Source organism: Haliotis cracherodii, unplaced genomic scaffold (assembly GCF_022045235.1).
Source record: "Haliotis cracherodii isolate W230 unplaced genomic scaffold, xgHalCrac1.p SCAF_14, whole genome shotgun sequence".
Classification (NCBI taxonomy): domain Eukaryota; kingdom Metazoa; phylum Mollusca; class Gastropoda; order Lepetellida; family Haliotidae; genus Haliotis; species Haliotis cracherodii.
The window spans coordinates 24,039,087-24,111,175 of record NW_027266269.1 but is presented as its reverse complement, the minus strand read 5'-3'; the positions used below and the strand labels follow the sequence as shown (position 1 = coordinate 24,111,175).

Here is a 72,089-nt window from a genome sequence, read left to right as displayed (position 1 = left end):
TAGACTCTTTGATATTGAAGTCAGTGTTTTAGCATACATTTGGAAAAGAAAGAGAGTGCGCGAATATCCTCCCTACGACCCATCACAGTGAACAAACCCAAGGATTCTAACTGTCGACACGATCCGCGTCTTGACTGGCAACCTGCAGCAATCTATGAATTTATCTCACCTTTCCATGATCAGCCCATTGTAACTTCTGAAATCCCTCCCCTCGCGATTTACAGTTTCGGACATTCTGACGTCCCGTACTTGATGTAAACGTATTACGACGCGCTGTTAAAGTCATCGACTGTCTTAGGTAGTTCTTAACAGTCAATTTGAACATACATACGCTCATGTCAGCTCTCCTTTGAAGAACTGTTTGAATCGACTAGCTCTTGTATGTCTGTCAGTGTTAACATGAAGTTCCACGTGCTAAATCCAATTGTGTATACATCCTTCGAGGTAGAAAAGAGTGATGAAACAATGTCTACCCGAGCTCCGGTATATAATGATATCCGATGTTGGTAGAGTCGTGAATATGCTCTCTCCTAGCTCTGGTGTATAATGGTTTTCGCTGTCTAGAGTGTTATGAATTTACATATATCTCCCCCAACTCCGGTATATAATGGTATACGATGTCTGTAGTGTCATTTAGTTACATATATCACCCCTAGCTCTGGTGTATAATGGTATACGCTGTCCGTAGTATCATGTATTTACATTTATCTCCCCCAGCTCCGGTATATAATAGTATACGCTGACTGTAGTGTCATGAATATACATTTATCTCCTCCAGCTCCGGTGTATAATGGTATACGCTGACAGTAGTGTCATGAATATACATTTATCTCCCCCAGTTCCGGCGTATAATGGTATACGCTGTCTAGAGTGTCATGAATATACGTTTATCTCCCCCAGCTCCGGAGTATAATGGTATACGCTGTCTGTAGTGTCATGAATATACGTTTATCTCCCCCAGCTCCGGTGTATAATGGTATACGCTGTCTAGAGTGCCATGAAGTGGCCAAGCCCTCGGACTGCACCATGTGGGTTTCGTGTGGAGAGGAGGAAGTATGTTTATTAAAAATACATATCACTAAAATATGAATAAAGTGCCATGTAACTCCTGTCTGGAGCGTCATTACGGGTTAAAGGCAGTGTGTACCTGTATTCCACCTGTGGTCTATCTGTGTCCTACCTGTGGTCGGCATGCATTTTACCTGTAATCTTACTGTGTTCAAGCGGTGATTTGTTATCTACCTGTTTTCTACATGTACGCTACATTCCGTTTACCTGTATATGCCACCTGTTTTCAAACTCTGATGTTCCTGTGATCGACCTGCGATCACCTGTTATCTGTCTTTGGTCTAACTGTGGTCTAACCGCAACATGCATACATGTGTCTTACTTGTATTCAGCTTGCTTGTACGATATCGATAATTTGCATGTATCCTACTTTTGTTCTACCTGTGGACTGCATGTTGTGCACCTGTGGTCTACCTGTGATTTGCCGTGTTCCACATGTCATCGACCTGTTATCTATGTGTTTTCTACTAGTTGTCGTCGTTTGGTCTGTTTGTGTTCTAATCACGTCCTACCTATGATCTACCTATGTTCTATTCTACCTGTGGTATATTTATTTCATACCTCCATTCTAAATATGTTCTAACTGTCTTGTACTTGTGTCCTACTTGTGTTCTGTACGTGTTCTATGTGTGATGTACCTTGTTCTACTTGTGTTCTTTACATGTTCTGTGTGTGCCACCTGTGTTCTATACGTACTCTACTTGTGTTCTGTACGTGTTCTGTGTGTGCTACCTGTGTTCTATATGTACTCTACTTGTGTTCTGTACGTGTTCTGTGTGTGCCACTTGTGTTCTATATGTACTCTACTTGTGTTCTTTACATGTTCTGTGTGTGCCACCTGTGTTCTATATGTACTCTACTTGTGTTCTCTACATGTTCTGTGTGTGCCACCTGTGTTCTATACGTACTCTACTTGTGTTCTGTACGTGTTCTGTGTGTGCTACCTGTGTTCTATATGTACTCTACTTGTGTTCTGTACGTGTTCTGTGTGTGCTACCTGTATTCTATACGTACTCTACTTGTGTTCTTTACATGTTCTGTGTGTGCCACCTGTGTTCTATACGTACTCTACTTGTGTTCTTTACGTGTTCTGTGTGTGCTACCTGTGTTCTATATGTACTCTACTTGTGTTCTTTACGTGTTCTGTGTGTGCTACCTGTGTTCTATATGTACTCTACTTGTGTTCTGTACGTGTTCTGTGTGTGCTACCTGTATTCTATACGTACTCTACTTGTGTTCTGTACGTGTTCTGTGTGTGCCACCTGTGTTCTATATGTACTCTACTTGTGTTCATCACGTGTTCTGTGTGTGCCACCTGTGTTCTATATGTACTCTACTTGTGTTCTTTACGTGTTCTGTGGGTGCCACCTGTGTTCTATATGTACTCTACTTGTGTTCTGTACGTGTTCTGTGTGTGCTACCTGTATTCTATACGTACTCTACTTGTGTTCTTTACATGTTCTGTGTGTGCCACCTGTGTTCTACATGTACTCTACTTGTGTTCTTCACGTGTTCTGTGTGTGCTACCTGTGTTCTATATGTACTCTACTTGTGTTCTTTACATGTTCTGTGTGTGCCACTTGTGTTCTATATGTACTCTACTTGTGTTCTTTACATGTTCTGTGTGTGCCACCTGTGTTCTACATGTACTCTACTTGTGTTCTTCACGTGTTCTGTGTGTGCTACCTGTGTACTACATGTACTCTACTTGTGTTCTTTACATGTTCTGTGTGTGCCACCTGTGTTCTACATGTACTCTACTTGTGTTCTTCACGTGTTCTGTGTGTGCTACCTGTGTTCTATATGTACTCTACTTGTGTTCTTTACATGTTCTGTGTGTGCCACCTGTGTTCTACATGTACTCTACTTGTGTTCTTCACGTGTTCTGTGTGTGCTACCTGTGTTCTATATGTACTCTACTTGTGTTCTGTACGTGTTCTGTGTGTGCCACTTGTGTTCTACATGTACTCTACTTGTGTTCTTCACGTGTTCTGTGTGTGCCACCTGTGTTCTACATGTACTCTACTTGTGTTCTTTACATGTTCTGTGTGTGCCACCTGTGTTCTATATGTACTCTACTTGTGTTCTTTACATGTTCTGTGTGTGCCACCTGTGTTCTACATGTACTCTACTTGTGTTCTTCACGTGTTCTGTGTGTGCCACCTGTGTTCTATGCGTACTCTACTTGTGTTCTTCACGTGTTCTGTGTGTGCTACCTGTGTTCTATATGTACTCTACTTGTGTTCTTTACGTGTTCTGTGTGTGCCACCTGTGTTCTATATGTACTCTACTTGTGTTCTTTACGTGTTCTGTGGGTGCCACCTGTGTTCTATATGTACTCTACTTGTGTTCTGTACGTGTTCTGTGTGTGCCACCTGTGTTCTATATGTACTCTACTTGTGTTCTTCACGTGTTCTGTGTGTGCCACCTGTGTTCTATATGTACTCTACTTGTGTTCTCTACGTGTTCCACGCGTGATTTACCTTGTTCTACTTGTGTTCTTTACGTGTTCTGTGTGTGCTACCTGTGTTCTATGCGTACTCTACTTGTGTTCTTTACATGTTCTGTGTGTGCTACCTGTATTCTATACGTACTCTACTTGTGTTCTTTACGTGTTCTGTGTGTGCCACCTGTGTTCTATATGTACTCTACTTGTGTTCTTTACATGTTCTGTGTGTGCCACCTGTGTTTTACATGAACTCTACTTGTGTTCTTTACATGTTCTGTGTGTGCTACCTGTGTTCTACATGAACTCTACTTGTGTTCTTTACGTGTTCTGTGTGTGCCACCTGTGTTCTACATGAACTCTACTTGTGTTCTTTACATGTTCTGTGTGTGCTACCTGTGTTCTATATGTACTCTACTTGTGTTCTTTACATGTTCTGTGTGTGCTACCTGTGTTCTATATGTACTCTACTTGTGTTCTTTACATGTTCTGTGTGTGCTACCTGTATTCTATACGTACTCTACTTGTGTTCTGTACGTGTTCTGTGTGTGCTACCTGTGTTCTATACGTACTCTACTTGTGTTCTGTACGTGTTCTGTGTGTGCTACCTGTGTTCTACATGAACTCTACTTGTGTTCTGTACGTGTTCTGTGTGTGCCACCTGTGTTCTACATGAACTCTACTTGTGTTCTTTACATGTTCTGTGTGTGCCACCTGTGTTCTACATGAACTCTACTTGTGTTCTTTACATGTTCTGTGTGTGCTACCTGTGTTCTACATGAACTCTACTTGTGTTCTTTACGTGTTCTGTGTGTGCCACCTGTGTTCTACATGAACTCTACTTGTGTTCTTTACATGTTCTGTGTGTGCCACCTGTGTTCTACATGAACTCTACTTGTGTTCTTTACATGTTCTGTGTGTGCCACCTGTGTTCTACATGAACTCTACTTGTGTTCTTTACATGTTCTGTGTGTGCTACCTGTGTTCTATATGTACTCTACTTGTGTTCTTTACATGTTCTGTGTGTGCCACCTGTGTTCTACATGTACTCTACTTGTGTTCTTCACGTGTTCTGTGTGTGCTACCTGTGTTCTACATGTACTCTACTTGTGTTCTTTACATGTTCTGTGTGTGCTACCTGTGTTCTACATGTACTCTACTTGTGTTCTTTACGTGTTCTGTGTGTGCCACCTGTGTTCTATATGTACTCTACTTGTGTTCTTTACGTGTTCTGTGTGTGCCACCTGTGTTCTATACGTACTCTACTTGTGTTCTTTACATGTTCTGTGTGTGCTACCTGTGTTCTACATGAACTCTACTTGTGTTCTTTACATGTTCTGTGTGTGCTACCTGTGTTCTACATGAACTCTACTTGTGTTCTTTACATGTTCTGTGTGTGCTACCTGTGTTCTATATGTACTCTACTTGTGTTCTTTACATGTTCTGTGTGTGCTACCTGTGTTCTATATGTACTCTACTTGTGTTCTTTACATGTTCTGTGTGTGCTACCTGTATTCTATACGTACTCTACTTGTGTTCTTTACGTGTTCTGTGTGTGCCACCTGTGTTCTACATGAACTCTACTTGTGTTCTTTACATGTTCTGTGTGTGCTACCTGTATTCTATACGTACTCTACTTGTGTTCTTTACATGTTCTGTGTGTGCCACCTGTGTTCTACATGAACTCTACTTGTGTTCTTTACATGTTCTGTGTGTGCTACCTGTGTTCTATATGTACTCTACTTGTGTTCTTTACGTGTTCTGTGTGTGCCACCTGTGTTCTACATGAACTCTACTTGTGTTCTTTACATGTTCTGTGTGTGCTACCTGTATTCTATACGTACTCTACTTGTGTTCTTTACATGTTCTGTTTGTGCCACCTGTGTTCTACATGAACTCTACTTGTGTTCTTTACATGTTCTGTGTGTGCTACCTGTATTCTACATGTACTCTACTTGTGTTCTTTACGTGTTCTGTGTGTGCTACCTGTGTTCTACATGAACTCTACTTGTGTTCTTTACATGTTCTGTGTGTGCTACCTGTGTTCTATATGTACTCTACTTGTGTTCTTTACGTGTTCTGTGTGTGCTACCTGTGTTCTATATGTACTCTACTTGTGTTCTTTACATGTTCTGTGTGTGCTACCTGTATTCTATACGTACTCTACTTGTGTTCTTTACGTGTTCTGTGTGTGCCACCTGTGTTCTACATGAACTCTACTTGTGTTCTTTACATGTTCTGTGTGTGCTACCTGTATTCTATACGTACTCTACTTGTGTTCTTTACATGTTCTGTGTGTGCCACCTGTGTTCTACATGAACTCTACTTGTGTTCTTTACATGTTCTGTGTGTGCTACCTGTGTTCTATATGTACTCTACTTGTGTTCTTTACATGTTCTGTGTGTTCTACCTGTGTTCTATATGTACTCTACTTGTGTTCTTTACATGTTCTGTGTGTGCTACCTGTATTCTATACGTACTCTACTTGTGTTCTTCACGTGTTCTGTGTGTGCTACCTGTGTTCTATATGTACTCTACTTGTGTTCTGTACGTGTTCTGTGTGTGCCACCTGTGTACTACATGTACTCTACTTGTGTTCTTTACGTGTTCTGTGTGTGCTACCTGTGTTCTATACGTACTCTACTTGTGTTCTTTACGTGTTCTGTGTGTGCTACCTGTGTTCTATACGTACTCTACTTGTGTTCTTTACGTGTTCTGTGTGTGCTACCTGTGTACTACATGTACTCTACTTGTGTTCTTTACATGTTCTGTGTGTGCCACCTGTGTTCTATACGTACTCTACTTGTGTTCTTTACGTGTTCTGTGTGTGCTACCTGTGTTCTATATGTACTCTACTTGTGTTCTTTACGTGTTCTGTGTGTGCTACCTGTGTTCTATACGTACTCTACTTGTGTTCTGTACGTGTTCTGTGTGTGCCACCTGTGTTGTACATGAACTCTACTTGTGTTCTTTACATGTTCTGTGTGTGCCACCTGTGTTCTATATGTACTCTACTTGTGTTCTTTACATGTTCTGTGTGTGCTACCTGTGTTCTATATGTACTCTACTTGTGTCCTGTACGTGTTCTGTGTGTGCTACCTGTGTTCTATATGTACTCTACTTGTGTTCTTTACATGTTCTGTGTGTGCCACCTGTGTTCTATACGTACTCTACTTGTGTTCTTTACGTGTTCTGTGTGTGCTACCTGTGTTCTATATGTACTCTACTTGTGTTCTTTACATGTTCTGTGTGTGCCACCTGTGTTCTATACGTACTCTACTTGTGTTCTTTACGTGTTCCACGCGTGATTTACCTTGTTCTACTTGTGTTCTTTACGTGTTCTGTGTGTGCTACCTGTGTTCTATATGTACTCTACTTGTGTTCTGTACGTGTTCTGTGTGTGCTACCTGTGTTCTATATGTACTCTACTTGTGTTCTTCACGTGTTCTGTGTGTGCTACCTGTGTTCTATATGTACTCTAGTTGTGTTCTTTACGTGCTCTACCTGCTTTCTGTCTCTTTTTCAGGAATGCTATACCAGGGCGTACTACAACAGAAACATGATTCGAGGCTACCACATGGGCTGTGAGCTCAAGTCTGTAAGTGTCACAACTCACTGTATTAGATCTATCACATGGGCTGTGAGCTCAAGTCTGTAAGTGTCACAACTCACTTTATTAGATCTATCACATGGGCTGTGAGCTCAAGTCTGTAAGTGTCACAACTCACTGTATCAGACCTACCACATGGGCTGTGAGCTCAAGTCTGTAAGTGTCACAACTCACTGCAGCAGATCTATTACATGGGCTGTGAACTTGTGTCTGTAAGTGTCACAACTCAGTCTGTCAGAACTTTCACATGGGCTGTGAGCTCCAATGCTGTTCTTGCATCAACATCTCTTTCAAGTTAAATGGTCGTCATATAACGGTTGTTATGTCTGGGATATTTCCCAGATTCAGATATAAGCCATGTTTCCGATTTCGCCCCCAGAGATGTGACATATACCGGCGCATGTCCGTCCTTTTAGGGAAGAGGGAAACGCCCACCTGCTTCGAGTGTTGCGACAGTGACGACTGCAACAGTGCCCTCTGCGGTGTTGGGACAGGGCAGTCGCCGACACAGAACAAAAGTAAGTAGACACCATAAAACCAACGATATAGATCAAACGTAAGTAGACACGATAGCACCACCCACACAAAACAACAGTAAGTAGACACGACAGCGTCACCCACACAGAACAACAGTAAGTAGACACGATAGCACCACCCACACAGAACAACAGTAAGTAGACACGATAGCACCACCCACACAGAACAGCAGTAAGTAGAGACCATAGCGCCACCAACACAGAACAACAGTAAGTAGACACGATAGCGCCACCAACACAGAACAACAGTAAGTAGACACGATAGCGCCACCCATACAGAACAACAGTAAGTAGACACGATAGCACCACTAACACAGAACAACAGTAAGTAGACATGATAGCGCCCTAACACAGAACAACAGTAGGTAGACACAATAGCGCCACCCACACAAAACAACAGTAAGTAGACACGACAGCGTCACCCACACAGAACAACAGTAAGTAGACACGATAGCACCACCAACACAGAACAACAGTAAGTAGACATGATAGCGCCCTAACACAGAACAACAGTAGGTAGACACGATAGCGCCACCTACACAGAACAAAGTAAGTAGACATGATAGCACCACCAACACAGAACAACAGTAAGTAGACATGATAGCGCCCTAACACAGAACAACAGTAAGTAGACACGATAGCGCCACCCACACAGAACAACAGTAAGTAGACACGATAGCGCCACCTACACAGAACAACAGTAAGTAGACACAATAGCGCCCTAACACAGAACAACAGTAGGTAGACACGATAGCGCCACCTACACAAAACAACAGTAAGTAGACATGATAGCACCACCCACACAGAACAACAGTAAGTAGACACGATTACACCACCCACACAGAACAGCAGTAAGTAGACACGATAGCACCACCCACACAGAACAACAGTAAGTAGACACGATAGCACCACCCACACAGAACAGCAGTAAGTAGACACGATAGCACCACCCAAACAGAACAACAGTAAGTAGACACGATAGCACCACCAACAAAGAACAACAGTAAGTAGACACGATAGCGTCACCCACACAGAACAACAGGAAATAGACACGATAGCACCACCTACACAGAACAACAGTAAGTAGACACGATAGCACCACCCACACAGAACAACAGTAAGTAGACACGATAGCACCACCAACAAAGAACAACAGTAAGTAGACACGATAGCACCACCCACACAGAACAGCAGTAAGTAGACACGATAGCGCCACCCACACAGAACAACAGTAAGTAGACATGATAGCGCCACCTACACAGAACAGCAGTAAGTAGACACGATAGCACCACCTACACAGAACAGCAGTAAGTAGACACGATAGCGCCACCAACACAGAACAACAGTAAGTAGACACGATAGCACCACCTACACAGAACAGCAGTAAGTAGACATGATAGCACCACCCACACAGAACAACAGTAAGTAGACATGATAGCACCACCAACAAAGAACAACAGTAAGTAGACACGATAGCACCACCCACACAGAACAGCAGTAAGTAGACACGATAGCGCCACCCACACAGAACAGCAGTAAGTAGACATGATAGCGCCACCTACACAGAACAGCAGTAAGTAGACACGATAGCACCACCTACACAGAACAGCAGTAAGTAGACACGATAGCGCCACCCACACAGAACAACAGTAAGTAGACACGATAGCACCACCTACACAGAACAGCGGTAAGTAGACACGATAGCACCACCCACACAGAACAACAGTAAGTAGACATTATAGCGCCACCCACACAGAACAACAGTAAGTAGACACGATAGCACCACCCACACAGAACAGCAGTAAGTAGACACGATAGCGCCACCCACACAGAACAACAGTAAGTAGACACAATAGCACCACCAACACAGAACAACAGTAAGTAGACACGATAGCGCCACCTACACAGAACAACAGTAAGTAGACACGATAGCGCAACCTACACAGAACAACAGTAAGTAGACACGATAGCGCAACCTACACAGAACAACAGTAAGTAGACACGATAGCACCACCAACACAGAACAACAGTAAGTAGACACGATAGCACCACCCACACAGAACAGCAGTAAGTAGACATGATAGCACCACCCACACAGAACAACAGTAAGTAGACATGATAGCGCCACCTACACAGAACAGTAAGTAGACACGATAGCACCACACACACAGAACAACAGTAAGTAGACACGATAGCACCACCTACACAGAACAACAGTAAGTAGACATGATAGCACCACCTACACAGAACAGTAAGTAGACACGATAGCACCACCCACACAGAACAACAGTAAGTAGACATGATAGCGCCACCTACACAGAACAGCAGTAAGTAGACACGATAGCACCACCCACACAGAACAACAGTAAGTAGACACGATAGCACCACCTACACAGAACAGCAGTAAGTAGACATGATAGCACCACCTACACAGAACAGTAAGTAGACACGATAGCACCACCTACACAGAACAACAGTAAGTAGACACGATAGCACCACCAACACATAACAACAGTAAGTAGACACGATAGCGCCACCTACAAAGAACAACAGTAAGTAGACACGACAGCGTCACCCACACAGAACAACAGTAAGTAGACACGATAGCACCACCCACACAGAACAACAGTAAGTAGACACGATAGCGCCACCAACACAGAACAACAGTAAGTAGACATGATAGCGTCACCCACACAGAACAACAGGAAGTAGACATGATAGCGCCACCCACACAGAACAGCAGTAAGTAGACACGATAACGTCACCTACACAGAACAGCAGTAAGTAGACATGATAGCACCACCCACACAGAACAAAAGTAAGTAGACACGATAACGTCACCTACACAGAACAGCAGTAAGTAGACATGATAGCGTCACCCACACAGAACAACAGGAAGTAGACATGATAGCACCACCCACACAGAACAGCAGTAAGTAGACACGATAACGTCACCTACACAGAACAGCAGTAAGTAGACATGATAGCACCACCCACACAGAACAAAAGTAAGTAGACACGATAACGTCACCTACACAGAACAGCAGTAAGTAGACATGATAACGTCACCCACACAGAACAAAAGTAAGTAGACACGATAACGTCACCTACACAGAACAGCAGTAAGTAGACATGATAGCACCACCAACACAGAACAAAAGTAAGTAGACACGATAGCGCCACCCACACAGAACAACAGTAAGTAGACACGATAGCGTCACCCACACAGAACAACAGGAAGTAGACACGATAGCACCACCCACACAGAACAACAGTAAGTAGATACGATAGCGCCACCCACACAGAACAGCAGTAAGTAGACATGATAGCACCACCCACACAGAACAGCAGTAAGTAGACACGATAACGTCACCTACACAGAACAACAGTAAGTAGACACGATAGCACCACCCACACAGAACAAAAGTAAGTAGACACGATAACGTCACCTACACAGAACAGCAGTAAGTAGACATGATAGCGTCACCCACACAGAACAAAAGTAAGTAGACACGATAGCGCCACCCACACAGAGCAACAGTAAGTAGACACGATAGCGCCACCAACACAGAACAGCAGTAAGTAGACACGATAGCGCCACCAACACAGAACAACAGTAAGTAGACATGATAGCGTCACCCACACAGAAGAACAGGAAGTAGACATGATAGCACCACCCACACAGAACAGCAGTAAGTAGACACGATAACGTCACCTACACAGAACAGCAGTAAGTAGACATGATAGCACCACCCACACAGAACAAAAGTAAGTAGACACGATAACGTCACCTACACAGAACAGCAGTAAGTAGACATGATAACGTCACCCACACAGAACAAAAGTAAGTAGACACGATAACGTCACCTACACAGAACAACAGTAAGTAGACATGATAGCACCACCCACACAGAACAAAAGTAAATAGACACGATAGCGCCACCCACACAGAACAACAGTAAGTAGACACGATAGCGCCACCTACACAGAACAACAGTAAGTAGACACGACAGCGTCACCCACACAGAACAACAGTAAGTAGACACGATAGCGTCACCCACACAGAACAACAGTAAGTAGACACGATAGCGTCACCCACACAGAACAACAGTAAGTAGACACGATAGCGTCACCCACACAGAACAACAGTAAGTAGACACGACAGCGTCACCCACACAGAACAACAGTAAGTAGACACGATAGCGTCACCCACACAGAACAACAGTAAGTAGACACGATAGCGCCACCCACACAGAACAAAGTAAGTAGACATGATAGCGCCACCCACACAGAACAGCAGTAAGTAGACATGATAGCGTCACCAACACAGAACAGCAGTAAGTAGACATGATAGCGTCACCCACACAGAACAACAGTAAGTAGACATGATAGCGCCACCCACACAGAACAACAGTAAGTAGAGACGATAGCACCACCCACACAGAACAACAGGAAGTAGACACGATAACGTCACCTACACAGAACAGCAGTAAGTAGACACGATAGCGTCACCCACACAGAACAACAGTAAGTAGACATGATAGCGTCACCCACACAGAACAACAGGAAGTAGACATGATAGCACCACCCACACAGAACAGCAGTAAGTAGACACGATAGCGCCACCAACACAGAACAACAGTAAGTAGAGACGATAGCGCAACCAACACATTTCTTGTTTTCTCACACTCTGAAGCAGAAATGTTTGTTTTCAAGAATTTTCGGGGACAATATATTTTTGTCCCTAAAGAAACCTCCAAAGAGCTGTTTTCTGCATTTGCAGATCACCGCTGCCTTGACTGTCACTCGGTGGCCGATCCCCGGATGTGCGACCGTTGGTCCGTGTGTGGAGTGGATGAGGTGAGTTGGATAGATCCACGGACGAGAGAAAAACGTCTGAAGGATGGACAGACAGGTGTTGAATGGTTGATAGGTTGAAAGACGTTTAACTGGGAACTGTGACATATATTTGAATTAAGTGATCAGGTCACAGGTGTGATTATCTTATAGGTGTGCTTGGCGAGCTCAATACATAGTGTTTATTTCCATCACAGGATATTTACTATCCCCAAACACACAAGCGTGATAACCTCTTTATCATGTAATGTCATTCTTCAATTCTGTGCTCGAAAATCTCTTCCCATCACTAAGAAACATTACCTAAGAATTGTAAGTTTTCAAGGGATGTGCGCGTTAATAGATATTACATCGTAATGTCAATGATGTGTCCGTCGGACAGTGACAGTAGCCAATATAGTTCCAACTGAAAGCTGTGTCTTATATAGTGACGTCACTTAATATTTGCATAACAACATTGCCTACACAAATTCTTTCAACTTGCCTTTGCGCCAATCCATCGGTCTGTCCGCTAGAGTAACTGCCCTTTATTAAAGGGAAGCTACTCCAACCCTAGTATATGAGACGTCACGGTGACAGTCACGTTGTTGACAGTCGGCCTGTCTTGTTACAGTCAGATGTATACACAGCGACATAACGAAAGACAGTAACAATTCGGACATATTTCGGCCAAATCCAACTGTCCAAGCCGCAAAGGTCTACAAGTACATATATGGAAACTGATCCCGCATGGTTGGTGTTCTCGCAAGAGAAAATTCGCAATAAATATGTTGCCAAAGTTGCCAAAGCTACGTCACAGTTAGACACTGTTTTTTCAGTATGCTAGACTATTCTTTGGATAATAATAGCAGTTACCCCAGTAGTTTCTCCAGATTCCCGATGGTCAAGTCTGACACGATCGCCGAATGACGAGGGCGACGCAGTGTTTGTTCATAAACACTGAAAGTTGTCCCTACTTGACCTTTGATATTTGCATCTCTATCCGCATATGACCCCAACGGATGTCGTTTTTATCCGTTGGCTTTATCCTGCTGAAAAACCTACCCGTTATAGGATAAATGTGGGCATCCTTGTTCCAGGGGGGCAGTCGGGTAGCCTAGTGGTTAAAGCGTTCGCTCATCACGACGAAGACCTGGGTTTGATTCCCGACATGGGTACAATGTGTGAAGCCCATTTCTGTTGTCCCCCGCCGTAATATTGCTGGAATATTGCTAAAGGCGGCGTAAAACCATTCTCTCTCTCACTCACTCACTCACTCACTCACTCACTCACTCACTCACTTGTTCCAGGTTTGCTATACCCAGGCGTCCCTTGATTCCACAGGACAACTGCGGTTCAGGCTCGGCTGCGAGTTTCAGCAGGTCAGCATCTTTCTACATTCTACCAACTTACCAACCTCATCCCTGCGACATCCCATCCTCCCACATCTCTGTCCCGACTGTAATTCGCTAAGACCACTCAAGCACACAGACCACAACTACACCCGACTCCAGCACACAAACCACTATCACACCTCACACCAGCACACAGACTACAACTACACCCAACTTCAGCACACAAACCACTATCACACCTCACACCAGCATACAGACCACTGCCACACCGGACCCCAGCATACAGACCACTGCCACACCCGACTCCAGCACACAGACCACTGCCACACCTCACACCAGCACACAGACTACAACTACACCCAACTTCAGCACACAAACCACTGCCACACTAACCCCAGCACACAGACCACAACTACACCCAACTCCAGCACACAAACCACTATCACACCTCACACCAGCACACAGACCACAACTACGCCCAACTCCAGCACACAAACCACTGCCACACCCAACTCCAGCACACAGACCACTGCCACACCCGACTCCAGCATACAGACCACTGCCACACCCGACTCCAGCACACAGACCACAACTACACCCGACTCCAGCATACAGACCACTGCCACACCCGACTCCAGCATACAGACCACTGCCACACCCGACTCCAGCATACAGACCACAACTACACCCGACTCCAGCATACAGACCACAACTACACCCGACTCCAACACACAGACCACTGCCACACCCGACTCCAGCATACAGACCACTGCCACACCCGACTCCAGCATACAGACCACTGCCACACCCGACTCCAGCATACAGACCACTGCCACATTCAAATCCATCACAGACCACTGCCAACCCCGACTCCAGCACACAGACCACAACTACACCCGACTCCAGCACACAGACCACTGCCACACCCGACTCCAGCACACAGACCACTGCCACACCCGACTCCAGCATACAGACCACTGCCACACCCGACTCCAGCACACAGACCACAACTACACCCGACTCCAGCATACAGACCACTGCCACACCCGACTCCAGCATACAGACCACTGCCACACCCGACTCCAGCATACAGACCACTGCCACACCCGACTCCAGCATACAGACCACTGCCACACCCGACTCCAGCATACAGACCACTGCCACACCCGACTCCAGCACACAGACCACTGCCACACCCGACTCCAGCACACAGACCACAACTACACCCAACTCCAGCATACAGACCACTGCCACACCCGACTCCAACACACAGACCACTGCCACACCCGACTCCAGCATACAGACCACTGCCACACCCGATTCCAGCATACAGACCACTGTCACACCCGACTCCAGCACACAGACCACTGCCACACCCGACTCCAGCACACAGACCACTGCCACACCCGACTCCAGCACACAGACCACTGCCACACCCGACTCCAGCATACAGACCACTGCCACACCCAACTCCAGCACACAGACCACTGCCACACCCGACTCCAGCATACAGACCACTGCCACACCCGACTCCAGCACACAGACCACTGCCACACCCGACTCCAGCACACAGACCACTGCCACACCCGACTCCAGCACACAGACCACTGCCACACCGGACCCCAGCATACAGACCACTGCCACACCAACCCCAACACACAGACCACTGCCACACCCGACCCCAGCACACAGACCACTGCCACACCCACCCCAACACACAGACCACTGCCACACCCACCCCAACACACAGACCACTGCCACACCCACCCCAACACACAGACCACTGCCACACCGGACCCCAGCACACAGACCACTGCCACACCAACCCCAACACACAGACCACTGCCACACCTACCCCAACACACAGACCACTGCCACACCAAATCCCAGCACACAGACCATTGCCACACCCAGCCCCAGCACACAGACCACTGCCACACCCGACTCCAGCACACAAATCACTCCTACACCCAACCCCAGCACACAAATCACTGCCACACCCGACTCCAGCACAGAAATCACTGCCACACCCAACCCAAACACACAGACCACTGCCACACTCGACTCCAGCACACAGTCCACTGCCACACCCACCCCAGCACACAGACCACTGTCACACCCACCCCAACACACAGACCACTGCCACACCCGACTCCAGCACACAGACCACTGCCACACCCACCCCAACACACAGACCACTGCCACACCCACCCCAACACACAGACCACTGCCACACCCACCCCAACACACAGACCACTGCCACACCCACTCCAACACACAGTCCACTGTCACACCCACCCCAACACACAGACCACTGCCACACCCACCCCAACACACAGACCACTGCCACACCTACCCCAACACACAGACCACTGCCACACCAAATCCCAGCACACAGACCATTGCCACACCCAGCCCCAGCACACAGACCACTGCCACACCCGACTCCAGCACACAAATCACTCCTACACCCAACCCCAGCACACAAATCACTGCCACACCCGACTCCAGCACAGAAATCACTGCCACACCCAACCCAAACACACAGACCACTGCCACACCCGACTCCAGCACACAGTCCACTGCCACACCCACCCCAGCACACAGATCACTGCCACACCCACCCCAGCACACAGATCACTGCCACACCCACCCCAACACACAGATCACTGCCACACCCACCCCAACACACAGACCACTGCCACACCCGCGGCAACACACAGACCACTGCCACACCCACCCCAACACACAGATCACTGCCACACCCGCGGCAACACACAGACCACTGCCACACCCACCCCAACACACAGATCACTGCCACACCCACCCCAGCACACAGATCACTGCCACACCCACCCCAGCACACAGATCACTGCCACACCCACCCCAACACACAAATCACTGCCACCTGACTCCAACACACAGACCACTGCCACACCCACCCCAACACACAGACCACTGCCACACCCACCCCAACACACAGTCCACTGTCACACCCACCCCAACACACAAATCACTGCCACACCCACCCCAACACACAGACCACTGCCACACCCACCCCAACACACAGTCCACTGTCACACCCACCCCAACACACAAATCACTGCCACACCCACCCCAACACACAGACCACTGCCACACCCACCCCAACACACAGTCCACTGTCACACCCACCCCAGCACACAGACCACTGCCACACCCACCCCAACACACAGATCACTGCCACACCCGGAGAGTTATGTCCATTGCCTTCTGCCAGTGAGTGGGTGACCCCCAACAACCAAGACTGAGTCCGACCCCCGGGCTGACACCATGTTCAATCTTCCTTCAGGCGTGTCTGCTCCCCAGCAACCAGACCGGGTCCGACCCCATGACGTGCATGGAGTGCTGTGAGTCGAACGACTGCAACAGTCAGCTGTGTCGCGCCGCCGTCAATCAAATCGCTTCCACCTCACCTGTCCCGCCAACCAATATTGTTGAAATGGGTGTGTATGTCACAGCGCATCTTCCATTGTCCTGCTGAGATAATACCCTGGACCAATTCGCTACCATTGCTTTCTAAGACAAAATTGTTATGGATGAGCAACTTCTTTATCACAATTGGGCGACGTTTCGGTGTAGATTCTAACACCGTTATCAAGCACTTGATGATACACCGAAACGTCGCCCATTTGTAATAAAGAAGTTGCTCATCCATAACAATTTTGTCTAAGTTACCATTCCAACTTCTAAATGCCACTCAAACAAGGTACCATTGCTTTGTTTTCAGTCCGATTCGAAATAGACTAGACTAAAAATAACGGTCCACTCAATTTACACTCATGAGCGAAAGAACTTCAGTGATACGAGAGATAGAGATTATGACGTGGCCTGAACGAAACATTCGGGAGCAACTCGTGCTATTCCGGGACAAGCCGAATAGCGACTCGTGCCCCTCTCGTGGCCATTTTTGCGACTGGGTTCCGTCTTAGCGCAAACGGGCATACCTAAAACAATTGTCAACTCGTTGGATAATGGTTCACATACATTTCTCCATATATTATATATATTTCAGATGCAATTTAAAGCACACCGGGGCGTGCAGAATTATACAGGTTGATTGAGCACATTTAAGTGTGTCTTGGGTATATTTTTAGATGCAAGACATATGTAAAATTCGCGTATATTCGCCCCTAACATTCTTCGATAGAGGGACGAGTCTTTTCGCAGGTTACGGAAAGGGGCGAGTGGTGACGAATGTGAACGAAAATATAATTCCGAGTCAAGGGTACACGTTGGATAATCGAGTGTGGCCAAACATTACCTTGTCATAACATCACAGGTACTATAGCACTCGGGAAGTACATCCAACACTGTCTGGTCATAGCAATGTAGTATTGTTACTTTGTTAGCGCTTCAACAACCAACGAATTCCCCCCAGTATTGTATTTAAAGCGACGGCAAGCCCACCAATATTAAAATCCATTAACATACCACCGTGTCGTAGACCTACTATTATCTAACACGAGCCCTTCAGCGATGTGTTCATGTATTAATGACGTCATTAAATCTTCTGTCTTTGAAAGGGTGTCCCCAGAACTTCTACAAGGGAGGTAAATCGTGCTACTACTTCTCCAACGAAACCAAGGCCTGGGCAACTGCTTTGACGGCGTGCAGAGGATTAGGGGCGGATCTTGTTTCCATAGAAACGCAGTCAGAAAGTGACGCTATAACTCAAATTCTCATTTCAATTTTAAGTGAGTATATACATGATGCGGGTCGTCGTGCTAGGGTCTTTATCAAAGATGGACTCTCCTTCAGGACTCCAAGTTTGTTGTAATTGGGGTAACTGTGAATATAATACATGTCGCATCTGATCTACAAACATATACGTCAGATCTGATAAAGTGACACTGTTTAACACAACATACGTCAGATCTGATCAAGGGGCACTGTTGCATACAACACATGTCTGATTTGATCAAGGACTACAGTTCAACACAACACATGTCAGATCTGATCTATCAACACTGTTAAACACAACACATGTCTGATCTGATCAAGGACCACTGTTAGACACAACATATGTCAGATCTGATCAAGGAGCACTGTTGAACACAACACATGTCTGATCTGATCAAGGACCACTGTTAGACACAACATATGTCTGATCTGATCAAGGGGCACTGTTAAACACAACACATGTCAGATCTGATCAAGGGGCACTGTTAATCACAACATATGACTGATCTGATCAAGGGGCACTGTTAAACACAACACATGTCTGATCTGATCAAGGGGCATTGTTAAACACCACACATGTCTGATCTCATCAAGGGGCACTGTTAAACACAACTCATGTCTGATCTGATCAAGGGGCACTGTTAAACACAACATATGACTGATCTGATCAAGGGGCACTGTTAAACACCACACATGTGTGATCTTATCAAGGGGCACTGTTAAACACAACATATGTCAGATCTGATCAAGGGGCACTGTTAAACACAACATATGTCTGATCTGATCTATCAACACTGTTAAACACAACACATGTCTGATCTTATCAAGGGGCACTGTTAAACACAACATATGTCAGATCTGATCAAGGGGCACTGTTAAACACAACATATGTCTGATCTGATCTATCAACACTGTTAAACACAATACATGTCTGATCTGATCAAGGGGCACTGTTGAACACATCACTTGTCTGCTCTGATCAAGGGGCACTGTTAAACACAACATATGTCTGATCTGATCTATCAACACTGTTAAACACAACACATGTCTGATCTGATCAAGGGGCACTGTTAAACACAACACATGTCTGCTCTGATCAAGGGGCACTGTTGCATATAACACATGTCTGATTTGATCAAGGACTACAGTTAACACAACACATGTCAGATCTGATCTATGAACACTGTTAAACACAACACATGTCTGATCTGATCAAGGACCACTGTTAGACACAACATATGTCAGATCTGATCAAGGAGCACTGTTAGACACAACATATGTCAGATCTGAGCAAGGAGCACTGTTGAACACAACACATGTCTGATCTGATCTATCAACACTGTTAAACACAACACATGTCTGATCTGATCAAGGACCACTGTTAGACACAACATATGTCAGATCTGATCAATGAGCACTGTTGAACACAACACATGTCTGCTCTGATCAAGGAGCACTGTTAGACACAACATATGTCAGATCTGATCAAGGGGCACTGTTGAACACAACACATGTCTGCTCTGATCAAGGGGCACTGTTGCATACAACACATGTCTGATTTGATCAAGGACAACAGTTCAACACAGCACATGTCAGATCTGATCTATCAACACTGTTAAACACAACACATGTCTGATCTGATCCAGGACCACTGTTAAACACAACATATGTCTGATTTGAACAAGGGGCACTGTTAACCACAACACATGTCTGATCTGATCAAGGGGCACTGTTAACCACAACACATGTCTAGTCTGATGTATCAACACTGTTAAATACAACACATGTCTGGTGTGATCTATCAACACCGTAAAACACAACACATGTCTGGTGTGATCTATCAACACTGTAAAACACAACACATGTCTGATCTGATCAACGAACACTGATACATATCTGTTCCCAGAGACGCAGGTGACAGGCTACTGGATCGGTGGGTACTATGTGACCGCGACCTCCTCCTGGACATGGCCCGACTACCAGCCCGTCACGTTCACAGACTGGGGGCCCAGTCAGCCCCGGTACAAGTCGTACACCTACACGATCACCATGCTGAATCCCCAGAAGAACTCGGGTTTCACTGTCTGGGGCTGGGCGTCCGTTGCCGCCACGACGGCATACAACTACATCTGCGAGACGAAGGCTCAGTAGGCTTATATTTCAATAAAACATGGCTGTGAAGTTGTGCTGGTGTTTGAAATTTTTAATTGTGACGTAAATGGTTTAAATATATCACAGATATACATTGCAGTGATGTCATCAGGCGAATTGGGAGAGGGGTGTGTGTGTGTGTGGGGGGGGGGGGGGGGGGGGGGGGGGGGCGAATCTTGCCGAGCCTTGCCGTCTTGTTTGAAGGTCAGGATCACAGTACTGTACGTAGGTGGATCGTTGTATATCATGCACAGCGACCTCTGACACGCTGACACATACTGTACAACCAGTACCATAGTTTGTACTGGAAAGACGGCATCTCACATAATACTAGAGAGACGGCATCTCACATAATACTGGAGAGACGTATCTCACATAATACTGGAGAGACGGCATCTCACATAATACTGGAGAGACGCATCTCACATAATACGTGAGAGATGGCATCTCACATAATACTGGAGAGACGCATCTCACATAATACGTGAGAGACGGCATCTCACATAATACTGGAGAGACAGCATCTCACATAATACTGGAGAGACGCATCTCACATAATACTGGAGAGACGGCATCTCGCATAATACGTGAGAGACGGCATCTCACATAATACTGGAGAGACAGCATCTCACATAATACTGGAGAGACGCATCTCACATAATACGTGAGAGACGGCATCTCACATAATACTTGAGAGACGGCATCTCACATAATACTGGAGAGACGCATCTCACATAATACTGGAGAGACGCATCTCACATAAAACTGGAGAGACGGCATCTCACATAATACGTGAGAGACGGCATCTCACATAATACTGGAGAGGCGGTATCTCGCATTTACTCTACAGGGGTCGGTGTATTAAATAAGCGGCCGTATCTCACATATCACAGGAGCGGCCGTATCTCACATATACAGGAGTGAATGAAAATCACATGATACAGGGGTGGCCGTATTTCACATTATACAGGAGCGGCCGTATCATACATTATACAGGAGCGGCCGTATCTCACTTTATACAGGAGCGGCCGTATCTCACATTATACAAGAGCGGCCGTATCTCACATTGTACAAGAGCGGCCGTATCTCACACTACACAAGAGCGGCCGTAACTCACATTATACAAGAGCTGCCGTATCTCACATTGTACAAGAGCGGCCGTATCATACATTATACAGGAGCGGCCGTATCTCACATTATACAAGAGCGGCCGTATCATACATTATACAAGAGCGGCCGTATCTCACATTATACAGGAGCGACCGTATCTCACATTATACAAGAGTGGCCGTATCTCGCATTACACAGAAGCGACCGTATCTCACATTAAACAGGAGTGGACGTATCTCACATTAAACAGGAGTGGCCGTATCTCATATTACACATGAGCGGCCGTATCTCACATTTTACAATAGCGGCCGTGTCTCACATTGTACAGGAGCGGCCGTATCTCACATTGTACAAGAGCGGCCGTATCTCACATTATACAGGAGCGGCCGTATCTCACATTAAACAGGAGTGGCCGTATCTCATATTATACATGAGCGGCCGTATCTCACATTTTACAATAGCGGCCGTATCTCACATTTTACAATAGCGGCCGTATCTCACATTTTACAAGACCGACCCTATCTCACATTGTACAAGAGCGGCCGTATCTCACATTATACAGGAGCGGCCGTATCTCACATTATACAGGAGCGGCCGTATCTCACATAACAGGAGCGGCCGTATCTCACATTATACAGGAGCGGCCGTATCTCACATCATACAGGAGCGACAGTATCTCACATTACACATGAGCGGCCGTATCTCACATTATACAGGAGCGGCCGTATCTCACATTTTACAATAGCGGCCGTGTCTTATATTATACTGTAACGTCTGAGTCTCACATTGTACAGGAGAGACGGTATGCTATACTTGGCCGCCTCAATCCCACTGACCATCATAACGAAAAAGCACTGTTGATCCATAGGAGCTGTCCCAATTCTTATCAGACGCTGGCACACCGTGCTATCTGTGTGGCTGTGCAAGGACATACTTGCTGATAAGAGTTCCACCTCCCAGCCTTGTGTGTCAGCCCTCTTAGGACCAACATGGCGGACTTCGTGCAGTTGGTGAGTTGCTTGTTCCGCGAGAGACTTTCAGTGCTGATGATCATTTTCCTTATATACCTTCCCAACAACACGTGTCCATTGTTTTCAAATTTGAATGAAACAAGTAGTGTATCCATATCTACATGTATTTGAAAGATTATTGCACACCTCTAGCTGAGAGGGTGGCACGGGTGGCCCAGTCGTCTAAGGCGCTGCGATTCGCTGTGCAGAGTTGCGTCCCTTGGACACGCCAGAATCCTATGATTGTGGGTTTGAATCCCGGTTCGCCCCAATTATGTTTCTAGGTTTGTCAGCACCATACCCGTGCTCATGGGTTTCACCGAAGTGGTAAACGTCTGAGACCTGCATCACTTCGGGCTTTCCTTCCACCTTAAGCTGGCGCGCCGTGATATGACTGGAATACTGTTAAAAGTGGCCGCATTAAACCCAACTCACTCACTCCAGCTGAGAAATTACTCGTATCCATTATACGATTAATGCTGTTATGCAGATCACTGATTGGCTGTTCAATGCTTGACCTTTAGATGATGACCCTTCTGCTAATGTGTAACGTCATCGGTGCGACAGATGAAGAGGACTTGTCTAAACGCCAGAACGTCATAGGTACATCATACTTTATTACATCTAACTGAACTATGAACCTTAGTATGTCTCTCCTTGAAAAAGACCGCCTCCGTGGTCTAATGGTAGGGTGTCCGCCCGGAGAGCAGAAGGTCCGGAGTTCGATCCCCAGCCGCGTCATACCAAAAGACTTTAAAATATGGTACTTGTTGTTACCCTGTCTGGCGCTCGGCATTAAGTTGCTAAAACAAGGACAAGCATACTGTGTTTCTCACTGTTGTATTCATTTTAAACTGCGTCATGGTATCTCACTCAGTGTGCTAGCACTATAAATCGGCATCAGTCCGGACTAGTACAAGCAGCCACACACACACACACACATACACGTGCATGCTCGTCGCTATATAAGTGCAATAATCTTGGACGCGATGTTAAACCCCATTTGACCTCACCTCTTCGAAAAATGTTGTGAAATCATAATCCCTCGCCCCTCATACCCCGACTGTAAGTTTAAGTAGAGTATACGGCAGGCGCCTTACGCTGGTACGGTAATATAATAGCTATATCAGTGAACTTTGACCCCCATCAAGTGATTGACAGTGTGAGCAAAGATGACAATCGGAGCAGAGAGAAGGCTGTGTCTGGTGATCACCATATACGTTTTGTCCTCCCCCTGAACGCGCGACCATTTAAGATTCCAGGGAAGAATAGGTCTTCAGCAACCCATGCTTGCCGTAAAAGGTGACTATGCTTGTCGTAAAGGCGACTGATGGGATCGGGTGTTCATGCTCGCGGACTTGGTTGATGCATGTCATCGATCCCAATTGCGTGGATCGAGGCTTATGATATCAATCACTGGATTGTCTGGTCCAGACTCGATTATTTACAGACAGCCGTCATATAGCTGGAATATTGCTGAGTGCGGCGTTAAACAACAAACCAACCCCTGAACGCGCTGCCGATGTATCTGTGACCTCTGAGCACTGTGACGATGTATCTCTATGACCTGTGAGCACTGTGACGATGTATCTCTATGACCTGTGAGCACTGTGACGATGTATCTCTATGACCTGTGAGCACTGTGACGATGTATCTCTATGACCTGTGAGCACTGTGACGATGTATCTCTATAACCTGTAAGCACTGTGACGATGTATCTCTATGACCTGTGAGCACTGTGACGATGTATCTCAATGACCTGTAAGGTCTTTGATGGTGCACCAGTCTGCCCTGTGAGCACTGGGATGGTCCTTCACCTTCGCTACACCTGATATGACATTGCCGGAACGATTCCTGTTCTTCAGACAGACGATGCTTTGAATGCCACGAGACAGACGCGCCCTTCAAATGTCTGACACTGGCCAAATGTGGCAACGGTGAGGTAGGTATGTGTGTCATCGGGATCAACTGTATTACCCAGTGGGCGGGGACATCTATATCACCCAGTGGGCGGGGACATCTATATTACTCAGTGGGCATGGACATCTATATCACCCAGTGGGCATGGACATCTATATTACCCAGTGGACGGGGACATTAGTATCACCCAGTTGGCAGGAACATCTATATCACCCAGTGGGCGGGGACATCTATATTACTCAGTGGGCATGGACATCTATATCACCCAGTGGGCATGGACATCTATATCACCCATTGGGCGGGAACATCCATATCACTCAGTGGACGGGGACATTAATATCACCCAGTTGGCAGCAACTATATCACCAAGTGGACGGGGCCAACTATATCACCAAGTGGACGGGGCCAACTATATCACCAAGTGGACGGGGCCAACTATATCACCAAGTGGCCGGGGACATATCTATTACCCAGTTGGCAGGAACATCTATATCACCCAGTGGGCGGGGACATCTATATCACCAAGTGGACGGGGCCAACTATATCACCCAGTGGGCGGGGCCAACTATATCACCAAGTGGACGGGGACATCTCTATTACCCAGTTGGCAGGAACATCTATATCACCAAGTGGGCGGGGACATCTATATCACCAAGTGGGAGGGGACATCTATATCACCAAGTGGAGGGGGCCAACTATAAAACCCAGTGGACGGGGCCAACTATAAAACCCAGTGGACGGGGCCAACTATAAAACCCAGTGGACGGGGCCAACTATATCACCCAGTGGACGGGGCCAACTATATCACCAAGTGGACGGGGCCAACTATATCACCAAGTGGACGGGGCCAACTATATCACCCAGTGGGCGGGGACATCTATATCACCAAGTGGACGGGGCCAACTATATCACCAAGTGGACGGGGCCAACTATATCACCAAGTGGACGGGGCCAACTATATCACCAAGTGGACGGGGCCAACTATATCACCCAGTGGACGGGGCCAACTATATCACCAAGTGGACGGGGCCAACTATATCACCAAGTGGACGGGGCCAACTATATCACCCAGTGGGCGGGGACATCTATATCACCAAGTGGACGGGGCCAACTATATCACCAAGTGGACGGGGCCAACTATATCACCAAGTGGACGGGGCCAACTATATCACCAAGTGGACGGGGCCAACTATATCACCAAGTGGCCAGGGACATCTGTATCACCCAGTGCATGGGGACATATATATTATCCAGTAGGTTCGGACATTTATATAATCCAGTGGGAGGGGACATCTATATCACCAAGTGGGCGGGAACATCTATATCACCCAGTGGACGGGGCCAACTATATCACCAAGTGGACGGGGCCAACTATATCACCAAGTGGCCGGGGACATCTGTATCACCCAGTGCATGGGGACATATATATTATCCAGTAGGTTCGGACATTTATATAATCCAGTGGGAGGGGACATCTATATCACCAAGTGGGCGGGAACATATATATTACTCAGTGGGCGGAGACATAGATATCAACAAATGGGCGGGGTCATCCATATCACCCAGTGGGAGGGGCCATCTACATCACCCAGACATCTATATAATCCAGTGGGAGGGGAGATCTATATAATCCAGTGGGTGGGGACATCTATATAATCCAGTGGGAGGGGACATCTATATAATCCAGTGGGTGGGGACATCTATATAATCCAGTGGGGAGGGGACATCTATATAATCCAGTGGGAGGGGACATCTATATAATCCAGTGGGAGGGGAGATCTATATAATCCAGTGGGTGGGAACATTTATATAATCCAGTGGGAGGGGACATCTATATAATCCAGTGGGGAGGGGACATCTATATAATCCAGTGGGAGGGGACATCTATATAATCCAGTGGGTGGGGACATCTATATAATCCAGTGGGAGAGGACATCTATATAATCCAGTGGGAGGGGACATCTATATAATCCAGTGGGAGGGGAGATCTATATAATCCAGTGGGAGGGGACATCTATATAATCCAGTGGGAGGGGACATCTATATAATCCAGTGGGTGGGGACATCTATATAATCCAGTGGGTGGGGACATCTATATAATCCAGTGGGTGGGGACATCTATAAAACCCAGTGGGTGGAGATATCTATATAATCTAGTGAGTGGGGACATCTATATAATCCAGTGGGAGGGGACAAGTATATTATCGACTTGTCCATCAACTTCTCATCGACTTCTCGACTCAGTCACCCATCCATTGACTCTCTCACCCATCCATCCACTCACTCACCCATCCATCGACTCACTCAACCATCCATCGACTAACTCACCCATCCATCGACTCACCCACCCATCCATCGACTCACTCAACCATCCATCCACTCACTCACCCATCCATCCACTCACTCACCCATCCATCCACTCACCCATCCATCCACTCACTCACCCATCCATCGACTCACTCACCCATCCATCTTCACCCACCCATCCATCCACTCACTCACCCATCCATCCACTCACTCACCCATCCATCCACTCACTCACCCATCCATCCACTCACCCACCCATCCATCCACTCACTAACCCATCTATCCACTCACTCACTCATCAACTCTCACTCACCCATCCATCGACTCACTCACCCATCCATCGACTCACTCACCCAACCACGACTCACTCACCCATCCATCGACTCACTCACCCATCCACACTCACTCACCCATCCATCGACTAACTCACTCATTCATCGACTCACTCATCCATCCATCGACTCACTCACCCATCCATCGACTAACTCACCCATCCATCAACTCAATCACTCATCCTCACTCAACAATCCATCGACACTCACTCATCCATCCATCGACTAACTCACCCATCCATCCACTCACTCACCCATCCATCGACTCACTCAACCATCGATCGACTCACTTACCCATCCATCGACTCACTCACCCATCCATCAACTCAATCACTCATCCTCACTCAACAATCCATCGACACTCACTCATCCATCCATCGACTAACTCACCCATCCATCCACTCACTTACCCATCCATCGACTCAATCACCCATCCATCCTCACTCACCCATCCATCCACTCACTCACCCATCCATCTTCACTCACCCATCCATCGACTCGCTCACTCATCCATCCACTCACTCACCCATCCATCGACTTACTCACCCATCCATCGACTCACTCACCCATCCATCCTCACTCACCCATCCATCCACTCCCTCACCCATCCATCCACTCACTCACCCATCCATCGACTCACTCACCCATCCATCGACTAACTCACCCATCCATCCGCTCACCCACCCATCCATCGACTCACTCACCCATCCATCGACTCACTCACCCATCCATCAACTTACTCAATCACTCATCCACTCACTCACCTATCCATCGACTAACTCACCCACCCACCATCGACTAACTCACCCATCCATCAACTCACTCACCCATTCATCGACTTACTCACCTAGGATGTTACAGATTTGCTTCACCCGGGAGTTCACGGACCACAACGGGAAACAAGGCTACCATCTTGGGTGTGAAGAGAAACAGGTGTGAAAATATAAACTGTGATGTCTGTAAATCCCCAGCACTGAAGACTCGTACATATACATTTAGGTTATCACGTCAGTTAGTTGTGCAATGGCAAATACCCTCTATCAGGAATGTGAAGTGTTTATTCCTAATACAGAATATTTACCATTCCCAAAACACACAAGCGTGATGACCTCTTTATCATGTAATGCCATTCCTAAAATGTCTTGTAATCAAATGTGTTCATCTCTCACAAGCCCGTGAAGATCCGGGGTAGAGTAGGTCTTCAACCACCCATGCTTGCTGTGAAAGCCAACTACGCTTGTCGTAAGAGGCGACTAACGGCATCGGGTGGTCAGACTCGCTGACTTGGTTTGTGCATGTCATCGTATTCCAATGGCGTGGATCGAGGCTCATGATGTCAATCACTGGATTGTCCGGTCCAGACTCGATTATTTACAGACTGCCGTTATATAGCTAGAATATTGCTGAGTGAGGCGTTAAACAACAAACAAACACACAAACAAATCTCTCAAACGGTACCAAAACATTTAAGTTTAAGTGAGTAATATATAAATTATTACACTCGTCCCCTTCGGATGCTGGGGGGGCGGTCGGGTAGCCTAGTGGTTAAAGCGTTCGCTCGTCACGCCGAAGGCCCGGGTTCGATTCCCGACATGGGTACAATGTGTGAAGCTCATTTCTGGTGTCCCCCGCCGTGATATTGCTGGAATATTGCTAAAAGCGGCGTAAAACCATACTCACTCACTCACTCGGATGCTGGGGGCACGGGTGGCCCAGTCATCTAAGGCGCCGTGATTCGCTGTGCAGAGTTGCGTCCCTTAGGCACGCCAGGGACCTATGATTGTGGGTTCGAATCCCGGTTCGCCCCGATTATGTTTCTAGGTTTGTCAGCACTATACCCGTGCTCGTCGACTTCACCGAAGTGGTAAACGTCTGAGACCTGCATCACTTCGGGCTTTCCTCCCACATTAAGCTGCCGCCACGATATAACTGGAATAATGTTAAAAGCAGCGTTAAACCAGACTCACCATTCACTCACCTTCGGGTGCCGGTTATATTACTATTCGTGGACTGCAAAACGAATCTGTTTAACTCACTTTAGTTGATTAGATGGTGTCATATAAACGGTATCGAGCGAGGACTAACACTGTGAGCCTGCTGTATCCCACCGGAATATCCATATATCTTCAGCGCTGCCAGCTGTTCTCTAACGCTGCCACGTTGCTGGGGAGACGAGAGGCTGAGGACGGGGAGGATGACAGCGACCACTGCTTCCAGTGCTGCGACGCAGACGACTGCAACGCCCATCTATGTCTGGGATCTCTGGCTCGCAACAACGCCAGTCACCCTGGTGTAGGATATACCACGGGCAGTGAGTATCGGTGTATATCATATATCACAGGCAGTGAGTATCAGTGTATGTCGCATACAACAGGCAGTGAGTATCAGTGTATATCACATACAACAGGCAGCATCCTTGTGTATTACTCCACAGTCGCGACTTCACAGACATCTATGTCTAACATCAGATCCTCTTTGTTTTATCTTGTCAAGGGTGTCCCCCGACTTTCGTGGCCGGACCTCGCTCGTGTTTCTACATGGCCAACTGGACGCTGTCCTGGGACAATGCCAGACTGGACTGCCAGCGACGTGGGGCTGACCTTGCGTCCGTCAATGACCAGGCCGAGGACTTCTTCCTTGTGGGTCTCTTCAACTCTGTACTAGGTGAGCTTAAAGGCAAACAGGGCGTACCCCTCTGTACCAGGTGAGTTTCCAGGCGTACAGGATGTACACCTTTGTACCAGGTGAACTTCAAGGCATACGGGACATACACCTCTATACCAGGTGAGCCTCAAGGTCTACAGGAAGAACATCTCTGTACCAGAAGTACTTCAAGGCATACAGAACGTACAACTCTGTACCAGGTGAGCTTCAAAGCATACAGGGCGTACACCTCTGTACCAGGTGAGCTTCAAGGGCGTACAGGGTGTACACCTTTGTCCCAGGTGAACTTCAAGGCATACAGGACGTACACCTCTGTACCAGGTGAGCTTAAAGGAAGGTGCGTACAAGAGTGCGTACTTATACCAGGTCAGCTACAGAATGTACAATATTGAGTAATGATGAACCTTCAAAAACTTCTTTTTTAGTGTTTTTGCACAAAGTCGTACACATTCAAGATTTGCCCACGTTGTGAAGCATGCTGTAACAGGTGTTGTCTATTACTATGGCAGCGGGGACTCATCCGGCTTATTATTGGCTGGGGGGATACTACATCATGGCTACCACGGAGTGGGCGTGGCTGGATATGGCACGTGTCCAGTACACGAGGTGGGGGCCGAAAGAACCGGTCTCAAGCAGCTACAACTACCGCATCGCCATGGTCAACCCCGCCTCCCACGCCACCTACACCGACTGGATGTGGTCCTCCATCACCTCCACCTCCGCTGAAGGCTTCATCTGCGAGAGGCCGTTCCTGTGACCGAATGTACCCATCTTGTGAAGTTAAATTGCAGGTGTAAGATTTGATTTATTGACCAATAAACGATTCTTTTTTTGGTCAATATAAATCATAATTTTCATTTATTACGAAAGGTTACATTAGTTACAGACCGACGTCATATGGTTGGAATATTCCTGAGAGCGGCTTTAAACAACAATCGAACAAACAAAGATGGTATTTGTTGTTTCCCTGCCTGGGGCTCGGCATTAAGGACATTTAAACGAGGACTGGTCGTCACGGAGTCAGTATTAGTGTGTATTGGATATAGTGCCTGCCCAGAGGGAGGATTGTCGGTGCTTCGATCTGGGGCTGTGTCATACCAAAATATGGTACTTGTTGTCTCCCTGCCTGTGGCTCAACATTAGGGACATTTAAACGAGGAATGGTCGTCACGGAATCAGTATACTGTGGGTATTTATGTTGGACGTTAAGAAGTGGTGTTGTGTAATATCACTCACAATGAGGGGCGGTCTGGTAGCCTAATGGTTAAAGCGATCGCTCGTCACGCCGGAGACCCGGGTTCGATTCCCGACATGGGTACATTGTGTGAAGCCCATTTCTGGTGTCCCCCGCCGTGATATTGCTGGAATATTGCTAAAAGCGGCGTAAAACCATACTCACTCACTCACTCACTATGATATTAGGACATTCAGAAGTGGTATGGGGTGGTGCTGACAAACCTAGAAACATAATTGGGGCGAACCGGTATTCGAACCCACAATCATAGGTTTCTGGCGTGCCCAAGGGACGCAACTCTGCACAGCGAATCGCGGCGCCTTAGACGACTGGGCCACCCGTGCCCCCAAGTGGACGTTCAGAACTGAGCAATACCAGCATTATATCGTCATGGGTGTGTTAACTACATAAGTCACACTGAACAGAACACGTCGTCATATTACCCCTCGAAAATACCTGCAGCGGTAATGGGATTAAATCCTCCAAAATCAATTACCATGGTCATCGTCCATATTGTAACGAGGGGATTTCTAAATTGAAACGCAATCCACATATCTAAATTGTGAAATCAGTAAAACACCACTCAAATTCAATTTATAACCAACACATTATTTTCAGTTTTAGGTTTACAATCGCCAACAGCAATACACTGCGTCAATTCCGTATTCGACGTAATTAGCGCTCCGCTCTAATAACCGCCCACGGCGATATTTGCTAATATATTGGCTTGTGAACAATCCCAATTAGCACCCCTTCCGATTGATCAATGTACACAAGACTTATTTATTCGTGTATAATACGCACTCGTGTGTTAAATGCACCCTTAATTATGGGCAATTAATACCCGAGTCCTTTAATTGTTGCACACTAAATCTGTTTCAGATTTGGTAAAATACATAACATGTATTAAATCTTATTCAATGTCATAGGAACTTTTGTTGTTCAGTATAGTTCTCTCCAAACATGATCTTTGCTTTCTCCTAATATCCATGTATAGGGGTACACTTGTTTTACCAATGCATAACTTTGAAACATGGATTCTATCGTCAGGGATTCTAAACTACCCCGTTCACTGGATTAGCGTGCACTCGATTTTCACATTCTCAGCTACCTGAGAAACACATATACAACCCAAGCTGCATGTGAGGCGCTGGGAGGTTAACAGCCACATTACCTACTCATCCTACCGGGTACCCACTCACTGCTGGGTGAACAGAGGCACATTTCGAACAAAGTCACTTGCCCAAGGAAACAACACACGTGGTACATGTGCATCAGTGTGGGGCAGGACCGACGCCCTAGAAACTCTCAGGAGTCAAGCTGCTGAACGCGGTCATCACGCCGAAGGCCCGGGTTCGATTCTCAACATGGGTGAAGCCCATTTTCGGTGTACCCCGTCGTAATATTGTTTGAACATCGCTAAAAGCGGCGTGAAACAATACTCACTCACTCTGGAGCCTTTGCTCTTTAACTGCCATGTATCTCAACACAAGCTGATATCGCTCCATGAACCATCTGTGAGGACGTTATAATGTATATTCCTGCGTGTGATAGGCTACATCTTGTCACGTGTGCATCATGTGTGAAGGCTTGTACTAAGTTGTACCCCATCAGGTGTATGAAAATAATAAACTGTTCTAACTGTTCTAGCTGTTCTAACTTTACGAGACCGCCTCAGTGGTGTTGTAGTTAGAACGTCCGTCCGAGAGTGGAAGGTCGGTGGTTCGATTCCCAGCCACGTTAAAAGATGTTACATGTTGTTACCCTGCCTAGCGCTCTGCATTAAAGGGATAACACGGTCTAAGCGGCGTCATGGTGTATGTTGATACCAGCACTAGAAAAACTCACCTCACCTCACCTCACCTCACCTCACCTCACCTCACCTCAGAGTAAGCTAACGTCCCCTTGTCTGGGGGTAGCTATTACTGTTACGATAAACGCCATTACATCGTATCTCAACGTGTCTTAAGAGCGTCATCCCGGAGGGAACCAGGTCCGGGGTTCGATCCCCGGCCTGCGTCATACCAAAAGACGTTAAAAGATAGTACATGTTATTACCCTGTCTGGCGCTCGGCATTAAGGGGCTAAAACAAGGACTGGTCGGCTTGGAGTTAGTAAACTGTGTCTGAGTGTGATATTGATGTTATACTGCGGCATGGTATCTCAGTGGGTCAGCACTATAAAATCGGCGTTAGTCCGGAGTAGTACAGGTACACACACACACACACTAACACGTGCATCACGTCGCTATATAAGTGCATTAATCTTGTACACGACTTTAAACCCCTTTTCACCACCAATACCACAGCGTGTTTTATCAGGGCTCGGTATATATAACGGAGGTGTTTCACACCTTAATAGTGTATCTGAAGGGAGACAACTCCTGGAGTCATATGGGCACTTTATTGGTGAGAACACGAAGTCCCCATGTCCACCCGTTTCAATGGTTTGAATGTTTACAACGGTCCGCGGTCTAGTCTGTTTAAATCGTGGCTAAGGACCTAGGTATGTTTAAGTATCAAAGATAAAGTTTATATTCAAGAAGTCAAATAAAATTGTACATTCGGGTCTAAGTGTCCCTTGTCCTGCACCATGACTGTGGAATTTATGTTTTTTAGGTATTTGTTTTTACTAAAAGCCTAGGCAAGTCTAGATCAAACTAACCAAGTCTAGTTTGCTTGATTCCTGAAAACAGCATAAGAGGAAAGCTTGTTTGATAGGCATTACTTAGAAGTTGGCGGATGACAGAGAGGTTCTTTCAAAGAATAAAAATAATTTTTTGAAAGACATGTTTTAATTGACTAAGTGTTAGGCTGAAGTATCCTACATACTGAAAGGTATCTACCTCCGAGGGAGTTTTGAACGACCTTGGCCTCGCCATGAGATCCCTGGCATGAGACCTCGAGGTCTTGGACAGCTCTGTAGCGTATATCATGTACTGCCCAGTATAGAGTGAGTGAGTGAGTGAGTGAGTGAGTGAGTGAGTGAGTGAGTGAGTGAGTGAGTTGGGTTTAACACCTCTTTTAACAGTATTCCAGTTATATCGCTGCGTGTCAGCTTGATGTGGGAGGAAAGCCCGAAGTGATGCAAGTCTCAAACGTTTACCACTTCGGTGAAACCCACGAGCACGGGTATGGTGCTGACAAACCTAGAAATATAATCGGGGCGAACCGTGATTCGAACCCACAATCATAGGTTTCTGACATGCCCAAGGGACGCAACTCTGCACAGCGAATCGCGGCGCCTTAGACGACCCCATCCGTGCCCCCACTGCCCAGTATAGCTGGGTCATGTGTCATAAACTGCCCGTTGTTGCCTTGTCTCAAGTATCAATTCTCGGTCTCTTCTGTCATGCGGGCGAGCAGTCAATAGTATAACGAGCACCTGTAAATATTTAGGCTGTTGCTATACCCCGGGTCGACAATCCACACTTTCAATTCAAGTCGCCTGACCCACACGTCATCTGTATAATCATAATAGCTACAGCCTCGCCACGTGAGAAGTCTCGCGCTGCCACTTCACGCGAGATCTCCCGGCGTGGTTGGTCTGTATCGATATTATAAAGGAGGATTAAAAATCGCACCCGGAGACACTAGGTAGGTAAAATATCTTTGCTTTCAATCACTCTTGTCAGAGTACTATTTACATATTTCAGATTGTAAGTTTATAAACAAAAACGTTTTTTTAAAGCTTGCCAATGTCCATGAGGCACGACCTACCGTATAAATTTTAACGACAGTAATAAGACTTGTGTTTAGTGTCTGCTGATTAGGCACATAGCAACGGAAAGCACGGCTGTCGTATAGAAAACAATCTGTTCTGTACCGAAGGCGACTTACAGCTTGCTGATGCACTTGACACCAGTTTAATTGTTAATTAACCTGAAACTTTATAGTATATAGGTGGTTAACAGTAATCGTTGGGGGGAGTCCCTTACACAGGAGAGATCATCTTCATGATGGAGATATAACGTAAGCAGAATGAACTACAAATGCAAGCTTACAGTCAACTTTTTCTTAACATGTCAGCTCTAAAAAGATTTAATAAGGCGACATGATTCCTTAACATTTTGAACGCTATATAATTGTACAAATTTGAAGACTGAAGGGGTGTTCCTATGATATTGTGTGATGTACGTTTTCCGTAGAGCTGTGTGTAGTGGACGCTACGTACATCTCTAATATCACCGGGGCACGTCCTGCATTTTCTGTCTTGAAAACTAGTACGCTGATACCTTCTAGCTCTATGGCCAAGTTGTGGAAATAGTTGTGAAAATAGTGTGGAAATAGTTGTGGGAAAAGATGTGGAAATAGTGTGGAAATAGTTGTGGGAAAAGATGTGGAAATAGTGTGGAAATAGTTGTTGAAGTAGTTGTGGAAATCTGTCGAAATAGTTGTGGAAATAGTGTGGAAATTATGAGTGAGAGACTTAGAAACTTAGTTACGTGTGATGTGATCACCTGCCCGATTGTCTGGCAGATAGGTTTAAGACTACTTACGTATTCAGTTTTAATATAACGCGTTGTAGATTCTCAAGTTTGCATTATTTGAAATTAATCAAGACGTGATTTGTCTCTTCGTTTTCAATTTCGATTTTTCAATATGTATAATGCCTGAATGCGGGCTGGTAATTTAAAAGACTTGCAGGCAAGACTTAGTGGTCTGCTGTCCGACCGTCTTATTGGGTTTTAAAATTATGTAAAACACTCGGGATGAGTAAATTATTCAGTAACAAAAGTCGGTGGTTTCAGGACAGGCGTGGTGGGGAGGATGCAACTTCTCTGTATACACAGTTGCCTAGCTGTAGACGATTCTAATAAGGATCTTAATAGTAATTAGAACGATCTGACACAACAGAATGCAGAAACACTAATTTATTTCAGTGTTTGCACTCACCCCTACCTTCAGACCCGACACCCTATCCTACCCCCAGACCGACATCCAACCCTACCCCAAAACCCGCCAAGCTATCCTTCCCCCAGACCCGACAAACACACCTACCCCCAGACCCGACAATTACCCCTACCTTCAGATCCGACACTCACCCCTACCCCGAGACCGGACACTCACCCCTACCCCCAGACCCGACACCCACCCCTACCCCCAGACCGACACCCAACCCTACCCCAAAACCCGCCAAGCTATCCTTTCCCCCAGACCCGACAAACACACCTACCCCCAGACCCGACACTTACCCCTACCTTCAGATCCGACACTCACCCCTACCCCCCAGACCCGACACCCACCCCTACCCCCAGACCGACACCCAACCCTACCCCAAATCCCGCCAAGCTATCCTTTCCCCCAGACCCGACAAACACACCTACCCCCAGACCCGACACTTACCCCTTCCTTCAGATCCGACACTCACCCCTACCCCGAGACCGGACACTCACCCCTACCCCCAGACCCGACACCCACCCCTACCCCCAGACCCGAGACCCACCCCTACCCCCAGAACCGACACCCACCTCTATCCCCAGACCCGACACTCACCTCTACCCCCACACCCGACACCAAACCCTAGACCCCAGACCCGACACCCAACCCTACCCTCAGACCCGACACCAAACCATAGCCCCAACCCGACACCCAGCCCGACACCCAACCCTAACCCCAACCCGACACACACACACCCAACCCGACACACACTCCTTCCCCAAACCCGACAACCACCCTACCACAACACGCTACACCCACTCCTACCCCCAGACCCGAAACCAAACCCTATCCCCAGACCTGACACCCAACCTACCCCCAGCCCGACACCAGACACCAGACACGGCACCCAGCCCAACACCCACCCCAGCCCGACACCAGACACGGCCCCCAGCCCTACCCCCAACCCGACACCAGACCTATCTTCCAACAGCAGCCATCCACCCGACACCCGACTGGCGTCCATGCTGTTAATCAGCGATCGCTCTATTATGTACATATATTTTCCCAGTTATGGATTTCTTTGTTCGTTCACACCTGAGTCCGTGAATATCCTGCTATAGAGTTACCGCTGTAGAAGTATCCAGCCACAGATACAATATAATCGATTCCACCTCATCGATGTTTTCTGACCAATTGAATACTTAGACCAGGGGGAATATAAGTCACGTGATATGTCGATAAGACTCTCGGGGTTTTGTTAGACGTTGATGGATTGTGAAATGTTTAGAGGTGAAATGAAATATATCAACATATGTGACAGAAATAGTGTCACTGTAAGCCTTGTAGCATTCCTGCAACTTGACACACTAAGTATAGATTTTTCTTATAAGTATCAAAAGATCGACAAGGCTATTTTTCTTTTTCTTTGTGCAAACACGCTTTGTTAGGAGGACGCGCGTACGGCATGGTGATCAATATAACTGACAGGTCGACAATGGACCTTCTTTTCCTCCACAACAAAAACGTAAACAGGTCGGATTTTTGTATTTCCTGGTGGGTAACTCATGGATCCAGATATACTACGTATTTGTGTAAACCTCGTAAGTTATGAACGTCTAGGGCTTTCCTCAAGTCGGGTGTTCCGCGGACAATTAGGTGACATTTGAATACTTGAACACTTGCTTAAACTCAAACACACAGACTACTGTCCGCGCAGAGAAGTACGGGTCGTTCTGTGGAGATAAATCCAGTGTACATTTAGTTTGAACTTAACGCAGTGGAACGACTGACATAGCATTAACTTTCTTCCTATTATACACGTATAGTGTATCAAGCTTCCTGTTATATATTCATAGTGTATCATACCCCCTCTTTAACAGGCAGCCTAGTGGTTAAAGCCGTGATATTGCTTGAATATTGCTAAGTGCGGCGTAAAACCATACTCACTCACTATGTCTCCTCTTAACAGGGGCCGTGAGGTAACCTAGTAGTTGAAACGCTCGCTCGTCACGCAAAAGACCCGGTTTCCCCACATGGGTACAATGTGTGAAGCCTATTCTGATGTTCCCTGCCGTGATGTTGCTGGAATATTGCTAAAGGCGGCGTAAAATCCTACTCACTCACTCACTATGCCTCCTCTTAACAGGGGCGGTGGGGTAGCCTTGTGGTTAAATCGCGCGCTCGTCACGCCAAAGATCCGGGTTCTATTCCCCACATGCTTACATTGTTTGAAATTCATTTCTGGTGCCCCCCTCTGGAATATTGCTAAAAGCGGCGTAAAACCATACTCACTCACTTCTATCAACAAATACGGTAATCAACGCGGAACATTAAGGGACTTTTCATTTATTACAGGTGTGTATGCGCTGCACTGCTGAAAATAATGACCCGCCCCTTGTGACTGTCATATTTTGGATGACCTCCCATGTCCCTGTACATTTTTTTCACGACTCCCTAAAAAGACAAAATGAAAAAGCTCTCTTATATTATATAATGTTCACACTTCTGTGTATGGAAGTAAGACTATATCATCTGCAAACCGACGCTTGCTTCTGTGGCGCTTATTACGTATATGTTACAGTCAATGTTCAAATTGTGATTCACTTAGGCAATTTACAAAATGCCTACATATGTCAGTCATTTTACAAATTGACTAAAACATCACACACACACACACACACACACACACACACACACACACACACACACACACACACAGCATTAAACTATATGGATCATTATCATAATGAAATGAGTGAGTGAGTATGGTTTTACGCCGCCTTTAGCAATATTCCAGCAATATCACGGCGTGGGACACCAGAAATGGGCTTCAAACATTGTGTCCATGTCGGGAATCGAACCCGGGTCTTCGGCGTGACGAGCGAACGCTTTAACCTCTAGGCTACCCGACCGCCCTCATAATGAAATGAATGGAAAAATAATTGTAAAATGACTGAAATATTTAGGCGTTTTGTTAATTGCTTAAGTGAAAATTACATTGACTGTAACGTTATTACGCCGACATCATTAGGACATTTGTTAAGAGTTCAGTATTAAAACTCTCACAGCATTAGTGTTTTGGGTCCATAAATCCGTCATTTTGTCCTGATTTACGAATTCTGATACTAATCTTATTTGTTTGTATTAATGACCAACAAACTGCAACAACCTCTTAAGCTGATAGAGTAGGCGTGAGTTGACCCTTCAGCAGCGGGGTACACACACAGCCATATCCAGAACGCCGTGTTATGTAAGCTAAGGCCGGGATTAGAACTACCGACTTAAGGATTAGAGCAGACTTGCACAAGTCTCTTAGGCAATAATTATTAGTATAAATCATAATTTCTAGATTATGTACATAATAATAACAAATTGTCCCCATACGAGACTGGAGTCCTTAGATTATTGCCTGTTAGGAGGTCGAATAGAATATCACTCATCCATAGACTTTTCTTTCAGTACAGCCTTGGAGCAAGGCTAGGGCCCTGGTCGCGTCAGTCTGTGTGTATTAGTGCCTGTATTACCCTCTGATAATCCGCCTAAGCCACAACTGTAATACTGTTATTGAATATGTACAGCATGACAACATGTATATTGTAGAGGACACGTGGACCGAGGTGGTCGAATCAGTCGTAGTAGAGAAGGCGTCTCCATTGGTGCTTTCCTTGAAGATCCAGGGTAGAATAGGTCTTCAGCAACCCATGCTTGCCGTAAAACGCGACTATGCTTGTCGTAAGAGGCGACTAACGGGATTGGGTGGTCAGGCTCGCTGACTTGGTTGATGCATGTCATCGTATCCCAATTGCGTGGATCGAGGCTCGTGATGTCAATTATCTTGTCCAGACTCGATTATTTACAGACCGCCATCATATAGCTGGAATATTGCTGAGTGCGGCGTTAAACAACAAACTGCACGTGTAATACAGACATCGCATCTCTTCATAATGGTTCCATACAGCCACTCACTGAGTCTATGTCGTGCACTGAATCATGACGGCAGTGGCCAATGATACCAGGTCATCTCGCACTTTCTCAATATATCACTGTGTTGTGTAGCCACGAGAGGACGACGACGACGACATCGCCATGAACAAGTTCACAGCAGACATCCAGGTACAGGGACGTGCGTGACGTCACAAAGACACTAACTCTCTCGTGGTTTGCGTTAAACTAACCGCGCCCTACTGTCCAGCACGTGACATCACTACCCACAATACAGACACGTGCACGTGTGGTTTCATTCTGTTTGTTTTGTGATTTGGTGCACGTGGTTGTTTATTATTGTTATTGTTATTATTATTATTGAAATAAATGCAGCTTAGAGGGCTTGTTGGATCCTGGCACAGTCAAACCGGTTAGGTTTTTCATCAGCTCAGGGCTCTTGCGAATGGGACTTCTCCCAGGAAGCGCTGCCTTGTCAAACAACGCCCAGAACTTCTCGGAGAATGTGAAGACTCCCCAAAACTGCAGCCTTCTGCATTTAGAAGGGCTGTATTCCTGGCAGCAAACCAGGGTACTCTCCCAATGTCAGCCAGCAGAATGGGAGGTACCGTGCCTAAGGCACCGAGAACAATGGGGAGTCGGACAACTTAATACTTGGGATGCAAGCGTGACGTTTCGTAAGCGAGGTCCGCATAATTTCCATGTATTTCCTGGATCTTGTCAATCACATTAGTGTCAAAAGGGACAGAGGATTCAATTATATAAATGATTTCATTGGATTTATCAAAACAGGACAAGATCAGAATTGTTGGCCTGCTTCCTATCATCTTCCCGAGGCAATCGTGTCCACTCGTCTACATCCAAGCCTAGTTTCTACTTTGATTAAAAGGCTAGTTGACGCTCTTGACTAGCGAAGATGACTTCCTTTAGGCGTGGTGGAATTTATGAAACTTTGGTTTTAGAAATCCCGATTTACCCTAATTATCATAATTATGTTGGTCAACAACATTGCGGTTTGAGGGTTTCACCAGCTTGCAAAGGTCTAAGACATGTATTTATTCGGGCTTTCTTCCACCTGCAAGTTAATTATAACACGTCTTGATATACTATTCTAGGCGGCATTAACCACAAGTCACTCACTATTTCATGTCAGTCACTTGGATGTTATAGAGCATAGTGAGGTCAACGGTCAGGACACTGTGAAGGTGTGGTTCGTGTACACCAAGATACGGCCATGTTGTTTCTATAGGACACCTTGAGCTGAAGGTTGCTCTGTATCGAGAACGAGACAATAGCGCCAAGATAGCTTTGTGGAAAGGCGCCTTGTGTTCAGTGTGAAAGTAGTAGAGAAATAAGGGTGTAATATAAACTACACCCACCCTTGTACACTAATTTGTTTGTTTGTTGTTTAACGCCGCTCTCAGCAATACACCATCTATTTGACGGCGGTCTGTAAGTAATCGAGGCTGGACCAGACAATCCAGTGATTGACATCATGAGCATCGATCCACGCAATTAGGATACGATGACATGCATCAACCAAGTCAGAGAGCCTGAACACCCGATCCCGTTAGTCGTCTCTAACGACAAGCACAGTCGCCTTTTACGGCAAGCATGTGTTGCTGAAGACCTATTCTACCCGGATCTCCACGGGTGGTGTGCCCCATTACTCCTTGTGACGGTAATAGAAATGTGTAATCGAGCCGGGTCGAACATACCTTTACTTCAGAGGAACCCGGAAGCCCCAGACCTCGACATGGGGGAGAGGTGAGGGGTTGTTGACGGGTAGTGTGGGTCAACATTCATTTCTCTGTCCACACCACTCAAGGTCGAGATATGTGTATTTAGATATATGATTTATCACCTCCCTGTGAACAGGTCCGTGGGCACACCGAGACACGCGGGGTAAATTAATGTATGTGTATTGATACTAGCAAAGAATCGCTATAAAGAGTCTTTGGCAAACATTGAAGCGATACATTACCATAACACTGTTATATGGAGGAGCGTTTGCCGCGCCGTCATTGTTGTAAAGACCGCGTGTTCTGTGTGTGAACTGGTGCCCCATGGAGCACCGATATCAGGCAGGGTGGGGACAGAAAGCTTACAATTACCATATAGACATCGCAATAAAACACAAATATCTCAAATAGTGGCAGCATACAGAACATATTCAATGTTTATATAGAAGAGATATTCAGATTGCGTTTATGTCCAGTCGTAAGTATAAACTCCATACGTGTCAGATGTTCCCCCTGGTTGAAACACCATTTATAGCAGACTGAATGTAAATATTACATTTCACCTGACAGAAGACTATATGTAAATATTACATTTCGCCTGGTATATTACTAAATGTAAATATTACATTTCACCTGACAGAAGACCATATGTTAATATTACATTTCACCTGGTATATGACTATATATAGATATTACATTTCAACTGACAGAAGACTATATGTAAATATTACATTTCACCTGGTATATGACTATATGTAAATATTACATTTCAACTGACAGAAGACTGCCTGTAAATATTACATTGCACCTGGTATATGACTATATGTAAATATTACATTTCACCTGGTATATGACTATATGTAAATATTACATTTCGCCTTGTATTAGACTATATGTAAATATTACATTCCAACTGACAGAGGATTATATGTATATATTACATTTAAACTGGTATATGACTATATATAGATATTACATTTCAACTGACAGAAGACTATATGTAAATATTACATTTCACCTGGTATATGACTATATGTAAATATTACATTTCAACTGACAGAAGACTGCCTGTAAATATTACATTGCACCTGGTATATGACTATATGTAAATATTACATTTCACCTGGTATATGACTATATGTAAATATTACATTTCGCCTTGTATTAGACTATATGTAAATATTACATTCCAACTGACAGAGGATTATATGTATATATTACATTTAAACTTGTATATGACTATATATAGATATTACATTTCAACTGACAGAAGACTATATGTAAATATTACATTTCACCTGGTATATGACTCTATGTTTATTACATTTCCCCCAACAGAAGACTGTATGCATATTTTACATTTCAACTCACAAATGATTGAACGCATATGTTATCTATCACCTGATATGTATATATTACATTTAAACTGGAAAATGGCGTTATATATATTACATTTCCCCTGACAGAAGACTGAACGTATCATATGACATTTCCCTAGACATATGAATACAGGTACTAGTATACATTCTACCTGACAGAAGACTATAGGAATAAAATATTTTTTCTAGTCACAGATAACTACAGATATAAATTATATTTAACCTGACTGAAGACTGTTTTTTCCTCTGCCAAGATACTACAGATGTGTGCTGTATTTCTGTTTACAGAAGACTTTAGGCATTTACTTTTCCGAGAAAGCCTTTAACAATACTACAGATATATGGTATGTATCCCTGACAAAAACAGTTTATATTTGCTATATATCCCTGACAAAAGACAGTTATGTATATCATGTGTCATATGTCCCTGATAGAAGAATGTTAATGATAGATTTGTGAAGGTTACATTTACAGGGAAAGTGTAACTATAGCGACGAGTATTCTTCCATGTATCCCACAGGGTAAGTATTACAACAGTAACGTTTATGCTTCCATGTACCCATTTGAGGAAGTGTTGCCATAGTGACTTTTATGCTTCCATGTACCCCACAGAGGAAGTATTGCCATAGTGACGTTTATGCTTCCATGTACCCCACAAAGGAAGTGTTGCCATAGTGACGTTTATGCTTCCATGCACATCACAGAGGAAGTGTTGGCATAGCGACGTTTATGCTTCCATGTACCCATTAGAGGAAAGTGTTGCCAAAGTGACGTTTATGCTTCCATGTACCCCACAGAGGAAGTGTTGCCATAGTGACGTTTATGCTTGCATGTACCTCACAGAGGAAGTGTTGCCATAGTGACGTTTATCCTTCTATGTACCCATTAGAGGAAGTGTTGCCAAAGTGACGTTTATGCTTCTATGTACCCCACAGAGGAAGATGCCCTCCAACTTCCGGGGTCAAGGCTACTCCAAGCTCAAGAAGGCTTGTCTGAAGAAAGGTGAACTGTTCGAGGACCCGGAGTTCCCAGCCAACAATAAGTCCCTCTTCTTCAGCAAGATCGACAATGACGTAGTATGGATGAGGCCAAAGGTCAGATTGTTTTACCAAGGTCAAGGTTATACCCCGAGACAAGTTAACATAGTCGTACTCGTGCCTTTACATCTTAAACAACTAGTTATTCACAGTGTTATCACAAATCTTCTATTTCTGTTTGATGTTTTCCATGTTCCCGCGGCGAAGGGATTAACTGACTATGAAGGCCCAGTTCCCTCCCTTGCCGAATAGGCTGGAATTTCCACCAGTGGCTATTACGATTTATGTCCCTTCCATGTCCCTCCTATTGACCAATAAGATTCCTTCGCTCATTTCGCATGCATTTGCTTCAAACAAAATGGCGGCGCCCAAGATAATAGTGTAATAAAACGGGTCTTACCCCACGAAGTGCATTAAATCACTCAAGCACCTTGATTCAAAACATAAAAAGATTTGCAAAATACCTGTCGACGCCAAGTTTGCGGTACACATGCTTTGCAAAGCCTGCAATCGACCGAAATCTGGTGGGTAAAATCCATGATGTTTACGAACCGGATGTCTAGTTCGTTACGCGATTTTGATTGGAATATGCACTTGTTCGTCCAGCCAAAATGTAACTCATTATGGACCAGCATCACACCATGCATATCACTGCTAGTGCTGTAATATGTCATGTCATTGAAGACCGCTGTCTTTACTCTAACAGGAGCTGTGTAAAGTCCCGCGCCTGGTGGTGGAGGGGGTGAGCTGTGATGACCTCAACCAGGGCAGTCTCGGCAACTCCTGGTTCGTCAACGCCTGCACCAGCCTTGCCCAGGAGCCCAAGATGTGGCAGAGGGTAAGTGGAGGCGTTATAACGAGAAACTACAGGTACTAGAGCGGCGGTATAACGACAGCTGATAAAATGAGTGAGTTGGGTTTAACGTCGCTTTGAACAGTCTTCCAGTTATGCCACAGCGTGTCAGTTTTATGTTGAAGGAAAGCCTGATTCAGGTTGCACGTGTCAATCTTTAATGCTTCAGTGAAACGAAAGAGCACGGTTATGGTGCTAGCAAACCTAGAAACATTATCGGAGCGACCCGGGATTCGAAGTAACAATCATAAGTTTTCTGACGTGCCCAAGGAATGCACGCCGAATTTGCGGCGCCTTTGACTACTAGGCCACCCGTGCCACCAGAGCTGATAGAGTGAGTGAGTGAGTGAGTTTGGTTTAACGCCGCTTTTAACAGTATTCCAGTTATATCGCGGCGTGTCAGCTTAATGTGGGAAGAAAGCCACCAGAGCTGATAGAGTGGCATGCCTGTTAAATGTGTTGATCTGTCTGTGACATGAGTGAGCGAGTATGGTTTTACTCCGCTTTTAGCAATATTCCAGCAATATCACGGCAGGAACACCAGAAATGGGCTTTACACGTTGTACCCATGTCGGGAATCGAACCCGGGTCTTCGGCGTGACGAGCGAACGCTTTAACCAGTAGACTACCCGACCGCCCCGTCTGTTACATGAGTTCTGTTACAGGATCTGTTACACTTGTTACAGGTGGTCGTGGATCACCGGACGCAGGAGTGGAGTGACAAGAACGAGTATGCCGGCATCTTCCGCTTCCAGTTCTGGAGGTTCGGCGACTGGGTGGACGTGGTCGTGGACGACAGACTCCCCACCAAGGACGGCAAGCTCATCTTCTGTCACTCCAAGTCAAGAAACGAGTTCTGGTCCGCGCTGCTCGAGAAGGCATATGCCAAGTGAGTTTGTCAGTATTGCATTAAGACGCACACCAAATGAGTTTGATCGTATTATATGAAGTCGTACGCCAAGTGAGAATGTCAATGTTCGACAAGACGTACGCCAAGTGAATCTGACTGTATTACATTAAGATGTACACCAGGTTGGACACACTGTATATGGTTCCCAGAGTTTGCTGGGGGTCAGGTTTTGATGATGTAAGAAGATTCCAACAAATAAATATAATATTATTAAAATATGCCAGAACACGATGATTGGGTAATCCCTCTAGGACCTCACTGTCTTGATGATCGGACAGAGGATTGGACACGATGTCCACGAGCTTGAAAACCTCAGTTTGGATGTATCGTGACAGATATCACATCATTATCAGAGAGCACATCAATATTTGCTATTGAGGATAACTGAACCCACTTCAAACGCACGTCAAAGACGTCATTTGGCGGCCGAAGAATTGGGCAGATGGATGTGATGGCATCACGTGGATCACATACGCGGTACTGAGAGTTGTTATGAGCAAGGAGTTTGTTTTCGTAATTTTCTGTCGTTTCAGTCTTGGTCAGATACTCTCGTTATAAAGGGTTATCTGAATGATTATTGGTCACATGTTGTTTGTTAGCATTGTGTGGTACATAGCAACGGACCAATGTTCATTAAATATGTCTGCACTCAAAACTTTCTTTGGCTATTTCAACAGATGCACACAATTTAACGTATTACATTTTAAAGTAGTGCTCCTTAACAAATTTTGAGTAGTATATGTCGTCCGGGGCGTTCAACCTTATCAGGTGTGGTCACAACCATTTCTTGACGTGTTTATGATTTAATGCTACCGTGTGTTGTGGGTAGAACACTCGGCACACGATCGTCACTGTCCATCATTGTCTAGCTGTGCTGCTGTGATTTCCAGGCACCACGTGTTTTGCATAACTTCTCATTGGACACACATTCAACACTTCGTGAGTTGTGAAGTACCCAAGGAGAGCGAGCGAGTATGGTTTTACTCCGCTTTTAGCAATATTCCAGCAATATCATGGCGGGGGGCACCAGAAATGGGCTTCACACATTGTACCCATGTCGGGAATCGTACACGGGTTTTCCGCGTGACGAGCGAGAGCTTTAGCCATTAGGCTACCCGACCGCCCCTCATGAGTTGTGAAGTACCCGAGGAGAGCGAGCGAGTGAGTATGGTTTTACTCCGCTTTTAGCAATATTCCAGCAATATCATGGCGGGGGGCACCAGAAATGTGGCTTCACATATTGTACCCATGTGGGAAATCGAACCCGGGTCTTCCGAGTGACGAGCGAACGCTTTAGCCATTAGGCTACCCGACCGCCCCCGAGGAGAGCGATGACAGACTCAGTAGTACACGGCGAACACCAGGATGAGAAACATAAACACTGTTGCCAAGCAGAAGCTTCACATGTTTACGTCGCCTTAGCGACGGTTGTGTTATTGTCGTGGTGTATTCATTGTTGTCAGCTGACAAGCGAGCTATAATACAAATATGGGTGGAGGGAGCGTTTCAATAATTACTCAGCTCCTTATTTCCGCACGGCGGTCGTTTTCACAATAGAATACAGGCATCCCTGAGATGTTAATAGTCTATAATGGACCAACACTATTCACACCGCACGTGCGCTTATTATGAATCATTTAAATACATGAGACAAGACTGATGCATTGAAACGGATAGAAAGTAGTTCAGTGTAGGTAATTGTTGAGGATTGCGATGTTGGTGGTAGACTGACGAGTGTGGCGGGTAGTTCAGTGTAGATAAGGCTGGGAGTCTGGTATGTTGGTGGTAGACTGGCGAGTGTGGCGGGTAGTTCAGTGTAGATAAGGCTGGGAGTCTGGTATGTTGGTGGTAGACTGGCGAGTGTGGCGGGTAGTTCAGTGTAGATAAGGCTGGGAGTCTGGAATGTTGGTGGTAGACTGACGAGTGTGGCGGGTAGTTCAGTGTAGATAACAGTCGGAATCTGGTATGTTGGAGGTATATTGGCGAGTGTGGCGGGTAGTTCAGTTTAGATAAGGCTCGGAGTCTGGTATGTTGGTGGTAGACTGGCGAGTGTGGCGGGTTGTTCAGTGTAGATAACGTTCGGAGTCTGGTATGTTGGTGGTAGAAGACTGGCGAGTGTGGCGGGTAGTTCAGTATTGTTAATGAAGCTGTGGCGATTTCAAGTGTTAGTCATCTTTGATCAATTTCAAAGTAGACACAATTTATGGATAACTACTTCTTTTTTACTGAAAAGGCGACGTATAAGAATCTATACAGAAAAGTCACCTTCACAGTAAATACAGAAGTTGTCATCCATAAATTGTGTAAATAATTCCTATCAAACAATTTGATGGATTTGCCGATCATTAAAAAGTTATTATATAGATTCGTAAAATAGATACTGAGGTAGAGTAATAACTGTACACTGTGTTATTATACACATACATCATATTTCAAAGTCGTAAGTAGACGCGGCGATGAATGCTGTAATTGTCCTTCTTAAAGTACTTTATTCGTGATGCTCTGAAACTTTACAATGCCACGATCCTCGCACGGCCAACTGTAAAAAACGCGGATGTGTGTTTGATGTTTGTTATTTAAAGCCGCACTGAGCAATATTCCAGCTATATGTCTGCGGTCTGTGAATAATCGAGTCTGGACCAGACAATCCAGTGATTGACATCATGAGCATCGATCCACGCAAATGGGATCGTGACATGCATCAGCCAAGTCAGCGAGTCTGACCACCCGATCCCGTTAGTCGCTTTTTACGACAAGCATGAGTTGCTGAAGACCAATTCTAACCCGGAATCTTCACGGGATTTAAAACTCACGGACTTGACATAGTCAGGTAAACGATAAACGTTTTGAGATGCTTGTTTTGTTTGTCTGTGCACTACTGGTGTTTTGTGAAAAATATTTTTTCTCTCTCTGGAGTAGTATGTTAGTAGCAGATTACAGTTGTATAGGGCTACCGGCGTCCCCATTCGAATGACCAGCTGATGTCCAAAATATTCCCGACCGCACGTAATGTTATTATATAATGTGTGATAAAAGTGTGTTGTTATTAAACGGATGATGTGTTGATGGGTGAGTGATAAACTCGTATAGTCACTTGTGTGTTGTGTTCCTAACACAGGCTTTACGGGGACTACGAGTCGCTGAATTTCGGATATGTGGCTGACGCTCTGGTAGACTTCACCGGTGGCGTGTCGGAGAAGCTGGAGACGTCCACGTTGTTCCTGGACAAGCCGGAGAACATGCAGGAATTGTTCAACAAGCTGTCCGACGCCTCGGAGAACAGTGCACTCATCAACGCCAAGATAGAGGTATGCTGCTTCAGTGCATGCATGCGTGACGTGCTTCAGTGGGTGTATGACGCCATGTGCTGTTTTGCGTGTATGACGCCATGTGCTTCAGTGCGTGTTTGACAACATGTACTTCAGTGCGTGCATGACGTCATGTGTTTCAGTGTGTGTATGACGCCATGTGCTGCAGTGCGCGTATGACGTCATGTGTTTCAGTGCGTGTGTGAAGTCATGTGATGCAGTACGTGTATGACGGCACGTGCTGCAGTGCGCGTATGACGTCGTGTGCTTCAGTGCTTGTGTGTGAAATCATTGCTGCAGTGCGTGTATGACGTCATGTGCTGCAGTGCATGTAAGACGTCATGTGTAACAGCATATGCGTAGGACGTCACATATTTCAGTGAGTCAGATGTTTCAGTGTATATGACATCCCATGTTTCAGTTTGCGTAGGACGTCACATATTACAGTATACGGAGTCACATGTTTCTTAGTATGTGACACCCCGTGTTTCAGTGTGTCTATGGCGGTGTTTCAGTGTACGGACTCGCATGTTTCTGTGTATGTGACATCCCATGTTTCAGTGTGCGTAGGACTTCACATATTACAGTATACGGAGTCAGATGTTTCTGTGTATGTGACATCCCATGTTTGAGTGTGCCTATGGCGGTGTTTCAGTGTACGGAAGACGCGGTGGGACAGGAGGCGGCGGACGGTCTTGTCCTGGGTCTGGGGTACAACGTGACGGCCGTCAAGCTGGTGCAGGTCAGCCGCAGCCTTCAAGGGGCCGTGGGGTCAGACAAGCTGCTGCTGCTGCGTCTCTTTAACCCGTGGGGGGACAAGGAATGGACAGGAGCCTGGTCCGACTCGTGAGTGCACCTTTATACCACACGCCCTTCCGTTTGATCGCGACCGCCTCCGTGGTCTAGTGGTAGAGCGTCCGCCCGGAGAGCGGAAGGTCCGGGGTTCGATTCCCGGTCGCGTCATACCAAAAGACGTTAAAAGATGGTACTTGTTGTTACCCTGTCAGGCGCTCGGCATCAAGTGGCTAAAACAAGGACTGGTCGGCTCGAAGTCAGTATACTGTGCCTGAGTTGGGTATTCATGTTAAACTGCGGCACGGTATCTCAGTGTGCTAGCACTATAAATCGGCATCAGTCCGGACTAGTACAAGCAGCCACACACACACGTGCATGCACGTTGCTATATAAGTGCAATAATCTTGGACGCGACGTTAAACCGAATTTCACCTCACCTCACCCCTTTGATCGCATATGTCGCTTGTCTGTTTGCATGGTGTGGACACTGAGTGTGCTCAGCAACCATGTATACTTTGTGTTTGATGTGTAGATTGATATCCCTATTGTGTCTCTGTTGTAAAGTGTCCGTGTTACTGGGTGGTTATAGGTGTTCTATGCGTGTCGTAGAGCAATAACCTTGCCATGTCACTATGTATAACTACCTCACAAGAAACATGCACGCACACTCTTGTCAGTGAAGCAATATGATCAGATGTTGACTTGTTTTTGTTGATTTGTTAGTTCCTGTCATGTAAATCTATATGTCTACGTGTAAACAGTGACGTCACGAGCGTGCAGCTCCGTGCACATGAGAACAGAACTCTGTAGATGTCCTCGTTTTTTTCTGTTTCAGGAAGTTCTATAGATATCGGTTTGTGTTCTACTTTCCGTTAAACGTTTGTTTTCTCTACGCAGACCGAGGCATTGTAGATATTTTTGACACAGCCTCAGCGCTAACGCTTTGCCAATGATTAGTAGCGCGCTTGGACGCAATGACATCGACTCTAACAATACAACGCTTTGCCGAACTATAGTCGAACCTCGTTCTGTCGAACTTGGATGTGTCCCGGTTGTCTCGAGCTCATTTGGAACACCAAAGTATCCAAATTAAGCCTGAAATTCCCCTGATGTCTCGAAGCCTTGACAACTCGAACTTTACCCCAGATCGCTGCGAGTTCGTGAGTAAGTGAGTTTGGTTTTACGACGCTTTCAGCAATATTCCAGCAATATCACGACTGAAAAACCACAAATGGGTTTCACACACTGTAACCATGTCGGGAATCGAATCCGGGTCTTCGGCGTGATGAGCGAACGCTTTAACCACAAGGCTATCCGACCGCCCCTCCCCGCAAGTTCGACACAACGAGGTTCGAGTCTACTTTCGATTGCAGCAATACAATAATTAGACGTAAACAACTGATTGTAGCTATTCAAATCTTGTACGTACTATCTTAGTTTGTAGCAATACAACATTTGGAAGTAGTACCTCTGATTGTAGCAATACGACGCTTAGACATAACACCTTCGAGTGTAGTAGTACAGAAACTTCTACGTGACCCCATAGCAATACAGGGCTTGGACGTGACCCCTTCAGAATGTAGTAAAATAACGTTTAGAGATGAATCTTTGAGACTGTAGCAATACAATGCTTGGACGTGACCCCTTCAGAATGTAGAAATACAACGTTTGAAGATAAACCCTTGAGACTGTAGCAATACAATACTTGGACGTGACCCCTTCAGAATGTAGCAATACAACGTTTAGAGATTAACCTTTGAGACTGAAGCTGAACAATGCTTGGACGTGACCCCTTCAGAATGTAGTAATACAACGTTTGAAGATGAACCTTTGAGACTGTAGCAATACAATGGTTGGACGTGACCCCTTCAGAATGTAGTAATACAACGTTTGAAGATGAACCTTTGAGACTGTAGCAAAACAGGGCTTGGACGTGACCCCTTCAGAATGTAGTAATACAACGTTTAGAGATTAACCTTTGAGACTGTAGCAATACAATGCTTGGACGTGACCCCGTCAGAATGTAGTAAAACAACGTTTAGAGATGAATCTTTGAGACTGTAGCAATACAATGCTTGGACGTGACCCATTCAGAATGTAGTAATACAACGTTTGGATATCAACCTTTGAGACTGTAGCAATACAATACTTGGAGGTTACCCCTTCAGAATGTAGTAATACAACGTTTGGGGACTGTAGCAATACAGGGTTGGCAGTGACCCCTTCAGAATATAGCAATGTAACACATGGACGTCATCACATGAGAATCTTTAGAATGTATCAATACAATGTTTGGAGGAAAATAGCAATAATGGGCTTGAGCATAACCCCTTCAGATATTACCAATACAAGGGAGTCTAGTAGAGTACGTAAACTAGTGTACGTCTCTCAGTGTGTATCATGACATCTGTGGGCGTTATCTCAGCTTTGGAATGCTATGAACGCCATGAAAGGCTGTGACAGCAATGCTTGCCATGGAGTGTCGTGTATCTACAGTACTCGCTTAATGAACTTGTGAATGCTTCAGACTAGACTTTTGTTTGTTTGTTTGTTTGTTTGTTTGTTTGTTTGTTTGTGCGCCGCACTCAGGTACATGATATGTTGTCTGTAAATAATCGAGTCTGGACGAGACACTCCAGTGATTGGCATCATGAGTATCGATCCACGCAGTTGGGATACGATGACATGCATCAACCAAGTCAGCGAGCCTGACCACCCGATCCCGTTAGTCGCCTCTTACGACAAGCATAGTGGCCTTTTACGGCAAGCGTGGGTTTTTGAAGACCTATTCTACCCCGGATCTTCACTAATAATAATGTCATGCAACTATACATGTACTAACGGTACAGGAATATCATTTGGCAGTAATTTTGATATTATAGTTTTTCAAACATTAAGCTTGTTCAATCGAATACCAATTTTAATAAAATAAAAGAAATGTGCTACAAATCTCCGCTATGATGAGTTCAGTGATGTCGCTGACGCCAGAACACTGTCAGGCTGTTGAGTTTGCCTCCCATGTTTTCAGTTCACAAAGCTTTTGAGGCAATGATGCATGTAACTCAGTACCATGCAGTTGAAATTACCTCCCCTGTGTTGCAGCTCTCCCGAATGGAGGCGGGTCCCGAAGTCCGAATGGGAGAAGATGGGAGTCAAGTTCCGCCAGGAGGGAGAGTTCTGGTGAGTCATGTGATGCCGAACCATTGGGAGTGGTGTCACGTGATAGACAAATAAGGTTATTCATGGAATGGTCTAATCGAGTAGGATTAGGGTGTATGTACGCGATAAAGAAGGACAAGATGGTAGTCACGTGACGGGAATAACAGCGTCATGATCCGGAAAGTGGGGACGGATGTCACGTGACACACTGACGGGGAATCACGTGATAGACAAAAAGGTTATGTATGGAATGGGGTATTAGAGTAGGATTAGGGTGGTATTTAGAAGGGTGGAATCGGAGTCACGTGCATACGGAAGAGCGGGGAGGGGAGTGACGTGCTTCTGACATACTTCCTGACCTACAGACGACCAGGGGGCACGGGTGGCCCAGTCGTCTAAGGCGCCGCGATTCGCTGTGCAGAGTTGCGTCCCTAGGGCACGCCAGAAACCTATGATTGTGGTTTCGAATTCCGGTTCGCCCCAATTATATTTCTAGGTTTGTCAGCACCATACCCGTGCTCGTGGGTTTCACCGAAGTGGTAAACGTCTGAGACCTGCATCACTTCGGGCTTTCCTCCCACATTAAGCTGACACGCCGCGGTATGACTGGAATAATGCTAAAAGCGGCCTTAAACCCAACTCACTCACTCACTCTCTACCATCCCTCTGTTGCAGGATGTCCTTCAGTGACTTCATCCAGAACTTCTCCAGCATCCAGATTTGCCACTTCGTCAACACCTCGTTCTTCTCCCTCAAGAAGACGTGGAACGAGTCCGCCATGCACAGCAAGTGGTCGCACTCCGGCAGGAACGGCGGCAGCAACTACTTCTCGCCGACTTTCCTCAGCAACCCCCAGGTACCACGACGTCCTTTAAGGCGTTGATCATTGCAGCTTCAGATGAATCCCAACCCACCGAGGCCTGATATCGCCCCAACACATGACTGCCCCAACTAGCGCCTGAATCTCAACCCTGGTATCTCCCCAACACATGATTGCCCCAACTAGCGCCTGAATCTCAACCCTGATATCTCCCCAACACATGATTGCCCCAACTAGCGCCTGAATCTCAACCCTGATATCTCCCCAACACATGATTGCCCCAACTAGCGCCTTAATCTCAACCCTGGTATCTCCCCAACACATGATTGCCCCAACTAGCACCTGAATCTCAACCCTGATATCTCCCCAACATATGATTGCCCCAACTAGCGCCTGAGTCTCAACCCTGGTATCTCCCAACACATGATTGCCCCAACTAGCGCCTGAATCTCAACCCTGATATCTCCCCAACACATGATTGCCCCAACTAGCGCCTGAATCTCAACCCTGGTATCTCCCCAACATATGATTGCCCCAACTAGCGCCTGAATCTCAACCCTGATATCTCCCCAACACATGATTGCCCCAACTAGCGCCTGAATCTCAACCCTGGTATCTCCCCAACACATGATTGCCCCAACTAGCACCTGAATCTCAACCCTGATATCTCCCCAACACATGAATGCCCCAACTAGCACCTGAATCTCAACCCTGGTATCTCCCCAACATATGATTGCCCCAACTAGCGCCTGAATCTCAACCCTGATATCTCCCCAACACATGATTGCCCCAACTAGCGCCTGAATCTCAACCCTGGTATCTCCCCACCACATGACTGCCCCAACTAGCGCCTGAATCTCAACCCTGGTATCTCCCCAACATATGATTGCCCCAACTAGCGCCTGAATCTCAACCCTGATATCTCCCCAACACATGATTGCCCCAACTAGCGCCTGAATCTCAACCCTGGTATCTCCCCAACACATGATTGCCCCAACTAGCGCCTGAATCTCAACCCTGGTATCTCCCCAACATATGATTGCCCCAACTAGCGCCTGAATCTCAACCCTGATATCTCCCCAACACATGATTGCCCCAACTAGCGCCTGAATCTCAACCCTGGTATCTCCCCAACATATGATTGCCCCAACTAGCGCCTGAATCTCAACCCTGATATCTCCCCAACACATGATTGCCCCAACTAGCGCCTGAATCTCAACCCTGGTATCTCCCAACACATGATTGCCCCAACTAGCACCTGAATCTCAACCCTGGTATCTCCCCAACACATGATTGCCACAACTACCGCCTGAATCTCAACCCTGACATCTCCCCAACACATGATTGCCACAACTAGCGCCTGAATCTCAACCCTGGTATCTCCCCAACACATGATTGCCCCAACTAGCGCCTGAATCTCAACCCTGGTATCTCCCCAACACATGATTGCCCCAACTACCGCCTGAATCTCAACCCTGGTATCTCCCCAACACATGATTGCCCCAACTAGCACCTGAATCTCAACCCTGGTATCTCCCCAACACATGATTGCCCCAACTAGCGCCTGAATCTCAACCCTGGTATCCCCCCAACACATGATTGCCCCTACTAGCACCTGAATCTCAACCCTGGTATCTCCCCAACACATGATTGCCACAACTACCGCCTGAATCTCAACCCTGGTATCTCCCCAACACATGATTGCCCCAACTAGCGCCTGAATCTCAACCCTGGTATCTCCCCAACACATGATTGCCCCAACTAGCGCCTGAATCTCAACCCTGGTATCTCCCCAACACATGATTGCCCCAACTAGCACCTGAATCTCAACCCTGGTATCTCCCCAACACATGATTGCCCCAACTAGCGCCTGAATCTCAACCCTGGTATCTCCCCAACACATGATTGCCCCAACTAGCGCCTGAATCTCAACCCTGGTATCTCCCCAACACATGATTGCCCCAACTAGTGCCTGAATCTCAACCCTGATATCTACCCAACACATGATTGCCCCAACTAGTGCCTGAATCTCAACCCTGGTATCTCCCCAACACATGATTGCCCCAACTAGCACCTGAATCTCAACCCTGATATCTCCCAACACATGATTGCCCCAACTACCGCCTGAATCTCAACCCTGGTATCTCCCCAACACATGATTGCCCCAACTACCGCCTGAATCTCAACCCTGATACCTCCCCAACACATGATTGCCCCAACTAGCGCCTGAATCTCAACCCTGGTATCTCCCCAACACATGATTGCCCCAACTATCACCTGAATCTCAACCCTGGTATCTCCCCAACACATGATTGCCCCAACTAGCACCTGAATCTCAACCCTGGTATCTCCCCAACACATGATTGCCCCAACTAGCACCTGAATCTCAACCCTGGTTTCTCCCCAACACATGATTGCCCCAACTAGCGCCTGAATCTCAACCCTGGTATCTCCCCAACACATGATTGCCCCAACTAGTGCCTGAATCTCAACCCTGGTATCTCCCAACACATGACTGCCCCAACTAGCACCTGAATCTCAACCCTGGTATCTCCCCAACACATGATTGCCCCAACTGGCACCTGAATCTCAACCCTGATATCTCCCCAACACATGATTGCCCCAACTAGCACCTGAATCTCAACCCTGGTATCTCCCCAACACATGATTGCCCCAACTAGTGCCTGAATCTCAACCCTGATACCTCCCCAACACATGATTGCCCCAACTAGCGCCTGAATCTCAACCCTGGTATCTCCCCAACACATGATTGCCCCAACTAGCACCTGAATCTCAACCCTGGTATCTCCCCAACACATGATTGCCCCAACTAGCACCTGAATCTCAACCCTGGTATCTCCCCAACACATGATTGCCCCAACTAGCACCTGAATCTCAACCCTGGTATCTCCCCAACACATGATTGCCCCAACTAGCACCTGAATCTCAACCCTGGTATCTCCCAACACATGATTGCCCCAACTAGCACCTGAATCTCAACCCTGGTATCCCCCCAACACATGATTGCCCCAACTAGCGCCTGAATCTCAACCCTGGTATCTCCCCAACACATGATTGCCCCAACTAGCACCTGAATCTCAACCCTGGTATCTCCCAACACATGATTGCCCCAACTAGCACCTGAATCTCAACCCTGGTATCTCCCCAACACATGATTTCCCCAACTAGCGCCTGAATCTCAACCCTGGTATCTCCCAACACATGATTGCCCCAACTAGCACCTGAATCTCAACCCTGGTATCTCCCAACACATGATTGCCCCAACTAGCACCTGAATCTCAACCCTGGTATCTCCCAACACATGATTGCCACAACTAGCACCTGAATCTCAACCCTGGTATCTCCCAACACATGATTGCCCCAACTAGCGCCTGAATCTCAACCCCTGGTATCTCCCAACACATGATTGCCCCAACTAGCGCCTGAATCTCAACCCTGGTATCTCCCCAACACATGATTGCCCCAACTAGCACCTGAATCTCAACCCTGGTATCTCCCAACACATGATTGCCCCAACTAGCACCTGAATCTCAACCCTGGTATCTCCCAACACATGATTGCCCCAACTAGCACCTGAATCTCAACCCTGGTATCCCCCCAACACATGATTGCCCCAACTAGCGCCTGAATCTCAACCCTGGTATCTCCCCAACACATGATTGCCCCAACTAGCACCTGAATCTCAACCCTGGTATCTCCCCAACACATGATTGCCCCAACTAGCGCCTGAATCTCAACCCTGATATCTCCCCAACACATGATTGCCCCAACTAGCGCCTGAATCTCAACCCTGATATCTCCCCAACACATGATTGCCCCAACTAGCGCCTTAATCTCAACCCTGATATCTCCCCAACACATGATTGCCCCAACTAGCACCTGAATCTCAACCCTGATATCTCCCCAACACATGATTGCCCCAACTAGCGCCTTAATCTCAACCCTGATACCTCCCCAACACATGATTGCCCCAACTAGCACCTGAATCTCAACCCTGGTATCTCCCCAACACATGATTGCCCCAACTAGCGCCTGAATCTCAACCCTGGTATCTCCCCAACACATGACTGCCCCAACTAGCGCCTTAATCTCAACCCTGGTATCTCCCCAACACATGACTGCCCCAACTAGCACCTGAATCTCAACCCTGGTATCTCCCCAACACATGATTGCCCCAACTAGCACCTGAATCTTAACCCTGGTATCTCCCCAACACATGATTGCCCCAACTAGCGCCTGAATCTCAACCCTGATATCTACCCAACACATGATTGCCCCAACTAGCACCTGAATCTCAACCCTGATATCTCCCCAACACATGATTGCCCCAACTAGCGCCTGAATCTCAGCCCTGGTATCTCCCCAACACATGATTGCCCCAACTAGCGCCTGAATCTCAGCCCTGGTATCTCCCCAACACATGATTGCCCCAACTAGCGCCTGAATCTCAACCCTGGTATCTCCCCAACACATGATTGCCCCAACTAGCGCCTGAATCTCAACCCTGGTATCTCCCCAACACATGATTGCCCCAACTAGCACCTGAATCTCAACCCTGGTATCTCCCCAACACATGATTGCCCCAACTAGCACCTGAATCTCAGCCCCCGTATCTCCCCAACATATGATTGCCCCAACTAGCGCCTGAATCTCAACCCTGGTATCTCCCCAACACATGATTGCCCCAACTAGCGCCTGAATCTCAACCCTGGTATCTCCCCAACACATGATTGCCCCAACTAGCACCTGAATCTCAACCCTGGTATCTCCCCAACACATGATTGCCCCAACTAGCGCCTGAATCTCAACCCTGGTATCTCCCCAACACATGATTGCCCCAACTAGCACCTGAATCTCAACCCTGGTATCTCCCCAACACATGATTGCCCCAACTAGCGCCTGAATCTCAACCCTGGTATCTCCCCAACACATGATTGCCCCAACTAGCACCTGAATCTCAACCCTGGTATCTCCCCAACACATGATTGCCCCAACTAGCGCCTTAATCTCAACCCTGGTATCTCCCCAACACATGATTGCCCCAACTAGCACCTGAATCTCAGCCCTGATATCTCCCCTACACATGATTGCCCCAACTACCGCCTGAATCTCAACCCTGGTATCTCCCCAACACATGATTGCCCCAACTAGCGCCTGAATCTCAACCCTGGTATCTCCCCAACACATGATTGCCCCAACTACCGCCTGAATCTCAACCCTGGTATCTCCCAACACATGATTGCCCCAACTAGCGCCTGAATCTCAACCCTGGTATCTCCCCAACACATGATTGCCCCAACTAGCGCCTGAATCTCAACCCTGGTATCTCCCCAACACATGACTGCCCCAACTAGCGCCTGAATCTCAACCCTGGTATCTCCCCAACACATGATTGCCCCAACTAGCACCTGAATCTCAACCCTGGTATCTCCCCAACACATGACTGCCCCAACTAGCACCTGAATCTCAACCCTGATATCTCCCCAACACATGATTGCCCCAACTAGTGCCTGAATCTCAACCCTGGTATCTCCCCAACACATGATTGCCCCAACTAGAGCCTGAATCTCAACCCTGGTATCTCCCCAACACATGACTGCCCCAACTAGCGCCTGAATCTCAACCCTGGTATCTACCCAACACATGATTGCCCCAACTAGCGCCTGAATCTCAACCCTGGTATCTCCCCAACACATGACTGCCCCAACTAGCGCCTGAATCTCAACCCTGGTATCTCCCCAACACATGATTGCCCCAACTAGCGCCTGAATCTCAACCCTGGTATCTCCCGAACACATGATTGCCCCAACTAGCACCTGAATCTCAACCCTGGTATCTCCCAAACACACGATTGCCCCAACTAGCGCCTGAATCTCAACCCTGGTATCTCCCCAACATATGACTGCCCCAACTAGCGCCTGAATCTCAACACAGGTATCTCCCCAACACATGACTGCCCCAACTAGCGCCTGAATCTCAACCCTGATATCTCCCCAACACATGATTGCCCCAACTAGCACCTGAATCTCAACCCTGGTATCTCCCCAACACATGATTGCCCCAACTAGCACCTGAATCTCAACCCTGATATCTCCCCAACACATGATTGCCCCAACTAGCGCCTTAATCTCAACCCTGATATCTCCCCAACACATGATTGCCCCAACTAGCACCTGAATCTCAACCCTGGTATCTCCCCAACACATGATTGCCCCAACTAGCGCCTTAATCTCAACCCGAAAGTCGAAGGGAAGAAATCTCTGTGAGATGGGGGCCTCAGACTGAGAGACAGAAGAAGGGCGGTAACTCTTCGCTATGGCAGCAATGAGCCCTTCCGACATGTGTCTGAAACGTAACTGCATTGTAATGACGATAGTTTGAAGCATGTCTCGCCTGATCTGATGATATTCTGTTTCAGTATTTGTTCGACATCACGGGAGCTTCTGATCGGATCATGATATCCCTAGAACAGCACGACGTCGGCGGGGGCAGGCAGTTCCTGGGGCAAGACCTCAACATGATTGGCTTCCACGTCATGAAGGTAACTGTCAGTCATTCTGTAATGTAGGTGGGGCTAGAGCCTTAACGTGATTGGCTCCCACATCATGAGGGTAACTGTCAGTCATTCTGTAATGTAGGTGGGGCTAGAGCCTTAACGTGATTGGCTCCCACATCATGAGGGTAGGTGTCAGTCACTCTGTAATATGGGCGGGGCTAGAGCCTTAACGTGATTGGCTCCCACATCATGAGGGTAACTGTCAGTCATTCTGTAATGTAGGTGGGGCTTGAGCCTTAACGTGATTGGCTCCCACATCATGAGGGTAACTGTCAGTCATTCTGTAATGTATGTGGGGGCTAGAGCCTTAACGTGATTGGCTCCCACATCATGAGGGTAATTGTCAGTCACTCTGTAATGTAGGTGGGGCTAGAGCCTTCTCGTGATTGGCTTCCACATCATGAGGGTAGGTGTCAGTCACTCTGTAATGTAGGTGGGGCTTGAGCCTTAACGTGATTGGCTCCCACATCATGAGGGTAGGTGTCAGTCACTCTGTAATGTAGGTGGGGCTTGAGCCTTAACGTGATTGGCTCCCACATCATGAGGGTAACTGTCAGTCATTCTGTAATGTAGGTGGGGCTAGAGCCTTAACGTGATTGGCTTCCACATCATGAAGGTAACTGTCAGTCATTCTGTAATGTAGACGGGGGCTTGAGCCTTAACGTGATTGGCTTCCACATCATGAGGGTAACTGTCAGTCATTCTGTAATGTAGGTGGGGCTAGAGCCTTAACGTGATTGGCTTCCACATCATGAGGGTAACTGTCAGTCATTCTGTAATGTAGGTGGGGCTTGAGCCTTAACGTGATTGGCTCCCACACCATGAGGGTAACTGTCAGTCAATCTGTAATGTAGGTGGGGCTAGAGCCTTAACGTGATTGGCTTCCACATCATGAGGGTAACTGTCAGTCATTCTGTAATGTAGACGGGGGCTTGAGTCTTAACGTGATTGGCTTCCACATCATGAGGGTAACTGTCAGTCATTCTGTAATGTAGGTGGGGCTAGAGCCTTCTCGTGATTGGCTTCCACATCATGAGTGTAGGTGTCAGTCACTCTGTAATGTAGGTGGGGCTAGAGCCTTAACGTGATTGGCTTCCACATCATGAGGGTAACTGTCAGTCATTCTGTAATGTAGACGGGGGCTTGAGCCTTAACGTGATTGGCTTCCACATCATGAGGGTAACTGTCAGTCACTCTGTAATGTAAGCGGGGCTAGAGCCTTCTCGTGATTGGCTTCCGCAACGTTAGGGTCACTGTCAGTTATTGTGTAATGTGGGCGGGGCTATTATCTTAACGTGGCTAATTTCAAATATGGGCGTTGCATTGATGCTAGTTAACATACTGCTTGAGGTGGGCGTGAACATGTTGTCAGATTGTACAGCATGTAGACGGTACAACATAATGCTTGAATTTAATCGAACCTTGACACAAGTCAAACCTCAGCCGTCAATCATTCTACCAGGTGGAGGAAAACCGAAAGTACCGTGTGCACGTGCCGGGAGACAAGATGTTTACGTCGGATTACGTGAAATCTCGCAGTGTATACGGGACAACAGTGCTGAAGCGAGGGCGATACGTCATAGTACCAACAACCAAAGAACAGGGCGCTACAGGGGACTTTCTGCTGAGACTGTACACGGGGTCGGCCGCCGGGGGAAGGTACGTTATAGTTACAACAAGGGGGAAGGTACGTTATAGTTACAACAAGGGGGGAGGTACGTTATAGTTACAACAAGGGGGGAGGTACGTTATAGTTACAACAAGGGGGGAGGTGTGTTATATATACACCAAGGGGGGAGGTACGTTATAGTTACAACAAGGGGGGAGGTACGTTATAGTTACAACAAGGGGGAAGGTACGTTTTAGTTACAACAAGGGGCAGGTACGTTATAGTTACAACAAGGGGGAGGTGTGTTATATATACAACAAGGGGGGAGGTACGTTATAGTTACAACAAGGGGGGAGGTACGTTATAGTTACAACAAGGGGGGAGGTACGTTATAGTTGCAACAAGGGGGGAGGTGTGTTATATATACACCAAGGGGGGAGGTACGTTATAGTTACAACAAGGGGGGAGGTACGTTATAGTTGCAACAAGGGGGGAGGTGTGTTATATATACAACAAGGGTGGAGGTACGTTATAGTTACAACAAGGGGGGAGGTGTGTTATATATACACCAAGGGGGGAGGTACGTTATAGTTACAACAAGGGCGGAGGTACGTTATAGTTGCAACAAGGGGGGAGGTACGTTATAGTTACAACAAGGGGGGAGGTACGTTATAGTTGCAACAAGGGCGGAGGTACGTTATAGTTGCAACAAGGGGGGAGGTGTGTTATATATACAACAAGGGGGGAGGTACGTTATAGTTACAACAAGGGGGGAGGTGTGTTATATATACACCAAGGGGGGGGGGGGGGGGGTACGTTATAGTTACAACAAGGGGGAGGTGTGTTATATATACAACAAGGGGATGGTATGTTATATACACAACAAGGGGGGAGGTACGTTATATATACAACAAGGGGTAGGTATGTTATATACACAGCAAGGGGGAAGGTGTGTTATATATACAACAGGGGTATGTTATATATGCAACAAGGGAAAGCATGTTATATATACAAGGAGAAGGTATGTTATATATACGCCAAGGGGGGAGGTACGTTATATATACAACAAGGGGGAAGGTATGTTATATACACAGCAAGGGGGAAGGTGTGTTATATATACAACAGGGGTATGTTATATATGCAACAAGGGAAAGCATGTTATATATACAAGGAGAAGGTATGTTATATATACGCCAAGGGGGGAGGTACGTTATATATACAACAAGGGGGAAGGTATGTTATATACACAGCAAGGGGGAAGGTGTGTTATATATACAACAGGGGTATGTTATATATGCAACAAGGGAAAGCATGTTATATATACAAGGAGAAGGTATGTTATATATACGTCAAGGGGGAAGGTGTGTTATATATACGTCAAGGGGGAAGGTATGTTATATATACAACAGGGGTATGTTATATATACAACAAGGGAAGGTATGTTATATATACAATGGAAAGGTATGTTATATGTACGTCAAGGGGGAAGGAATGTTTTATATACAATTGAGGAGAAAGGTGTTTAATATATTGAACAAGGTGGGAAGGTGTTTTGTAACCTAAGTGGGAAATGAGCGTACACGGGGTCCAGTATTTTTCTGAACTGAAATTCATTGTAACCAGTTAATATGCTAAATGTGTTCATGGACGAGTGCGTGATGTCTAACCCTTGTCTGCCCACAGCGGAGTCAGCGGTGCTAGCAGGTAGTACACCCATACCCCTAGCCGTGGGCCCGGCTTTACAAAGCGGACTTAGCTTAGCGACCTTTATCACTCCCAGGGATGGGGTAATTGAGAAGAGATATTGGTCACGCTAAGGTGGTTTTGTGAAGCCGGGGTCTCATGATACAAGGATGTTTATTTTCTGTACTCATTTTCCTTGTTTTTGTACCGAGCATGCACCCGCTTCCTGTCATGTCCACGACGTGACCTTGACCTTCTATGTCACCTTGACACGCCCTGGTTCAGTACCAGTTCCTGTTGTTCGGAATGAGAGATCGGATGTGGCGCTTAGTGAAAATTGCCGGTTGCAATAGCAAGGTTAAAACAGCAAGTCCTCACACAGAAAAAGGAGCTTGAAAAGAACAGACCCTTGTTGTGTGCAGAGACCATATATGGTCTCTGGTGTGTGCGACTTTTATTCGACTTACACAGATACTCAACAGTCCAATTTAGATCCCGGAACGATGTGTGCTATTCGACTTACAGAGACCCGTTTGAACTTAAATGACATTGAGAAATTTTGAAAAAAAATATAAATAAAATTTATACGGAGACCTTTATTATGTTTTTAAAATATTGAATCTCCGTACGAAATATGATTTTTTTTAGTCCCGCGTTCCACACCACCTTGTCCCAAATAAAGTAATGTACGGTTATAACGAACTCAAAGGGACTACTAATTTTAGTTCGTTATAACCGTAGTTCGTTATAAGCATATATACAGCATAACTACAGCAAATAGTCGGGACCAAAACGTAAGTTCGTTATATCCGTCAGTTCGTTATAAGCGTGTTCGTTATAACCGTAGTTTACTGTACCCTCTAAAGAGACCCTAGACTCCTCCGTGCCAGGAGGGGGTTGGCAGCCACATGTGATGGACCACAACGCCTACCTCCCCCTACATGTGGTGATGGATCGTGTTTCTTATTTTTTCTTTTTTTCACTTTCTTTGAATGTTATTTTATTTCGGTTGGTGAAGGTATATACTGGTATTATATGTCGTTTGCACCACATTTTTTTCGATGTTTCTATTTGTGGGTATTATGTTTTATTTCTACGAATGTTATATTATTTTGTTTGGTGTGACGGTACATGTGTGGTGTTTATATTAGGTAGCACTTGTTGTGGTTTCCATGGCAACTTGTGTCGTCCTGTCTCGGCGCTCAGTCATGTCGTGTATAACCTCTAGGTTTAGGTAACATCGACGTCGATTGCCCGCCGTATCATGGCTGGAATATTGCTAAAAGCGGCGTAACACGATACTCTCTTTCACAAACACACGCGCTCGAACAAACACACGCACACACGCACACACACACACACACACACACACACACACACACACACACACACACACGTGCATGCACGTCGCTATATACGTGCAATAATCTTGGACCCGACGTTAAACCCCATTTCACCTCAACACCTTAACCCAAACGCTTCCATCACACATTAAACCTTTCCAACTGACGTCCCTTTGTGCATCTTCCCGAGGCAAGAGAGTTAACTGACTTTAGAAGTCCAGTTTCCACCCTTGCCGAACTAGGCTGGAATTCCTGGGCTCGATCGTAGCGCAACCAGTGGCTATTACGAGTTATGTCCATTCTATGCCTCTCCCATATGGACCAATCAGATTCCACCTTTCGTATCACATGCATTTGCTTCAAACAAAATGGTGGCGCCCAGTGAAGACGATCTGATCAAGATCTATTTGGTGATAAAACGGTTCTTACTTCTCGAAGTACATCAACTCACGTGAGCACCTAGATTAAAAACATGAAAAGATTTGGAAAATATCTGTTGACAACGAGTTGGCGATGCACATGCTTTGTAAATCCTGCAAATCGACCGAACTCTACATGACAGTTAACGAACCGGATTTCGATTTCGGTGCGCGATTTTGATTGGACTATGCATAGACTCGTTAGTCCAGACAAAATCTAACTCCATAATCCCAGCCTATTTCGGCAAGGGTGGAAACTGTATCCATGTTGCAGGGCCCTGGATGTTTGCGTGTGACGGGCTAATGTGAGTGTCTGTATCCATGCTGCAGGGCCCTGGATGTTTGCGTGTGGGGACTAATGTGAGTGTCTATACCCATGTTACAGGGCCCTGGAGAAGGAGTGTCCGTCCAGCGGTTGTCCCTGTGTGGCCGGTTACAGCATGGTCACCACTATCACCGTGGAGTCGGCTGAAGAGTTGGTGCTTCCTGCGAAGGCTAAAGGCAAAGGATGTAAGTAGAACACTACTGACGCCCCACTACAGCCCTATATACTTGTCGTAAAAGGCGAATAACGGGATCGGGTGGTCAGACTCGCTGACTTCGTTGATGCATGTCATCGTATCCCAATTGTGTGGATCGATGCTCATGATATCAATCACTGCATTGTCTGGTCCAGTCTCGATTATTTACAGACCGCCGCCATATAGCTGGAATATTGCTGAGTGCGGCGTTAAACAACAACAGCAACAACAACAGCCTTCTCTGAAAACCAGCATATATCAAGGAGGTTGCCATTTGTCAGTGCTAGAAAACAAAGACGAAAAATAAGAGTTAACACATTTAATAGCTTCCAACTTACTGCACTGCGACATTCGGAAACTGCTTAGGATTCGGCATCCGACGTACCGAAAGGGGTTTGACACCCTCAGTATTCTCCGTACTTCTGATGTTTCGACTTGCTGCGTGTGTTCAATCTCTGCCTCATCCTCCAGCTCTGGACCCCATGGTGAGCATCAAGTGTGAGGGGGAGAAGGTCAAGTCTGTGTCGTGTGTGGGGACCAACGCCCCCACGTGGAGCATCAAGGCCACGTTCTACAGGAAGAAGCCGCACCTGCCCATCACAGTAGATGTGAGTAGGACGCGTTCAGGTCTAGCATTGTAACCTCAACACCTACGCCCGGGCTGGTTCCGTAAACACTGCCAGGATATTATACTGCGTATACTCTGCCAGGATATTATATTACGTATACTCTGCCAGGATGTTGTATTACGTATACTCTGCCAGGATATTATATAACGTATACTCTGCCAGGATATTATACTGCGTATACTCTGCCAGGATATTATACTACGTATACTCTGCCAGGATATTATATTACGTATACTCTGCCAGGATGTTGTATTACGTATACTCTGCCAGGATATTATATAACGTATACTCTGCCAGGATATTATACTGCGTATACTCTGCCAGGATATTATACTACGTATACTCTGCCAGGATATTATATTACGTATACTCTGCCAGGATGTTGTATTACGTATACTCTGCCAGGATATTATACTACGTATACTCTGCCAGGATATTATATTACGTTTACTCTGCCAGGATGTTGTATTACGTATACTCTGCCAGGATATTATATTACGTATACTCTGCCAGGATATTATATTACGTTTACTATGCCAGGATGTTGTATTACGTATACTCTGCCAGGATATTATATTACGTATACTATGCCAGGATGTTGTATTACGTATACTCTGCCAGGATATTATATTACGTATACTCTGCCAGGATATTATATTACGTATACTCTGCCAGGATGTTGTATTACGTATACTCTGCCAGGATATTATATTACGTATACTCTGCCAGGATGTTGTATTACGTATACTCTGCCAGGATATTATATTACGTATACTCTGCCAGGATATTATACTGCGTATACTCTGCCAGGATATTATGCTACGTATACTCTGCCAGGATATTATATTACGTATACTCTGCCAGGATATTATATTACGTTTACTCTGCCAGGATGTTGTATTACGTATACTCTGCCAGGATATTATATTACGTATACTATGCCAGGATGTTGTATTATGTATACTCTGCCAGGATATCATATTACGTATACTCTGCCAGGATATTATATTACGTTTACTCTGCCAGGATGTTGTATTACGTATACTCTGCCAGGATATTATATTACGTATACTCTGCCAGGATGTTGTATTACGTATACTCTGCCAGGATATTATATTACGTATACTCTGCCAGGATGTTGTATTACGTATACTCTGCCAGGATATTATACTACGTATACTCTACCAGGATGTTGTATTACGTATACTCTGCCAGGATATTATATTACGTATACTCTGCCAGGATATCATATTACGTATACTCTGCCAGGATATTACATTACGTATACTCTGCCACGATATTATATTACGTATACTCTGCCAGGATACTTTACTACACATACACTGCCGGGTAAACATACCATGTATACACATCCAGGATATTGTACTTTATTATACCTCAAAGTGAGATTGACCAATCAGAGAGCAGAACTACTAACCCCAATATGAGCCCGTATACCGTCAGTAAAGATCCAAGAAGGTTGCTACTGATCGCTATGAGACCGTATACCATCAGTAACAGCCATTTTGGATTTTCCAACACTTACCTCACATATTATACATGCACATTCTGGTACAGACATTCGTCATTCGACACTGTTATGTGTTTTAATAGCATTAATTTTGATGTGCAAGGACATTGATATTTTTTAGATCACGTTCGTGATTTTATACACACAGATTATAATTAAAATCGTCAACAAGGTTTGGCCTCTAAGATTTGAAGAGTTGTCTCCCTTTGACCCTCAACGTCAACGGATACCAGATAGTGTAAACTTTTCAGCATATTACATTCGTCAGCCGAGCCCAATATTCTTCTGCTAACCTAATATGACACCGCGTACGTCAACTAAAGACACCATAACTACTAATGTATACTCTGCCAGGATATCATACCATGTATACTCTGCCAGGACATTATAACACGTATACTCTGTGAAGCTATTATACCATGTATACTCTGCCAGGACATTATACTACGTATACTCTGTGAAGCTATTATACCGTGTATACTCTGCCAGGACATTATACTACGTATACTCTGTGAAGCTATTATACCATGTATACTCTGCCAGGACATTATACTACGTATACTCTGTGAAGCCATTATACCTATGTATACTCTGCCAGGACATTATACTACGTATACTCTGTAAAGCTATTATACCATGTATACTCTGCCAGGACATTATACTACGTATACTCTGTGAAGCTATTATACCATGTATACTCTACCAGGACATTATACTACGTATACCATGTATACTCTGCCAGGACATTATACTACGTATACTCTGTGAAGCTATTATACCATGTATACTCTGCCAGGACATTATACTACGTATACTCTGTGAAGCTATTATACCATGTATACTCTGCCAGGACATTATACTACGTATACTCTGTGAAGCTATTATACCATGTATACTCTGCAAGGACATTATACTACGTATACTCGGTGAAGCTATTATACCATGTATACTCTGCCAGGACATTAGACTACGTATACCATGTATACTCTGCAAGGACATTATACTACGTATACTCTGTGAAGCTACTATACCATGTATACTCTGCCAGGTGCTGAATCACAACATGCTGAAGAACGACCTGCTAGGGACGGCGACCATCCCCGACATCGGCACCGTGAGCGGCGAGGACAAGGAGTACGACCTCTTCGTCATGGTGAAGAAGGAGAACGAGCGTGTCCCGGGAAAAATCCGCGTCAATATCAAGTCCTCTTACGACCTGACCGAGTTGTAACCCCACGTGACATCACGTGACAAGAGGGGAGACAACTGCGTTAGCTGTATTCAATGAAACTCCGTCCAACCTCTTGACTGTGAGCTGGTAATTGTTTGACATGTCGTCAAGTAGGATCCCCATCAGGATGTGCTCCTGTGCTAACTGTGACAGAGAACTCTTTGTGTTCATTCATGAAGGAAAACGTCTGTATATATAGTTGAATGGCGCCGTCACAGTGTTACGGCTGAAGCTTTAAAGGGGCATTCCTGTATAGGTTTTCGAGTAAACATAAATTAACTCTGTCATCATCACATGAAACTGACCCTCCCCGTGTTGCTGTATGGGGTACCAATGATGTGACTTCATTTTGCTGTCTGTGATATCAAGATAGGGGGATGGGGGTGGGGGTATCGTTGTCAGGGATATCAGGCGGGCGGGTGTGCTCTATCGTTCCTGTATGGGGTACCAGGGTGTGTGGCCTCTCCCTGATGTCTGCGGACCTACTCTTGTCTGTTATCCCAGGGGCGTGGTCTCCAAGGGATGAGGCTTGTAATATTCTCCTTCGTCCATCGGGGCAGACTCCAGTCTCCGCCAAGTATTAACGCCCATCTCGGTCATACCTCCTTACATTGGCTTTGTATATAGTGCATGCCGTACATGCTGTTCTCAAAAGTGCATTGTGATATCAATATGTGAATAGTCACTCTATGCAGAGACCAGATAACTATATGGTCTCTGCTCTATGCTGTCAGAACTTTACTGTAAGTCAATGTTCATTGATGAGGCCAGTAATGGCAAAGTGATAACTGTGTCCAGTCACTTCGTGACCTGTACTGTGATGTATTGATGTATTGTGTCGTCTTGTATTGTGACGTCATTGTCTGTTTCACAATTTCTTGCATTGTGACGTCATGCCGTTTATCAACGTTATGACGTGTAACGTGACGTCATATTGTGACGTGACAGCATGCATTTAAGAAATAAACGACGAGTGGGAGTTGTTTATATAGAGGATTAACCACTGTGTTCGGTTGTTACCGAAAAATCTACACACGAGTGATTAATCTGTCACGATTAGAACGAGGCTTTGCCGAGTTCTAATTGTGACAGATTAATCACGAGTGTGTAGATTTTTCGGTAACAACCGAACACAGTGGTTAATCCTTTTTCTCCCATAACAATATGCCATAAAAAGTCGAGCTCGTAGTTGAAGATTTCCCGTGTTTAGTAACCACTCGGGATTCCCCCCAGCCTCGTTTTCGAATATGCTCAGTAAGACAACTGTAACAGGTAAAAAGGTTCTAGCGAAGACAACTCACACGAAGTTTCCGTGACAGGCAAGCCACTTGTTAGCATTCGTGTTATGTTTTTTTGTTAACTATTAAAAGCTGATGGGGGTAACGTTTTGAGAATTAGTAATGTGATTTGATATTTGTTAATGGTTTTGGATTTCTCGGCCCATAACTTTATTTGCATTCGTCTCGCCGTGACTATCATTTTCAATGCGCAACACTAAATAGGCCCACCTTTTTAGTGTATGTAAATACGTTATTCGTTTATTTGTTCGCTAGAAACAAATGTTATAAACCCAATTAAGAGGAAATTAAAGATTGTCTTATATATTGTGAACTATTGTTAACGAAAAACAAGTGCCCAAAGGAACTGTCAGCAGGATTGATCAGGCAAGATTTTATAATATTACCAACTCAGGCAACTGATCAGCTGATTACGTCTTCTCAAATCCTTCAATGGATTGTAAATTGTTTGGACGAATTTACCTCTTTAAAACTAGTTTTACAGTGAATAATTTAATGTGTAAAATGATGAATATTTCTTGTCATCTTTTTAACAATTTTTTTTGTTCCTGAACATTGTGAGCCCATGTGCTTTTATGATATAAAGAAAAACCCTTTTCAGTTGACAGTTTTTCTTTTGAACATAATATTTAACATCATGACACCAAATGTTACTAAATAAGTCATCTAATTTCCCCATATTTGTGAATGACAAGACACAATGTGAATTTGACAAGCACAATAATTTTTTGTGTGTGAAACATAAATACATAGGATAGTATGTAAACAATAAATTATCATTTCAGTAGTTCCACAAATATTTGCATTTTAATACCCTTGTAATTTTACATTGTAATTTTACTGCAACAGTTACCTCCAAACTTTATTCTTTTGTTATTTTATCAGATTAGAATTAAGACTTACTGATAAGGTAGTTTAGAATTAACATGTTCCTAACATTCTTTTTATCTTCATGAAAACAAGACTTAATAATAAATATGTATTTGAGTGACCTGTTCATATGTGATTTTTTTGGGGCAAAAAGTATTTAAATTAAAATTAGACATTCCTAATGCATTTCTAAAGAAGTGGGTTTTTTCAGTAATCATGGTAAATAATAAATCTTTGGTTTAAAGAATATAC

At 45.8% G+C, this 72,089-nt stretch overlaps 3 protein-coding genes across 4 annotated transcripts in view; all 3 read left to right on the top strand.

The window, feature by feature from the left end:
* Nucleotides 1–20,758, top strand: part of LOC139461120 (uncharacterized) — a 23,094-nt gene extending 2,336 nt beyond the window's left edge. Inside the window, exons 3-10 of the mRNA XM_071242662.1 lie at nt 962–1,053; nt 7,041–7,112; nt 7,504–7,642; nt 12,444–12,520; nt 13,807–13,878; nt 17,183–17,336; nt 18,417–18,587; nt 20,480–20,758. Coding sequence (XP_071098763.1) covers nt 962–1,053; nt 7,041–7,112; nt 7,504–7,642; nt 12,444–12,520; nt 13,807–13,878; nt 17,183–17,336; nt 18,417–18,587; nt 20,480–20,724 — 1,022 coding nt within the window. The 3' untranslated portion in view covers nt 20,725–20,758. The remainder of the gene's footprint in view (nt 1–961; nt 1,054–7,040; nt 7,113–7,503; nt 7,643–12,443; nt 12,521–13,806; nt 13,879–17,182; nt 17,337–18,416; nt 18,588–20,479) is intronic.
* A 1,990-nt stretch (nt 20,759–22,748) lies between these two features.
* Nucleotides 22,749–30,906, top strand: LOC139461130 (uncharacterized). The gene is made up of 7 exons (XM_071242675.1): nt 22,749–22,844; nt 23,369–23,447; nt 24,710–24,786; nt 28,265–28,336; nt 29,534–29,714; nt 29,897–30,067; nt 30,577–30,906. The coding sequence occupies exons 1-7, from the start codon at nt 22,824–22,826 to the stop codon at nt 30,822–30,824; spliced, it is 849 nt and encodes a 282-aa protein (XP_071098776.1). The 5' UTR covers nt 22,749–22,823; the 3' UTR covers nt 30,825–30,906.
* Nucleotides 30,907–34,830: 3,924 nt separating this feature from the next.
* Nucleotides 34,831–70,025, top strand: LOC139461115 (calpain-5-like). Of its 2 annotated transcripts, XM_071242652.1 has the most exons (14): nt 34,831–34,897; nt 44,180–44,338; nt 44,988–45,119; nt 45,821–46,023; nt 49,163–49,352; nt 50,008–50,198; nt 53,250–53,327; nt 53,982–54,162; nt 60,566–60,688; nt 62,166–62,362; nt 63,996–64,016; nt 66,143–66,267; nt 66,750–66,886; nt 69,487–70,025. In XM_071242652.1, the coding sequence occupies exons 2-14, from the start codon at nt 44,186–44,188 to the stop codon at nt 69,667–69,669; spliced, it is 1,914 nt and encodes a 637-aa protein (XP_071098753.1). In that variant the 5' UTR covers nt 34,831–34,897; nt 44,180–44,185; the 3' UTR covers nt 69,670–70,025. The 2 variants fall into 2 exon arrangements, with proteins under 2 accessions (XP_071098753.1, XP_071098754.1); XM_071242653.1 differs by lacking the exon at nt 63,996–64,016.
* Nucleotides 70,026–72,089: the final 2,064 nt, after the last annotated feature.

Excerpts from the sequence above, each read along its gene's own strand:
- LOC139461130 (XM_071242675.1), top strand. The coding sequence starts at position 22,824 with ATGGCGGACTTCGTGCAGTTG. Across the intron at positions 28,337-29,533 it reads TTGGGTGTGAAGAGAAACAG|CGCTGCCAGCTGTTCTCTAA; the intron begins GTGTGAAAATAT and ends ATATATCTTCAG. Across the intron at positions 30,068-30,576 it reads TCTCTTCAACTCTGTACTAG|CGGGGACTCATCCGGCTTAT; the intron begins GTGAGCTTAAAG and ends TTACTATGGCAG.
- LOC139461115 (XM_071242652.1), top strand. The coding sequence starts at position 44,186 with ATGCCCTCCAACTTCCGGGGTCAAGGCTACTCCAAGCTCAAGAAGGCT. Across the intron at positions 60,689-62,165 it reads TTGGCTTCCACGTCATGAAG|GTGGAGGAAAACCGAAAGTA; the intron begins GTAACTGTCAGT and ends TCATTCTACCAG. Across the intron at positions 66,887-69,486 it reads ACCTGCCCATCACAGTAGAT|GTGCTGAATCACAACATGCT; the intron begins GTGAGTAGGACG and ends ATACTCTGCCAG.